Source organism: Macadamia integrifolia, chromosome 1 (genome assembly GCF_013358625.1).
Source record: "Macadamia integrifolia cultivar HAES 741 chromosome 1, SCU_Mint_v3, whole genome shotgun sequence".
In the NCBI taxonomy this organism is placed as follows: domain Eukaryota; kingdom Viridiplantae; phylum Streptophyta; class Magnoliopsida; order Proteales; family Proteaceae; genus Macadamia; species Macadamia integrifolia.
This window is the reverse complement of record NC_056557.1, coordinates 13,962,301-14,029,946: the sequence shown is the minus strand read 5'-3', so window position 1 is coordinate 14,029,946 and position 67,646 is coordinate 13,962,301. Positions and strand designations below refer to the sequence as shown.

The following is a 67,646-nucleotide window of genomic DNA, read 5'->3' as shown; positions in this document are numbered from 1 at the left end:
CCCTAGACCCTAGACCCTAAACCCTTAGACCCTAGACCCTAGACCCTAATTCTAAACCCTAAACCCTAAACCCTAAACCCTAAACCCTAAACCCTAAACCCTAAACCCTAAACCCTAAACCCTAAACCCTAAACCCTAAACCCTAAACCCTAAACCCTAAACCCTAAACCCTAAACCCCGAACCCCGAACCCCGAACCCCGAACCCTAAAACCCCGAACCCCGAACCCTAAACCCTAAACCCTAAACCCTAAACCCTAAACCCTAAACCCTAAAAACCCTAAAAACCCTAAACCCTAGTAACCCTAAAAACCCTAAACCCTCAACCCTAAAACCCTAAAAACCCTAAACCCTAAACCCTAAAGTCTCAAACCCTAAAACCAAAAACCCTAAAGCCCTTAAACCCTGAATCCTAAAACCCTAAAACCCTAAAACCCTCGACCTTAAAACCCTAAACCCTAAAACCCTAAACCATAAACCCTAAACCCTAAAACCCTAATACCCTAGACCATAAAACCCTAAACCCTAATACCCTAAAACCCTATAACCCTAAAACCTAAAACCTAAAACCCTAGACCCTAGACCATAAAATCCTATACCCTGGACCATAAAACCCTATACCACAAACCCTAGACCCTAAATCCCTAGACCCTAGACCCTAGATCCTTGACCCTATACCCTAGACCCTGAACCCTAAAAACCCCAAAATCTTAAAACCCTAAAACCCTAAATCCTAAACCCTCATGATAGGTGGCGAGCAAGTTAGATCAGAGTTTACTCCATGGATTCTCCAGTAGCGGATCTTCCAGTGACAGATCCCAGATCCCGTGTTAGTTGATGACCTTGAATCCGTTTCCATTCCAGTCATCCAAAACATGCTGCAATGAAACAATGAAATATATTGAAAAAGATTGAAATATATATTTCATTGCTCATGAATGCAGATTTCAGCCCACTCCATTTACTTTCTCTTTTTCATCCATCGATGGGGAGGTAGCACGCACACTACTATACTAACAAAATCACTTCTCTCTCAGTGAATCCTTCCATTTTAAGAGCGAGCATCACAGTCAAAAGCGAGGGGGCCGGAGGGCCCACCCATTTTTTATGCGATTGACCTAGTTCGGTGGGTAGTCCTACTTTTTTGCCTAAAGTTGCAGCAGATAGTAGTAGTAGTCACAGGGGGCAGAGGCAGATACAAACATGAATAAAAATAAATAACCGTGTAGAGAGTCACAGGAGCACAACCCGTGACAAGAACAAGGGCGGGAGAAAGAGCAAGGGTGTACGGAGCCACTAGAGCATAGATGGGGCAGGCGACAGAGCTAGCTAGTAGCAAAGGTGAAGGACTCCGAGTAAGCAGTTTCTTCTATCGAATCATGACCAGCATCAGAGCACTAACTAGAAGTAGCAACAATTCTAGAGCTAGGTGTAGTTCCAGTTGTTTCGGTTGGAGCAAATACATTGAATTTCGAAAGCCATTACCCTAAAACCCTATAACCCTAAAACCCTAAAACCCTATAACCCTAAAACCCTAAAACCCTAATACCTTATAACCCTAAAACCTTAAAACACTATAACCAAAAAACCCTAAAACCTAAACCCTAAAACCCTAAAACCTAAACCCTAAACCCTAAACCCTAAACCCTAAAACCCTATAACCCTAAAATCCCTAAAACCTAAACCCTAAAACCCTAAACCATAAAACCCTAAACCATAAACCCTAAAACCTAAAACCCTAAAACCCTAAACCCTAAAACCCTAAACCATAAACCCTAAAACCTAAAACCCTAATACCTAAAACCCTAAAACCCTAAACCCTAAACCCTAAGCCCAAAACCCTAAATCCTAAACCCTAAAACCCTCGACCCTAGACCCTAAACCCTAAACCCTAAAACCTTAAAACCCTAAAACCCTAAATCCTAAACCCTCTCGATTGGTGGCTCAAGCCAAGAATGAGCAAACTTAACCAAGGGGACCACCTTCGATTTGGGGCTCAAGCCAAAGCCAGGCGCCCTAAGCCGAAGGACCCTGAATAAAGCCAAACGAAGAAGACCGAAGGACCCAAAAAAATTAAAAAATATATATATGAAAGTGTATGCTCATTTACTCCCTGATGAGCACATTTATGTGTGAAATCTTAGGTAGAGAAGCATGCATTTTTACATATTTAGAATTGAACTATCTTGGGTTTTACTCTCTTATTGTAGGATTTGTATTTTTAAGGCCTTAAGAACTATCGGGCACCATATCTCTATTTTACACATAAAGAGGTCATGTTTCTTTTCATGACTATGAAGGAGACGAAATTCTGAGCAAGATGGGCGTATTACATTAAAAGTACACATTTGTTGTGATACATGTATGCACGATTATTCTTTTCGGGCCAAAAAAAGAGTAATGGACCAGAAGAAAACCGAGATGAAGGTCCAGCCCGTCTGCAGTTGTCCCAGGGGTACAAGAGAATATTTCAGATGCCAACAAAGTAGGAGGGACCCACCTTGGGCGCCACTTTCTGTTACCTTGGTCGATTTTCTCTTGTTGGAGATTTTGTGAAGATTTTCTCTCTCCTAATTTCCACTTAAAGGCAAGGGGCATAGACGGAAATTCCAAATAAATTGAAAGATTGTCCAAGTCTTGGAAAATCGTAAAGAGAGGAGGCTACCCACATTTGAAGAAAAGAGAAAAAAGAGAAAAAAAAAAAGGAATAAAAATTTCCTATTTTATCTCCCTATTTCTCCCAATCTACACTAAATAGGAAACCCAATAATCAAATCGTTTTCTTTCCTTTTCTCACCCATTTTCTCTCTCTTTTTTCTCCTAATTCCTACCGTCCACCTCATCACACAAATTCGGCTAAGAGGCTATGCAAAAAAGGGAAAAAATATAGGAACAAAAGGCAAAAAATAAAAAATCTCCCCCTTTTCCTATTTTATATCTCTCTCTCCCCCATCCCCATAAATACAAACCGTCCAAGGGGGGGGGACAATCATTCTCCTCTCCTAGGGCGTTCTTTTTGTCTAGTTTTCTTCTTCTAGGTTTTTAGTTGAGCCCTCTCTTTCTTCAGTTATTCTTCTTATTTTTTTTATGCAAGCACTTTTGTTTTTTTTTTTTTATTAATGCAAGTCTTTGTTTATGCTATTCAAGTTTTTATTGTTCATGCAATTCAAGTTATTCAAGTTGTAATAATTTTAATTTACTAGTTCAAGGCTTAGATCTAGGTGACAAGACCCAAGCTTTGAAGCATCTCTGTTCAAGTGTAAGTTTTTCTTTAAGATTTATTTTCTCCAAGCCTAGTAATTTCAGATTTGGTTCATTCTAGATCTGGTTTTTAGGGCTAATAGTATTTCAAATTGACCAAGTTTTCAAGTTAAAGTATTAAAGTTTAGGTAAGTAGGATTCTTCATAAGTCTTGTCACCCCCCTCTCATTCCCTCTTCTCGCTACCCATTCATTCTTAATTTAGAATTTAAATTTCAGTTTTACTTTGATGTTTTCCCTTTCTCCCAAGTTCCTTGGCTAGATTATGTGTTGGCTTTGTCCCTCTCTAGCCATAGAACCATCCTTTTACTATTGTTATTTATATTGTATCCCTTTCCCTAAAGACAAGTAGAAAAACCCTTGTAAGAGTACTCTCTCGTCAAGTAGGGAAGCTCATATTATTTATGGTGCATCCCTCGGACTTATTAGAGATACTTACTTATGTGCCTTTCTCTAACTTTATTCCTCTTTATTTTGTTTATTTTACTTCAGCCATTTTCTTTTCTTTTGCTTTATTGTTTTTTATTTTCTTTTAGTATTTCAATTCCTAGATGACGAATGGTTAGGGTTAGATGACGAATGGTCAGGTTTTTAATTTCAATTTCAATTCTAATTTTTCTAAATGTGTTGGTTAAGACGTTTTTAGATGCGTTTGTTTAGGGCGGTAGTTAGAAGTAGATCGCCATAATTAATCTGTACACTTTCACATTACTAGAAAAAGGCTAAAATAAAGTGGTTGCTCTCCTTGTGTTCGATCCATTAGCTACACTGATCCATATGCTTGTAGTTCGAAGGATTTCTTAGAGGCAATAAGGAGGCTTCTGATATGCTCAAATTAGCCACCCAGTAAGGCAGGGACATGTGGCACCTGACTAAAAGGGATAGCTAGAACACCACGTCTAACCGTGAACTTCGGATATCAAGATTACAAGGAGACTTGAATCTCCTTCAGGTAGTAGAGACATACTAAGACTCTATCTACCTGAAAGGGAGAAAATACCCGAAGAGGGAATATTCCCCACATAAGTAGGAAAGCGTGAAGGATGGAGTCCTCCAAAATCGCCCCAACTCATCAAAGAGGAGAAAAACGTCTCCTAGTGGGACTCTACATGCGATAACCTTATAAGAAGAAACCCAAAGAACAAAACCAGTTAAGTTGACTAACTCACCATTACTCTCTGAAACATTGTTGCATAGGTCTCTAACTTGGGTGTTGGAGGACTAACCCCAGAGCCACCTCTGAGCCTCTACCTTCTATGCTTGTGTAGGATCGATGCTCAACCTTTCACAGATTCTTGGCAGCAACAGGCTGTAATTGTAAGAGGAATTAGGAAAGATCACATCTTTTACTTGAAACAAAAGGAGCCAATCGGAAAAACAACTTTTACTTCTATTTTTTCTTTGCACTTCAAACCAAAGGGGGCCTAACCTTATTTTCCTTTTTTCAGTTGGAGCTGCTGCAATATTTCTTCATTCAAATAGTTTGAAGTATTTGAATCCAAGTTGCCATAACATTTCCTTAATTCATCCCATACTAAATTACATAATTCCACCACAAGCAAAAAAGAAGAAAGCATTTACTTAAAATAGAGACATTTGGAACCAAGGAAAACTAAAAGTAAAAACAAACAGACAAGTTGGGAACTCTAACCTGTAGGTTTGATCAAGTTGGAATCACCCCCTCCATCGAGGATGTGGCGGATATAGCAGCTAAGGGAATCAACATAAGCCAAAATCTTAGAGAAAGTGAAGCACTCATCTTCTTCATAAGCCAGAGGATAAGAAGATAGACGATGGTTATCATCAAAGAACCCATCTTCTTCTTTCCTCCTGTTGAACCCCAGCTTATCAGAGTTTTCATTTATTACACTTTTCTCCTTTATAAATTTTAGAATTACATAATGCACCCTTTGATGTTATAGATTCTATCAATTGTACCCAGGCCATGAGTTGCCCACCATCAAGTGAGGACATAGGATGTAATCTTTTATTTTAAACCCCAAAATACCCTAACTTTAACATTATATTACATGTTTGCCATCAGTCAAAAAACCAAGTTTCATCTTCTTTCGCTAGAACCAAAGTAATGGCGATTTTGGTTTTAAGGTTTTGAAGCTCAGTGCGCCTCCCTCTTCCTCCCTTTTGGTTATCAGTGTGCCTCCCTCTGACTCCGTGCAAATCGGCGCGCCTCCATCTGATGAAGTTGTGGAGTTGGAATGCATTTTGTGACCACGATCACAGGCCACAAAGGGGAGACCCTCGCTTTGGTGGTTAATCTTGTAAGCAACTCAAAGGTAACTCCTAACAACAACTTCGAGTCTTGAGTTCATCTTTATTCCTTTGTGTTTTGGTTCGAGCAATGATCAGAGCTATCTTGCTAATCTTACTTTTTGGAGAGAAAGAGAGAGGGGATGGCTCCTAGCATAGTAAAGGTATCAAAGTTGTAGGTGGAAGAAGTGACTTTTCCTGGAAACATGAAGCCTCAAGGCTCAACCAAAACCCTCTTTCTAGGTCGTGCAGGTGGGTTTTAGGGTATTATAATATTTTATGTTTTACAATGACCATAGAGCAATGATTCAGTAAGAGCAAATGAAATTCCCTCCCAATCCCTCTACTCTTCTTTCCCTAACTGAGATCTTCTATTTTAAAGAAATAAATGAGAAATGGCTAGTGTGATATGGGTTTTTCAATTGCAAGTGTGAGAGGATTGGAGCTACAAGGGCAGTTTATAAAGTTCACCACCATCGACGTCTATTTTGGGCTAGAGCCCTTCCCTCACTTGCCGCTGAGTGGAAGGGCAAGACCATCGTTGAACTCAACTCCTCCCTCGACTTCTTCTCTGACATTGTCTCGAGTCTGTAAACCCCTCTCCTCTCTACTCTGTTATTTGTTAGAATTAGATACCCTTAAAACATATACAAATTACATATCACAAGACACTCTCTAGCTCAAAAGAAATTAGTAGAATTGAATTTATGTGCGTAGGTGAATTCGAGAAATTATAAAGGTGGCGATGTTAAAGCCATTAATGAGCCAAATGTATGTAGGGAAGGTAGTTGGGAACTGCGTGGCTCACTTGAAAGCTGTGGGGATTTATAGCGATGCAAAAGGCAGGGCGGTGGAGGGGTTCACATACATCTTTTAAGGATGAGAACTTCCCCCCTAACTTCCATCCTCTTCACTCTCTCCCCCCCCCCATGGCTCCCTCTCGGTTCGTTCCTTCTTCTTTGTCTATTAATTAGTTTTCATTTATAATGAATTGGCTTTATTCTATCTTTTCTCTATACTATGATGTGATATGAAGATTGCATTCTCCAAAGTAAATTAAAGATGGGCGATACCAGAAGTAGGGAGTGCAGTGATAGAGCACAAACATCTGGGACAGAGGCAGTGTTGGAGTCCATCATCGACAAGCATGGAGTCTCCCCTTTAATAGCTAGGACGGAGGCAGTGTTTGCATGGAGTCTCACCTTTAATAGCTGAGACGGAGGCAGTGTTGGAGTCTACCATCGACAAGCATGTAGTCTTCCCTTTGGCCAAGCAAAGCTTGGCAGAGTAGATTCATGGATTGTTGTAGAATGAATCTTGAGTTTAAAATGAGATGGGGGTAAGAATGTCATTTGACATGTAACTCTAACAGTGTTAACACTACAAGGGATGGAAGTAATTTTAAACTTTGTGAGGGAGAAGAGTATAGTAAATGGAAACTTCAAGGGAGGGGTGTGAAATTTGCTCAAAAACATAATACTTTTTGTGCATCAACCACTATTATAGAAAAAAAGGAAAAAAAAAAACAAAAAAACAAAAAATTACATGATTACTCACTTTGGGTTTTGTTTTACAAAACCACCTACCAAAAGTTTCAGTAACAAAAATACCTAATATCAGGTTTAGGTTTATAATGCCACTCACTCAATGTTTTGGTTCACAAAAATTCCTCAAATATGGAAGATGAAAAAGAATTATTTTGAGTAGTTTTGTAAATCTAAACTTGATTTTTGATATTTTATTAAAGGAGAACAGTTTTGAGAAGAAAAACTCAAAAGTGAGTAATTTTGTGATTTAAAAAAAAAAAAAAAAAAACCAATCCATGCCTCTGGATTCTGGATAGGCTCTCAGGCAGCCAATCCATGCCCTTCAGATTTTAATTTTTAATTTTAATTTTAATTTTAATTTTAATTTTAATTTTAATTTAATGAGCTCGCAGTATCACCTATCTTCCGACAATGTATAACTGACAGAGGGACCCCCACCACCTGGCCAAGCCACCTAGGGTTTTCGGGGGGCGATCTGCTCTTTTGGTTGGGGTTGCAGCTCCGGTGATCTTTCCTCTGTATCATTGTATTGGGATTTCTTGTTGGATTTCGATTTTTGGTAGAGCTTGGTTTCGGCGCGTTTTCGGCCTTCCACTTCATTTCAGGTTCGTTTTTTTTTGGTCGTCCTTTTTGCAGTGCCAGTGACTGATTCTACTGATGCTAGCTTTCCTTTATCGGGAAATTTTACGTTTTATCTTCTTATTGGGTGCGATTACGGATCCTCTATCAACTCCTTATTTATTAGCTCGTCTGATCTTCGATCTCTCTCCCCTTTTTCGTTGATGGCGATGCTGCTATGAGCTCTATTTGCCAGAGATCTGGCTCGTATCCTGCCGAGACGAGCCTTACCAATTATGAGGGAACTGTTTCTCAGTTTGAATTGAAACCAACTCAATGCTTTCATCTGCTTATCCAATTAAAAAAGAACCAATGCTTTGATTAGGTCCCTTGTTGATTGCTGAAATTCGCTTGCTTTAGGATTTCCTTTCTACTACTTACTGATTATTTTGGTTTTGTTTTTTTACTTTTCCCTCAAAGTCTTTGCTTTTCTTTTTATATTTTTTATACTCTGCTTATTCTTACCATTAACATTACTAATATGAGAGAGGGTTCTCTTAGCAAGCAGCATAGGACTGTCTAACTTGCAGGCAACTTTGTCAATCTCACTTTTGTTATGCCAACAAAACTTTGCACCAGACCATGGCAGATCATTCATCCCAATGCCATCTAAGCAATTGTTGAAGGCAACAATTGCATGGGTATCAACTGGGATACTGCTAACCTTTTCATTGAACTTGCGATTCATACCTCAAGGAAGATACCCAACTTGGGGGACAATGGATCGGAGATCATTCCAAAGGGGGGGGGCCAATTAGAAGCACAATTGTGAGCATAAACCACTAAGAAATAAAAGGGGGTAGCACTTGTAGGATTGGAAATGCTGAGGTGAATGGATTGGGAGGAGGAGATGACTAAAATCTTGAGTTTGGAAGGATTCCATAACACCCAGATATGACCAAAGGGATTGTTGGAGTAATTGAAGAGGAAGGACTAGGAAGGGGCAATGGATGTGGCTGTGTAGGGAGCATTTGGCTCAAGGACTCTGGTTTTCAAGAGGCAGTAGAGGTCAACATGAGGAGGGAGTAGATTATTGCATATTTAGCTGAGGAATTGAGACCCCGAACATTCCAGGTCCATGGATTCATTGGGAGGAGGGGGTGGTTCAACAATTTCCTCAGAGGAGCTGGGAACAAGCCGGTCAAAGTGGGTGGAGGGGTCTCCTGTGGTGATGGTGATATTCTTTAAGAGGATTGGAGGGGCAGACGAGAAATAAAGGAGTGTCTAGGAGCATGGATGATGGCCTGCATAGAGGGGAAAGGGTGCTGGTACGAGAAGTTGTTCGTAGGCAAGGAAAAGAATCCTGATGGGGCTTTCGTGACAGTCCACTAGCGTTGGAGATGGACAGGTGGTCATGTTGGGTGGATCTCAATCTCAACGGGATGGTTGGAAGTGGAGTAGTATGGGGTTGGGTTGAGTTAAGCTAGGACGGGGGGAGAGGGCTGTGCCAAGAGGTTTTGCTAGGAACCGGTTCTCGAAGTCTTGTGAAAGGCTTGGCTAGAAGTGTTGGGCTTCGCTACTGAATGAAGAGGCGAGGGGTAGGGTATTTCCAAAGGTGCGGGTTTGTGAGACAAATGGTACCTCGAACAGTGTGGTGAGTCGAGGGATGGGATGAGATTGTGTGAAGCGGCGGATCATCAAGAGTTGCAGGAGAGACAATTGAAGGTGTAGACGGGGGGAAGGGGATTAGAGCTGGTAGAGGAGCAGTAGATGAGGTAGGGATTTGGCAAGGGTTCCTTGACCTACTAGGAGAGGGGTGTGGTGAACTGTCTCCATTGACATAGATCTCAAGTGCTTGCAGAATTTCAAAACAATTGGAGCCAGTGGTAGGAGCATTGCGACCATTGCTAGGGGCTTGGCGGACCGTTGGTCTATGTGGATGAGTGGAGGTGTGCTTTAAGTGGCCAGTGGGGAGCCATGAGCTGACATTTTGCTTCTACGATTTCTGCGATTATGGTTTCTTCTCCGACCACAATTAGGGTCTCGAGAGGATTAGCTAGGGAGTTCTAAGGGGGGAAAATAGATGGTGTTGCTAGTGGAAGGGATTGTATTGATTCCCACAGATAGAGAAGTGTCTTTGATGGTCGGGGTTGGAGTAAAGGGCTTGGGGGAGCAGGCTTTTATGTGGTTACCAAAGACGTTGCAGACTAGGCATTGGGGATGGAGCCACTCGTAGTGGACCTCTTGTCAGAAGGAGAAGCCTTTGTTGTTCATCGTTGTGACAGAGGAAGTTAGGAGAGCTTCTGTAGAGATATCAATTCAAATCCTCATAAGGTCAAGTTGATCAATCTTTTTAGTTCTTTCATCGGAGAGAGCATAGGTAGTGCCAATTATCAACCTGATGATGCTCAACCCTGTTTCGCACTAGAAATGTAGGGGGAGATTTGGGTGTGCGACCTATAAGGGAATGGAGTGGAGATTAACCTTGTTGAGTTAGATGGATTAATCCCATTGGCGGAGGAAAATCGACTTCTTTGCCACTTTCCAAGGACCACCTTCGAGAGCTCCTAGCTTGTCATCTTCTTTTATGAAATTGTATACAAAAATCCCATTGTTTGAGAGGTAAGTGTATAGCATTCCTTGGATGCTCCATTGTTTGTTGAGTGAGTGTTTGACGATATTGAATAGAGTTTTACTCTGAATTTAGTGGCCTACAGACAATTCTTCCATTTAGAGATTTTAGACTCCAAGAGCCTGGTAGGTAGATACTGACCTTTTTGTTGCCAAGAAGGGTGGGGAGACAAAAGTGCAGGGAATGTGATGAAATAAGGGCCTTAGAGAAGAAGGGGAAACGAAGGGATCACACAATTAGATATTGCACATATCCAACCAGGGAGGGAGAAATCGCATAAAGAAAAGGGGAAAGGGGAATCACGTACAACCCTAAGACTCTCAAACATTAACTCAATTCATCATTCTTCAAATCTGACCAATTAGAGTGCATTAGCTCCTCTATATAAAGAGGGCAAACTAGCAATCATAACCTAAATAGGAGTTAGACTCCAAGTAGGACTAGACATTACATAACAGGAGTTGCACTCTAAGTAGGACTAGACTAGAACTCCAACATGGAGTAGGTAACTAACTAGCCATTCACTAATAGGGAAACTGACTAAAAATTAAAATAACAAAGGAGATAAACTCAAAACAGGACTCTAACTAAGCTAATGAATTAAATCCCATTTTTCTACTTTCTACCTATATTTTAGGCGTATTAAAGTGGCCTATTACAGAGAAAACCCATGGGAACAAAGGCCCAACACATACATATCTCAACCTAAGGCTTATTTGTAATAAAATAAGCCCATTAAGTGACTTATTTACATCAATTCCCCCGATGTTGAGAAAAACTTGTTCACGAGTTTTGTAGAATAGGAGAATCAACACCAATCGATCAATATCCATCTTTGCCTGTATGAAGTCACTATCAAAACCATGATCGAATGCTATGAAATTCACGATGCGAAGTTCATAGGTGAAGTAGTGACTCCAAAAAATAAAATCGATCGGTTCATTGAAGAGATCAACCGATTTAAATTTTTCCAAAAGTTGATCTTCAACTTCCAATGGTGTCATCTCATCATCTATCACTAGTGATTCATCTTCTGGTTTGTCTACCTGTTGTTCAACGGCTGAGATCATAGAGTTGAAGGTAGAGTGTGCTTGGGTTTTAATGTTTGTGCAATGTTATTGAATCTCATTGAGCTTCACTTACATAAGTTACATTTGTTGACGGATATCCAATAAAAGATCTAGATCCATCGATCAGCTTTGCTTCTCTTTTTTTGGTGGAAAAGGGAAAGAGGAGGTGGTGGGGGTCTTCTTGTTGGGAATCGAAGAGAGGAGAAAAAGGGAGGGTTTAGGGCTGCTGTGGGAGGTGGAAGGGAGTTGTGTTTCAGTAAAGCAAGGGATCCTTCGGTTTTGATACCAAGTTGTTGAAAAAAGGGCCTTAGGGAAGAAGGAGAAAGGAAGGGATCACACAATTAGATATTACATATATCCAACCAGGGAGGGAGAAATTGCATAAAGGGGGAAAGGGGAATCACGCACAACCCTAAGGCTTTAAACCTTAACTCAATTCATCATTCTTTAAATTTGTCCAATTAGAGTGCATTAGCTCCTCTGTATAAAGAGGGTATAGACTAGCAGTCATAACCTAACTAGGAGTTAGACTCCAAGTAGGACTAAACATTACATAATAGGAGTTGGACTCCAAATTGTACTAGATTAGAACTCCAACATGGAGTAGGTAACTAACTAGTCGTTCATTAACAAGGAAACCTAAATTGACTAAAAACTGAAATAACAAAGGAGATAGACTCAAAATAGGACTCTAACTAAGCTAATGAATTAAATCCCGTCTTCCTACTTTCTACCCATATTTTAGGCCCATTAAAGTGGACCATTACAAAAAAAACCCATAAGAACGAAAGCCCAACACATACATATCCCAACCCAAGGCTTATTTGCAATACAATAAGCCCATTAAGTGACTCATCTACATCAGAAAGCCCCTCATTGGAAGGGAAGGGGGTGAAAAGGGAGTTCCAAGGTTTGGGGAAGGGGGCAGTCGGGGATTGGGAGTGAATGCTCATCTTGACAATTGAAAATGGGCTTCCAAAGACTACAAAATATTTCACAATTTGAAACCCCTCATGGATTTCAAAGATTCTTTGGATAGACCCTTTTATGTGAAGGGAGTAGTAAGCCATTTGGATGGGAGAGTTTTATGGAGGAACCTTGGTTTTAAGAATCTAGAAGCCACACGGTTATATAGCCAAAGGGGAATATGACATGCCTAAAATCATTCTAGGCACTGGTAATGGGGCTACAAAGCTATTTCTTTGGGAAGCTCCTATTGAGACGAGAAATTCATCGATATGTGGTGAGATAGGGGTGGAAAAAGAAAAGAGAGGGATGAAGTTTCTCTTGCTTTTGGCATAATAGGCCCTGAGTAGGAGGCCCACACGACAGGGTATTAGGTTGGTAGAAACAACCTAATCTATTCCAGCAATACTCAGACAAGAATTGGAAAACAACCAACATCAGTATTAATGTTTATTAGTCAAATAAAATTGAAATGGGGAAAAAGTTATCTATAAGAAAGCTTGAACGAGAGAAAGGAAGAGTAGAGATTTCAACCATGCAATATGTATTAAAAGTGAAAATGTATAGAGTATTTATTGGTGAAGATTGGTCATAGGTTCAAACCTTGGAAATAGCTTCTTCTATGATGTAGGGGGTAATGCTGTGTGTATTTGCTTCTCCTAGACCTTGCGGTTGTGGGAGATTTGTGTACTGGGTTGCTCTTTATTGAGTGTATGTTTTTTTTTTTGGATGAATAAATGAATTCATTACATAGAGGAAAAAGTAAAATACGAATGAGGGAGGGGGCTGGGAAGGGGCAAACCCTTAAGGGGATGGGGCAGCAAAAGGCAGAAAAGCCCTACAACAAGGGGCAGCTTACTAAATAAAAAATAAAGGGGGGCATAGGGGGGAGGGAATGATGGAGGGGGAAGGCCCCATGAGACAATAATGAGCTTGTTCTTTGGGGAATCACGGATTGGATGATGACTTAGGCAGCCAAGTTTGGAGCTAACATCAAAGTAGATGAGTTTCCAAATCTTGTCAAAAGACCGGGAATTGGAAGTCCATCTTTGAAGATATCGCTCCGTCCAAGTATGGGTGATGGTTGCACCAAGGCAAGTTTCCGTACAATATCACAAATGCTAGATCCACCAAAGTTCATATCAACCTAGATCCATTCTCTGGACAAGGGGAGGATGGTCTTGTTGGATGGCCAACCAGAGGAAAGGACTCTCTTCTAGACTGAGGCGGAGAAGGGGCAATAGAAGAAGAGGTGGGCAGCACTTTCCGTCCCATTCCAACATAGACAACATGAAGGGGTGACCTAAATGTGACGGTAGATGAGGAAAGACTGCAGGGGAAGGAAGGTAGAGATGGCTTGCCAGGTGGTGAAATTGTGGCGAGGGAGTGTGGCTATTGAACCAGATGATGTTGCACCAAGGCATAAGAGGGCTTTTGGAACGGATGAAATCCAAGTAGAGGCGGAGGTGAACAAACCTGAGGAGGAGGAAAGCCAAATGATCTTGTCCTCCGTTCCCCTATGGCTAGGCAGGAGGGGAGGGAGGGAGGACCAGAGGTCAGCCAGAAGAGGAGGGGAACTAGTGGGACCAGCCAATAGGGGAGATAATGGAATCCACCGAAGCAGATCTGTTCAAGCTCAAGGAATAGATGGTTCCAAGGGTAACATGGGAGGGGAGGATACCAAATGTGTGCCAAGGGTCTAATCAAAGGGAGAAGAAGGCTTTATTGCGAATGACATAGGAGAAAGCATTAAGGGCTAAAGGCCTAAAGCTGAGAATTTTACGCCACATCCAGGGGGCATCCGAGGAAGAGGAGGCAGACCAAAGGGAGTCATTTTTAAGGGGCGAGGAGTAAACTCAAGAGACCCAAATACTTGGATGCTTAGAGACAATTTTCTATATGAGTTAAGGATGCCAACACCTTTGATATCTGAGGTTTGTCATAAGCCCTGGCCCCCTTTTGATTTGGGATGACACACATTGGACCAACTCATTGGATGGAGGAATTTGTAGGGTTCGGGTACTTTCCAAAGGAATGAATAGAGGAGAGAGTCAATGGCTTTGGAGGTGGCAGAGGGGAGGATGAATATGCCAGACCAATAGAGGTACATGGATTAGAGGATCGATTGAAGGAGGACAAGGTGGCCAGCATAGGAGAGGAGCTTACCTTTCTAAAGCTGGAGCCTTTTCCTCAAAAGTTCAAGCAAGGGGGTGCAATGACGAGCGGGGTGGTAGGAGGGATGAGGAGAAGGCCCAGGTATTTGACTGGGAGAGAGCCAAGGGAGAAGCCACCAAGGGCAAGGAGATGGGCTTGGCGCTCCATAGAGACTCCAGATAGAAAAAGGTTAGATTTGAGGAGGTTGATGCGGTGACATAATGCTGGAAATGGATAGGGGATCAGCTTTTGAGAAGATCATGAGGTCATCAACAAAAGCAAGGTGGGTAAGCATGAGAGATTGGCACGGGGATGGGAGAGATGAGATGCTGATCTGTGGAGGATTGGATGGAGCGCGAGAGGACCTCAAAAGCTAAAGAGAAGAGGAATGGGGAGAGAGGACGTCTTGTCTAATGCCAACAGAGGAAAAGTAGCCAACGGGACTGCCGTTGACAAGAACAGAGAAACGAGGGGTAGAACTGCGAGGGAAACCTAACCACCACTATATGCCATATGGACCATTCAAATCATCAGTCAATTCAATGAAAAAAATTTGCCTGGACCAGAACATAAGGCTAATTCCAAGCATTGTGGCCAGAAGCCAACTTCAGGAAAACAAACTCATGCGCGACCCTAATAAACTAAGATTACCTCACTTCGCACTTTCCAATGGAAGACGAGTAGGACCTCCAATGTGGCGTAAAATAATGTGACATGGAGGTAACATCTCTTAGACCTCCACGGGCCTTCCGCCTACCATGAAAATTGCTGAAAGGCCAAATTATGTCCTAGTACCTTTTTGACGGAGGACCAATTGCTTAGTTATGTTTTCCAAGGCATTTGGATTTTGGGTCATATGCAGCAAGGCAAGTTGTGGTGAATCTCCTAACTTACGCCTGAAAATTTTCCTGTGCTCTTGGCGTATGCAGCCTTAGTACTTGTTATTGTTATTGTTATTCATTAAATACAGACATCGTTATTAGCTTGGATGCTCTTCCATGACTTTACCTTCTTAAGACGTATTGAACACTAGAATTTTTACAAATTTCTTTGCTGTAATCTAATTCTTCCACTTCAATTCGGTTTCAGTCTGAGTGAGCCCAAAGACGTATGAATTGAGTCTCAGAAACTTTGAATCCATTATAGTTGTGACAGTCTAACAGCAGTCTGGAGAGATTTTCATAGAAAAACAAAGACATCGTTATTAGCTTGGATGCTCTTCTATGACTTTACCTTCTTAAGACGTATTGAACACTAGAATTTTTACAATTTTTTTTGTTGTAATCTAATTCTTCCACTTCAATTCGGTTTCAGTCTGAGGGAACCCAAAGACATACGAAGTGAGTCTCAGAAACTTTGAGTCCATTATAGTTGTGACAGTCTAACAGCAGTCTGGAGAGATTTTCATAGAAAAACAAACCATAGTTTACAGTTTTGAAAAAATCTCTTCATGTGAAGGTCTAGATGACCTTGACTTCCAGAATGTGCTTTATGGTCACAATGGTGTGGGAGTGCTGAGATGGCTGGACCATTTGTAAGCTAAGCTGCACAATTGCAGGAGAGGACAAAGGAAACTTCTATTTCTTTATTTTTCAGAATCCCGGTTTCATTGTGAAGAATACTCAAAATTTAGATGTAACAAATGAAGCAAGTGTGACGAGAAAGTTGTTTTCTATAGAGATTAGAGAGTTTATTAAAGTTGAGTTTAGAATTTTTTACTACTAGTGGATTTCCCCCCACCCCCTAGGGTGGTCGCTGGTTATTCTTTTATATACTTTTTAATTCATTTAAGGGATCTCGTAGGTGATTAAGTTTTTGTCTCAAGCAAATATGATTTTATTTTTCATTACAATCAGGACCAGTGTTATTAATAGGACTACTGTTCTGCAGTTTAGTCAGGCATATGTGATTTTTCACAGTAGTACTGCATGTGAACTTGTGGAAGAATAAACATATTGTCATTTTTTCTTACTAATGTTGCTAAGTATTATGTGATCATTGTAATCAAGCAACTGCTGTTATATTCCTATTGGATATCTTGACTCATGAGTTTGACAGCTGTAAAACAATACTGGTTATTCTTTCTATTATGGGCTTCATGCTTTCGAGGGCTTAACTCTTCAGATTCTCTGAATATCATTTTTCTTAATTATTATTATTATTGTTGTTGTTGTTGTAGCAAATGAATCACTAGGTATGTTCCCTGGTACAGTGTACTTTAAAGGGAAGTGTTGGGGCACAGGTCCCCAGAATTTGGGATAAGGCTGAGTGTTGTTGGGGCACAGGTCCAACTGCTATTTCAAGGAATCCAGGTATCATACATTTAAACTACCATGAGCTGAGAAAAATCATCAAGAATGTGAAGTAATATTCTCATCTGTATGTGTCAGCTATTTTGCATGATTCTCTAGTTTATTTGGGTGGTAATTATATTCAAGGCAATGAAATATCTGTGTGGTAATTGTGCTTGTAATGAAACTATTTTTTCCAAATTTATTTTAGACATTCTTAATTCTTATATCATTATGTGATCTGGTCTCCAGAACAATAGTGATGGAGATTTGAGATTTCTTTGAAAGAAAACTTTCTTATCTCTATTTCTTCAATATGTGTGAAATCTTCACTCTGCCCTGAATGATGACTTCACTATGCAGGCTGCATTTTTTTGCTGGGTTTTGTTCTGTGGTGATATCCTCTCTGCAGCTTGCATGAGGTCCATTTTTCCATCCTTTATGGTTCATCATCCCTGTTGAGGTTTCTGTTTGGAGACAGAGATGCCAACGAGTGGGAATCTTAATCAGAACATTGGTACTTTGAGTGTGACTCCACAGCAGTCTCTTCGACGCCTGGGAAGTAAATGTTCTCAAGTAGCAACAGGGCAGCAGTTCTCCCCAGCTGTCTTTCCAGAAAAACGTAGTAAGCTTAAAGCTTTGAGGCGAAGTGAGGCCATTATTGTCAATGGTGATCCAGAAAACGTGAAGACACAAGAGCACAGGATTGACATCGGAGATGAGAAGTCTGATTTATTGGGAAATGTTGTGTTTTCTGGGAAGATAGTTTTGGATAAAAGGATTACCAACTCAAGTTCTGATGTGCAAGCATCCACTGAAATTACAGAAAAGGATGTTGTTGACGCGAAACTTACAAGCAAGGCATTAGTTTGGGGATCTAATATGCTATTTGTGGAGGATGTAATTTCTGTAAGTCTTTACGGAGGCCTTTGCATTTACTCCCTGAAGATGTAATGTTCTTGTAATAATTTGGCAAAGCCTTGATATATTGACTGTGACCTTGGCAGGTAACATATAATACAGGTGTCAGACATTTTACTGTACATTCATACCCAATAAGAAAGAGATCGTATGGACTTTCTTGTTTTATGAAGCCTCAGAGAAGTCGAAAGGACTTCCGCTTCCTAGCTTCTAGTTCAGAGGAAGCTCTTCAATGGGTTAGTGGGTTTGCGGACCAGCAGTGCTTTGTGAATTGTTTGCCGCATCCCTTAGTTTCTTCCAAGAAGCGGGCTTCTAACATGGTTGCAAGTGATTTTCCTCCTGAAGCAAATATCAAATGTAAAAGACCTCCAAAAGTGCTTGTGATTCTAAATCCACGTTCTGGACGTGGTCGTTCTAGTAAAGTTTTCCATGACAAAGTGGAACCTGTATTTAAGGTTTGTAGTATTTACAGTGCTTGTTTTATTTATTTACCATCTTTCATGCTATGATTTATTCTTGTATGACTACTCTTCCCAGAAACACAAACAAATGCTCGGCATATATCTGATTTATAATCTTATCTTTCTACTGCACTGAAGTTGATGCTGTTGGTTTGTACTGGTTTTTTCTTTATCCCTAAATTTCTCTGTGAGGTTGTGCCTTTTAATCTGCCCTATATATATGTATTGTGCCTTAAGACAGTTCCAAAATATTCAGCAAAGTGTGGAATATTTTGTTTTTGCCTTGAAATTAGAGAATCTTGTCAAATCTGGGCAATAAATTCACCCAAACTTCAAATCTTATCTGCCGGTTGGTCATCATTTTGGAATATTTAATTATTTGACGTTATATTTAACGGGCTGTTCTATTGAGTCTAACATTGTTTTGGGGAATGCCTTAAACATTTATCTAACACAAAAATATGTGGAAGAAATTTACAAAGCTAATTTATATGGCGACTGCTATAAACAGGGGTTGTATGAGATTTATAAGTTCTTAAAAAGTAGACCTCTGCTCTCCACTAAAAGAGCAACCCAGTGCACGAGGTTCCCGCTACTACAGGGTCTGGGAGGGGCAAGTGTACGCAGCCTTACCCCCAGCTTCGCAGAAGAGGTTGTTTCCAAACCTCTGTTTCCATTACTGATGAAATGATAACAATGAAAGATTCAATGTGTTTCACATTCAAGTTGCTTCAAGATTCTCATAGGTGATTTTCTCCACGAAGTTTGTATTTGATCCAGAATTCAGATTTAGAGAAGTGAAAGGTGAGGAGTTGAAAGTTCCTTCAAAGATGGGATCTTTAGGCTTTCAATTGAGTGGCTTGATTAGGAAGTGAAGAAAACAAAAGAATGTTGATTCACTGAAACTTCAATGAAGTTGATGTAGATCGATCACAGAGGATCTGCTGGGGGTGAGTTTTCTTCTAGAAGGAAAGAGACTGCAATGGAACTGCCTAAATAGGGAAGAAAGGGAATTGCAAGGATGAGGGGAAGGGAAAACTTGCGGGGAAGAGAGGAGAGAGAAGGGATATATTGTTTAACCCTCTTTAAACAATTAGATATAAGCCCTTTTTACTTTAATTTGTTTCTGGTTCTTTTCCTTTATTTTCAAATGCAATTACGCTGTTGATCCGTGTTATGTTGCATCCATTTAATACAAAATTTCCATAATATTCTTATTCCTTATATGCCTTACTACTTTAGTTTGTTTCTGATTCTTTTTCTTCCTTATTTTCAAAAGCAATTAAGCTGTTGATCCCTATTATGTTTACCATTCCTAATAGGGTCCTTATCGGATGAGGGGAAGGGAAAACTTGCGGGGAAGAGAGGAGAGAGAAGGGATATATTGTTTAACCCTCTTTAAACAATTAGATATAAGCCCTTTTTACTTTAATTTGTTTCTGGTTCTTTTCCTTTATTTTCAAATGCAATTACGCTGTTGATCCGTGTTATGTTGCATCCATTTAATACAAAATTTCCATAATATTCTTATTCCTTATAAGCCTTACTACTTTAGTTTGTTTCTGATTCTTTTTCTTCCTTATTTTCAAAAGCAATTAAGCTGTTGATCCCTATTATGTTTACCATCTTTGATTCATTTCATCTTAGTGGGCCTATAGCGATCCTGAAGTAGGGTGTTGGAACCTGGGGTTACATTAATAGGAATCAGATCCATGAGTCCTACTTCCTACATTAATCATGGTGGCCATTAGTGAGGTTATTCAGCAGTTCAACTCCCATAAGGAGGAAAATAGAGGAGACATTGCTCATCTCATAGACAGGGTGACTGCCTTAGAGATTTTTAGTAACTTGCTGTGTGGTAGTGTGGGTACCCTCAACATATGACTGTACTTCCATTGAGACCTGATGGCTTCCCTGCAAACTTCCATTGATAGACTGTCCCTTTCAGGGAAAAGGAAGTCCATATCAATGTAGGATTCTTTCAATTCCAGTCCATATAACCCATCTCATGTTGTACCACCACCAGATTTTACACCACCACCATATGGAGCTGGTGTACCTTTTGATGATGCTCCCTGTGGAGCTGAAAAAGGAGCCAAGTTGGATGTCCTTGATTTTTAAGGGGATAACAATACGGAACGATATCTCGACTGGATTTGTAGCCTGAAGATATTCTTCCAATGGCACGGGTTTATTGAGGCTTGAGAGCTTTATTTTTGATGGAAAACCATCATTGTCATGACCCAAACCCAGATACAGGTAAGGGTACATCCCTCGCAGGCATTGATCAATTGATCTAAAACATTCACCAAAATCAAGCATATGAGAACTCGTAAAAATTCAATTGCCAACAAAATAAAACAATTAATCGTAAATAAGATATCCCAAACAATACCTATTGGTGGCAATCTAAGGTGCGTACCTGAAACTTAAATTCAAAAACACTATAGAGTGAGAGTTTACATGAAGCATCATCCTGCTACAATCATCTACTGAAGTAAAATAAACTAATAGAAAGCTTCTAGTGCCCTCGAACTTGCTGTATCTCGAACCACCAATGTACTCCTTTGAAACATCATATTTAATGGAGTGAGATCACAACCCAGTAAGATTGAATGTAATAAGGGAACAACATAGGATCAACAACCAAACAATGTACAATGATTAAACGATTACTTTTAATTTTCAAAATTATCTTTATATGAATTTGGAACGAAAAAAAAATCCCATTTTCACACGTAGCCGGCATTGGGGGAAATGAGTTGCTACCATTCCGGGATGTGAGAGGGAAACTCAGCCCCCACAAATCACACAATCACACTGATGTCATCCTATTGTGATTAAATATACATCACTTTGCACAGTGGGTATAAATTTCGCCTCTATTTCGCCAAATCTCGGCAAGATCTCGCCTCTCTTTGTCTATTTTTTTGAAGAAAAAACACTAAGGCGCAAGGATTTTTATGCTTTTGCTTGAGGATCTCCATTCTTTACACTCGTTGAAGCTTAAAGAACAAAGAATATTACTTCCTCATCTACATTTTGAGTTACTTTAATTTCAATGTATGTGAATGTGATTCATCAATCATCAATATCAATGTTAAGTAGTTATCTATGATGTCTTTTAAATTCTTATGATTATGTTGCGTCATGTGTTGATTGTGGAATGTGGATTGTGGAATCGAGCATATTGGCCTAAGGTCTGAAGAGTCAGAGACTACATACATAGGGTTCGAAGTCAAAGTACCATTTTAGGTTTGATTAAAAAAAAAAAAACTGATGTCTCCATTGTATTTAGAAGGCCTAAAATAGGGTAAATACCAAGTTTCAAGGGCTACAAAGACCATATGGCCACCAAGACCAACCACCTAGTCGACTAGGGAAAAAATACATGATCTCAGCGAGATCTTGCCAGATCTCTCTTTTCTGGATCAGCGAGATGGGGGGCGAGAGCGAGATCTTAAACCTTGGATGAGAGAGATCGACACTTAATATGGAGGGACTGTTGGTACTGTGAAAACAGGGTACCGTATGGTGAGGTTAACATATAAAGGGAAAGAAATAGAGTGAGAAGAAGGAGGAACAGAACGAGAAGGAATCGAAGAGGTGAATAGAAGAGAGGGCGAAAGGTCTCAGCGAAGGAGAGAAGAAAACCCAAGCCATAGGGTAGAGAGAGGAGAGACAAGAGGTCACACAACCTGATTTCGAACCATTCTGGTAGCTCATTCCAAATCTGTAACATTCTGGTTACAACCTTGAATTTAAAGAGGAAATAAAGACTCCAAAATTAAACTCTTAAGCTGAAACAGAATATAAATCAAACTCTAAAACTAAAACATGGAATCCAAAACTAACTAACCTTCTGTGGTGTTGCGTGGCTTGTTAGCCGGTGGTGTGTTTTCCCCCTCCATTCTGTCCCAAGTTATGCACTTCCATTAATCCCTCTGGTTTCCCTCCTCTTCCCTTTCTTTCTGTTGTATTACTTTTCCATCACCCCTGTTCTGCAATTGGCGGTAAAACCAGTCCTAAAGAGTTGTTTTGAACTCTCAGTGGGGAGTCGGTTTGACCTGAAATTTCTAGGGTTGGATTATCTCTCTAGGGAGACCCAAATCCACGAGTATTGGCCCCCAAATTCTCCTCTCAGTTGTTTATCCAATCTGAGACAATACTTTCAGGAAGTTGTACTTACCTTCAGGAGTGATATTTATCTAGCTGTCAGTTGGGTTCAACTGGTTTCTGAGTGACGATTCGAGTTCCAGAATTTCAGACCCTTTGAGTTCCTATCGGTTGATACGCGAAGGAATGGACATATTAGAGTGGATTTGGAGTTGCCTCAATTAATGATGAGCTCTGGGAAAGTCGTTTGAGATAGTATGGTCATGTTCAACGGAGGTCGTCGGATGCACCAGTAATGAGGAGTGATCTGATTCAGATAGAAGGATTTAAAAGAGGTTGAGGAAGGCTAAAAATGACTATAGGAGAAATAGCGAGGAAAGACATGCTCAGATTAGGCCTTGTCCTGAATATGGCCTTGAATAGAGCAGACTGGAGGTTTAGGATCTAGGTAGCGGACTCATCTAGCTGTGTTCTACTGCGTCACTGTTTTTTATCATACTTTATTATTATTTATTTTAATTTTCATTTTGTCCTTGATTAGATCCATGTAGTCAAGTTTGAAAAAGGCTTTGTGGTGGTGGTGTTGAGTTCCTTTCAGCAGAGTTCTCTTCACTACAAGGGTTCTCCTCTACTGCTCATATCGCAAGTTATAGATTGACGACGATTCCTTTCCTCATTTATTAATAAAAGCCTTTTAATTCCTTATTCTTGTGTTGCCTTTCCCTTTATCCCTAAGTCCATTCTATCCTCATTTTGTTTCCTATTCCAGGATTACCCCTCTCCCGCTTGTACATTACATTTAATTTACTCTTTTCTCTTCTCCTCTTGTAGTTTTGAAGTTCCCATAATTTACAGCATTGCCGCTAATAGTTAATTTACTTATTAAGGTGGTGGATTAATTTAGAAATTACATATTTTCCATTATCTTCGTATTTTTAACCTTTACTAGGTTGGGTGGACCCATAGCGACCCAACCTTAGGATTTTGACCCCGGCGTCGCATCACATTCTTTAGTTTAAATTAATTTAGAATGACCTTTGGATGTACCTTGACCTAGTGTAAAGACCTAAAAGCGGTTAGGAACATGATAGGAATTACATGGCTTAGGAAATTGCTGAGAAAACAGCAATGACATATTCAGGCATTTTGGTCAACCTTAAAATAGGTATCAAGAGATGGTCCCTTCATGAAAGTTGTAGAGATTTGAGTTATGAATCCAACACAATTGGAATCAGGTCAATCCGATGTCAGACCGGAATGTTACGACCAAAATACTGATGACTGGTCAGAATTTTAGAACCCTGTCAAAATTGGTTCTAGCCGAGCCTGTGGGCGGTCAACCAGGTGAATTCGTAACTCGAATCTGTCGCTGGTCCTGTTTATTTCCTAATAAGGTCCTGAACTGGTTGCCTGCCTCTTCTGGTATTTTCAGCACTTAGGCAGCTTGGGATCACATAAGGACCAGAGGCTCCATTGGCGCAAGCTTGTATGGTTCAAATTCCACATTTCCCGTCATAATTCCACTGCTTGGCATGCTTTCTTCAACTGCCTTCCAGTGCAGTTCTTCCTCATCCATCGTCAGATTGCTGTCTTGCTGTTGTGCTGCCTATGCTAGAACGCCGATGAAGATATAGATCACTTTTTTTTTTGCTTGTTCCCTCCCCTTTTCCATTTGGAAACGGGTTCTTGGAAGATATTGGCCAAGGAATCGTAGAATCCTCCCTTTCCAAAGGAAATGGATTTTGGTTGACATGTCTTTTACCGGTTCTACTATTTGTGACGTTGTGGGTAAGCTTTCCATCAATGCCACCATCAACCATATTTGGATGGAACGTAATCTCATGAAATGGATTTCCAACTCTCGGTCTCTTTGGAATAGTTGGGATTCCATCTCCTTTGATATTAAGGCCAAGCTCTCTTCTTTGTCTTCTACTTGTATTAACTCCCTAAGGAACATGTCTATTGTTGTCTCCTAGTGCCTCCCCCTTCCTCTTGAGGGTGGACTCCCTCCTGTAAATTTTGCTTCTCTTTTTTCCCCCTTTGTGGGGCTGCAGTATTCTTCTTCTCTTGGCATATTTTATTCACCAAATAAAAAAATAAAAAAATCCTTAACTGTTCAAATTATTGGCAGAATTTCCACTGATCACTTTAATTTGAATTTCCGTCATTTGGGTGGGGCCCATAGCTGTTGGAACCTGGGGATCACATCATTAGGTTTCCAAAATTGTTGTTATAGGTTTTAATTCATGTGGATCATGAAAGATAAAACATTTCCTTAGAACTTGAGAGTGTGATTAATGTAGAATACCATACTGGACAGAATTTTAGAAGCTTTAATGGACATGGCAATTGCCCATGGTAGTTGAACATTCCCGGCTGGGATAATTATAGGAAAACTCGTCAAAACAGAGATTGAAGAACAGAATCAGAGAAACAAATCACCGTTTTATGCCGGGAATGCCGGGAATGCCGGAAATATAAACGAGAATGATGGTTTGGAAGCTAAATCTTAACTGAATCAATGACTTATTGTATGCTGGGAAATAAGCAATGGACTGAGGTAAAGCTAAATCTTAACTGAATCAATGACTTATTGTATGCTGGGAAATAAGCAATGGACTGAGGTACAAAATAAATAGTTAGTTATGGTCATAGAGTTTTGGATATCCATCCTATCAATCAAAATTTGTAGTCTATGCTGTTACAACCAAAATTTGTAGTCTATGCTGTTACTGTCCAAAACATGGGTTGAAATTCTTATTTAAAAGGACTCTATAGAAGAAACCTAACCGGACTAGATAATTTGATTATCTTTATGAACTCCATTTTCTGAGATAAGTACACCTTAAATAACTTTATATCAGAGAACATAACCTGACTTAATTATATCTAGCTAAATAGGATAAGGACTGACACTACTGACTTTGTCAGACTCTTAAGTAACCGATGAATTATCAACTTGAGAAGCCCACAGGCTCCACACAGGACAGATGCTACTTTAGTCCAGAAATTGTATACCACAAGCTATCTTCTCTTCTTTTACTTTGACCAGGAAATATCCCAATGTATGCAATGCTCACCTTGCACAACTAACTGCTATGAACTGGTTTTCCAGATCTGGATCTGAATATGGAGCTAGATCTGGATCTTCTGCATTGCCTGGGTTGCAGTTGGAGAGCTCAACTGCACCAAAAGGTGGAGTGGGCAAAGACTTATGGCTTTCTAGTTATTGCATATGGTTCATTTCTCCATCTTTTCTTCTTTTGCCCTTTTTTGTCTCCTAGATAGTAATGGATGTAATTTGTGGGTAAAGATAGATATTGCACTGGTTCCGCTGAATTATGATGCAAAATATTTTATCAGCTTGGATGATTTGTATCGACAATATGAACCTCAGATTCCTGTTGCTGTTCGCATCAGATGAACTGTACTCATATTACAATTTTTGGTTAGTAATGTAACAAAAAAATTATTTTTTCATTAAAGAAACAATTTAATTGGAATAAGAAAGTAATGGTACAAAAAAATTTTCTTCTTCTTGTGGGGCTTATAATTAAGAACAAATGGCTACGAGATATATAATATAGAAACAATAAGGGTCCACAGTGCCACAACACCCAAGACAAGATGAACAGATACAGTCCTCATACCCAAAAGAAATGTCACAATGGAAAGTATTTCCAAAAGAGGCAGTTGAGGAAAAAAAAAAAAAAAAACACCCCCTGTTTTGGAATTTGATCAGCCATCTCATTAGCACTTTTTGGACATCATTGAACACAGTCAAATGGGGAAGCTGTATGCCTTGCGAGTCTGATACCATGGGAAAAGCACCAAGGCTCCTCTGCTGGATCTCTTGTCCAGCCTATCACATGAGCTGAATCTCCCTCTATTATGGTATGAGAACGTCCCTTATTAACATCTTCTTCTGGTTTTCAAGTCTTCAATTCTGCTCTTTCTGAGCCCCCCTTCTCCTACTAGCCAATTACTGAACCATCCCCCGATGGTCCCTGGTCTGCTAGTTGAAAGCATAGTTCTAAATCTAGGCAGGTTTCAGCCGAAATTTTGGCAAATCGCTGGACCTTGAGATGTTGGCAGTTTCAGCCAAAATTTCACCTGGAATTGAGTGGTTAGTGTTTTTTCCCCTCAATTCTAAGCCCAGAGAAAGTACCTGGTTTGGCCAGGTTTCAGAAGTTTCGGCCTGGTTGAAACCTGAGATTTTGAACCTTGGTTGAAAGAACACATCCATTACGTAATGACTCCTTCTAGAGGAGGCTTCCAGACTGATCTTACCCAACTCCTTGTCTCCCCTGGAAAAAATGAAAGGTTCTCACTCCCTACCTAAATAGCTGGTCGGTTGGTATATCTTTGGCAGATTATTTTCTGCTTCTCAGTTTTCCACCTCAACCTTGATTCTGTCAAATCATTCTTATCAAATCTTATCTATATAAGTGGCTAGGCTAGAAAGTTTTGGTTGTACCTCCCCAATATGAACTTTAACCATGTGTTACCAGTGAGATGTATGACGGTGTTTTGTACCAATGTTCGTAGTATTCTTTCTATCTTTATACCATGAGGTTTAACCCGCCTTGCAAATCAATGACGCTATGATCATTATTGAACTAAATTATGTACCCTTTGTAACTTGGAACTATGCTGGTAGTATGAAGACTTTAGAATCATGGGATTGGCGTTTATATTTCTGTTGGAACAAAATTGAGTTGCACACTGAATCCCCTGAGTGACTCAAAATGTAATTTATTTTAGAGGTTCAAAATGGTGACAGCTTGCAGGATTCAAAATGGAGACAGTCAAAACAACATATGCTGGTCATGCTAGAGATCTTGCCTCGACTATTGACTTCGGAGCATGCCCTGATGGTAATATTTATTCATGCTTCTAGCTAAATTTATGTTGTACTTTCTTTTGTTTCAGCTTTCACAGATTTTGTTTTGTGAGTTTTCTTAGGAATCATATGTGTTGGAGGTGATGGCATTGTTAATGAGGTCAGTGATATGGTTTTTGGTGCTTATTCTTTTCTTTTTTGTATTATAAATTATACTGTTGAATAATTTTTTTTTTCATTTGTCGGTGAGGGTTTCTTCCTCCTATCTTTTCAGTTCTTATAGCCATCATTTAAGTTAAGCTTTCTTATCCTTAATTTTTGTATTTGGGGAATGAAGTGCTGATGAAGATAGGTGGATAAGAACCTCCCCTTTTCTCCTTTGGCTCCATATGATTCAGATTTCCTTGCTAAGTAAACACATGCATCAAAGTGGAGATCGAAGACCAAACTCCATGCCTAACGGTGGTAAAATGGATTCCAGAGTTATTGTACAATTTGACCAGCAACTTTGAAATATTTGAAATTTACATTTAGGAGTTTAATGAGGAACTTTGTTTAAAAACTGTATTTTTCCATTTTCTTTTGGATTCTTGAGACTCTCAGATTTAAATCTCTTAACTGTGCCATTTTTGTTGTGCATGCACATGAAAAACAGATAGAAGCCATACTACAGAAGCCAACTATGGCTATTACAGAATAACTATCTCCCTTGTGGTGTCAGCAAGATTGCCAAGACAAAGTAATCAGTTGAGATTGGATACATTGTGTAGACCAAAAAATTAGCCAACCAAACTGCACATAAATTTGTTTTTATTTTATTTCTTAGGTTTAACTTTTTAAATTGACCCTGATAGATCTTAATGGACTGCTTTAGGAGGTGTCTGCTTGTATGGGCTATGTTCACAATCTTCAGTTGGAAGCTGTGCCCTTTAGAGTGATTGTCATAAGCTTTGGTGAGATTCCAGAATTAGACAGTGATAATCTTCTGGCTCGGGGCCCTGATGGCTTCAGCATGGGTTTCTTCTTCTCTTGTTGGAGCATCATTTGGGATGACCTCATCCGGGGGGTGCGAAGCTTCTTCCTCAACCCTAACCAAATTGATGGGATCAATAATACCTTCCTTTGCCTTATCCCCTAGAAAGAAGGAGCGGTCTCCATGAATGACTTCAGACCCATTTCCCTCTGTAATCTCCTATACAAATTCATAGCCAAAATCCTAGCCAATAGGATACAAAAGGTCATTGACTCTCTTGTCAGTCCTAATCAATCTGCGGGCAGGAGTATTGCTAACAATATTATGCTTTGTCATGAGATTGTTCGCGGCTTTGACCGTAAGAATCATTCCCCGGTTGCCTCCTCAAGATTGATATCCATAAAGCTTTTGACACATTAAGTTGGGATTTCATCTCTAATGTCTTGTTCCACATGTCATTCCTTGCCTCCTTTGTCCATTGGATCCGTACCTGCATTTCCTCCCCCTGCTTCTCTGTCCTTCTAAATGGCAGCTCGACTGGTTTATTTCCCTTTGGCCGTGGTATTCGGCAGGGATGACCCCTTTCCCCTCTCCTCTTCTCCCTCCCTTGAAGTCCTCTCCCGCTCTATCCAATCCGCCACTGACATTCACCTCATCTCCCCTATCCCTAAGTGCAAATCCATCCGTCTCTTCCATTTGGCTTTTGCCGACGATATTATGATTTTCTCTAGGGCTGACCTCATTTCCATCACCGCCATCATAGCTTCCCTCATCGAAGCTCTTTCGGGCCTCAAAATCAACCTCCTTAAGTCCAACATCTTTCTCTCTGGTATTTCCCCCGAAGCCTATCAAATACCCGGGTCTCCCCCTCATTTCTACTAGGTTTTCTGCCTACCATTGCACCCCCTTGCTTGACCTTCTCCGGAAGAAGCTGCAACTCTGGAAAGGCAAGCGTCTCACCTTGATTAGATTGGTCCTTCGGTCTCTATACCTTTATTGGTCTGGGACCTTCATCCTTCCAGCTTCAGTGATCAAATCTTTTGAAGGTCTTCTCTGCTCCTTCCTTTGGAAAGGTACGGATTCTTCTAGATTCCTCAGGCCTCTTAGCTGGAAAAAGGTCTGCCTTCCCAAATCTGAAGGAGGTCTGGGGATAAGAAGGATTAAGGATGCCAATACAGTTTGTTTCTTTTAGCTCATCTGGAAAATTGTGTCTAAACACAATAACATTTGGGTGGACTGGAGTCAATCTGGCCTGCTCAAGCATAATTCTCTTTGGACTGCCTCCTTCTTCCTATGCGTCCTGGATTTGGAGGAAGATCCTTGACTATAGACCCATTGGCTGTCACTGCCATTTCTCACTTAATTGGTAATGGCAACTTTACCTCCCTCTGGCATGAACCTTGGCACCCTCTGGGTATCCTTTCCCATTTAGTACTACTAGAGTCATCTACTCCTCTGACCTCCCTGCTAATGCCCTGGTCTCCTCTATCCTCTCTCCTAGCGGGTGGTCCCCTCCTTCCTTCCCCCATCTTGAGGATATCTGGTCCGCTCTCCCCCCTTCCCCCTGGCCATCGGGGGAGAAATGACAGATTCATCTGGCTCCCCTTTTCCAATGGTTCCTTCTCTTCTTCCTCTGCTTGGGCCCATATAAGGACTCCTGCCCCTATTGTGCCGTGGCATAAATTGGTTTGATTCAAAGGCCACATTCCCCGCCTTAGTTTCACCCTTTGGCATTGCCTTTCTAAATGTCATCCCACTAAGTCCTTCCTCGTTCACCGTCTCATTCCCGTGAACCCTTCCTGCTGTCTATGCCCTTCTGAAGTGGAAGATATTCCCCACCTTTTCTTCTCTTGCCCCTTCTCCTCAATCATTTGGAAAGCTGTCCTCTCCAAATGCTGGCGCAACCATAGATTCATCCTCCCCTTTGATAGAGAATGCACTTGGATTGACATGACATTCCCTGGCCCTTCCCTTTGTGACACCGTGGGTAAATTAGCTTTTTGTGCTACTATCAACCACCTTTGGATGGAGCGTAACATCCGTAGATGGACCCCCAAATCTAGATCTCCGGATATGATTTGGAAAGCTATCTACTTTGATGTCACCTCTAAATCCCAGAGCTACCATTCCCTTCACCCTCATCCCATCCCCTTCACCCCAAAAAAACTCCCACATCAAAACATCTTGGAGCCTGCAGGTTGATCTCATTCATCCCCCTTGATCCTTGATCTTGCTACTGGATGCTATTGGATGCTTGTCCCCCTCCCCCTTTTTTTTTGTTTGTTTGCTGCAGCTTGACTGCTTTGTTTATTTTTGTTTGCTGTATGTTGCTGTTCCTCTTTTGCTAGGGTGGGCTTTTCTTTGTCGGCTTAAGCTGCCCCCCTCCTGTATATTCTTCTTCTCCTAGTAATGAATTATTTTATTCATCCAAAAAAAAAATCTTCTGGCTTGTTTTTGTGAGCCAAATGTGCTCCTGTTGCCTAAACAAGATTGATAATTTATGGGTCTGGGTGGTTGTTGGTGCTATCTCTGGAATGCTTGAAAGTCTGCCAACCAGGATTTGTGCGCATGATTTCTTTAGTTAATTAGAAAATTGATGTAGAGACATTTATAATGAAGCTGTAAATAATGTTAGTACTAGGATGATAGATGAGCAGATACATAGACAAGCAAGTTTCCAATACACAGATAAGTTGACTTGGCATTAGTGGAGGTCCAATGGTTGATGAATTTTGCTGATGTCACAATTTTGATTTACAAGATAGGAGGTAGTGATAAATGCTCAGTTAGAAGTTAGAAGTAAGAACTGTGGACAGAGATTTCATAATTTAAAAAAAAAATAAAAAAAATTCTAAACTCATCTATGCTTAAGAAGAATACATGGAGTGCAGCTCTCGTAAAGGAGTGTATACAAAAGGTTAAATCAAAGGAAAAAAAATTCAAATTATTATAAAATCATACATCTAACAAAGCAGGGAAGAAACTTCGCATTAAATAAAGAAATAAGAGAATTCAAATAAAAAATAAAAAACTAGCAACTTTGGTATGCTTCACACAACTGACTAGATTCATGTTAGTCCATAGATCTCATGAAAAGATAAAATAAAATTGGGGAAAAAAGGATTATACGAGGGAAATCATACTTTGAGTCCCTTTAGTAAATAACCCAATATATCACATCCTTCATTCTTCTCTTAGCTTGTGAACCAATCAATCACAACTTGCTCACAGTTGCTCTCCTACAAGAATCAAGTGTATTGGTCTTCCTAGTACATGAGACTTATTGCTGTTATTGCAACCACCTTTCATTGTTTGCCTATCTGGAAAGGTTTAACCCTCATCATTGTTATTGAAATGTTTTAGAGACCTTTTTCTCTCCATAGTCTCATGCATGGTGTAAAAACTTTCTGATTATGTAGGTTCTTAATGGTCTACTTAGTAGAAGCAACCAGAAAGAAGCAATTTCAATTCCGATTGGAATCATTCCTGCTGGTTCTGATAATTCACTAGTTTGGACTGTTTTGGGTGTTCGAGATCCTGTTTCTGCTGCGATAGCAATTGTGAAGGTAAAAAGCTTAATCTATTATGTTGTATACTTTCTATTCAATTTGATGAAACAATTTCCCCTCTTTCTATATTTTGAGAAGAATTGAATCTATTGAACCTTTAACATAACCTGGCCTTTCTAACCTAACCGTGAAGATTTTCAGTCTTAATTTGTTATGCAATGATTCTTTACTGCTCTATCATAAAGTCATAATTTACATCCATTTTTTTATAGGTAGTATATGAATTTCGTCAATGATAAAAAATTTACAATATTTGATAAATACAATGATTGGCATAATGGTGGACTAGACTACCAAATCGAGTAAGTCAGGGACTAATAAACCATTCGTCCTCTGTAGAAGAAAGGGAAGCAATATAGTTTGCTGGCTGTTTCACCTTCCTCCAAACATGTTGAAACTCCACAGATTCAAACAGGTCACCAAAATGTGATAGCACTCCTCAAGTACAAGAACCCTCCAAGGGCATTGGGCCTTGCCCTCTAGGACGTCCACCACCACTTTAGAGTCAGAATGGGCTAAGAACCTCCGGAACCCTTTTTCCATGGTCAACATCAACCTTTTGTAAATCACTAAAATCTTCATAGTGAAAATAGATCTGTCTGTCCTTCCCACTCCTGACATACCATTCAGATGGAGACCATCGCAATATCTAGCCATACCCACATAAGATAACCCTATCCTAATGAAGTAAACTGTCAAAGTGCAGAGCAACGATACCATCCATGGGACTTACGCAATAACCTGTTTGGATTTTAGTAATCCACTTAAGTCCGCACTCCCCATTTTCTTGCAAAGCATTATTCCTTGAATTCTCCACTCCTGAAAAATTCAGTGACCAACATTGGTCCACGACATCTGCTCTAATATCATTTACAATCATGGGTCTTGTTCCAAAACAACCTAAAATTTCTTTCCTGCCAAGTATGAGAAAGCGTTGCACAAAAAGCAAGCTTTCCAAGTATAGCAATAGGACCAGGATGCCCAAACTCCTTCACTACCCACATAACATCATCAACCAGGTTATTTCTTGAGTTGATCAGATCAGTGCTCCAGGGTTCCTTTATTTACTGGTCCGGCATCTTTGGTGCCCCAGTTTATCATCTCTCAGTTGGAGTCCCTTTTTTGCTTCTTCCTTTGGAAGGTGAATGATTGTTCGAGATTCTTGCACCCTGTTAGCTGGGCCTCTATTTGTCTCCCCAAAGCGGAAGAGGGTTTGGGTTTGTGCAGGACTAAAGAAGTTAATCAGGCGGGTATTCTTAAGCTGATCTGGAAGTTTACTGCTAAGCAGAAGAGTTTTTGGGTGGACTGGGTCTACTCTCATTTCTTGCACAAGGATTCTATTTGGACAGCTCCTGAGTTGTCTAATGCTTCTTTGGTGTGGAGGAAGATCTTCAAGCTAAGACCTTCATATGGGATTGTCAAATTCCTCATTGATGATGGTACCTCTATTAGATTCTGGCTTGCTTGCTGGCATACTAAAGGGGTTCTATCCTTAGTGATAGGGTCATCTACTCCTCTGGTTTCAGAAGATTGGATATGGTCTCGGATTTTTAGCAGGATGACTGGATTTCCCGCACTTCTTCCTTCATTATCTAGTATTTGGATTGTTTTGGGTGGTCTTCCCAAGAGGCCTTCTGGTAGTGGTGACGTTGTCTCTTGGACAGCTTCTTCTACAGGTTCTTTTTCTTCCAAGTCTGCTTTGGAATCTTATCAAGGTCAAAGGTTCTATCAAACCTTGGCGCCATCTGGTTTGGTTCAAGAACTCTATCCCTTGCCACAACTTCACAGTCTGGAGGGCCTTCTCCTGCTGCCTTCCTACTCAGGCTTTCCTCATCAGCCAGAAGATCCAGTCTCTCCTTAGTGTTGCCTTTGTTGGAATGCTCCCGAAAATGTGAATCACCTGTTCTTCTCGTCCTTTATCTTAACTGTTTTGTATGGTATCCTTGCTAAGTGTGGCCTAGTGGTTTGCGTATCCTTCTGTTCGACAGAGTGAATTTGGGTTATGTCTTTTTAAGGAAGTCTTGTTGTGACACGATTGGTAAATTAGCTTTTGGTGCATCCATCTCCCACATTTGGTTTGAGCGCAACCTTCATCGATGAACTTATAAATCTTGGACTCTCTCAGATTTGGAGCTCTATCCTTTCGAAGATAAAGCCAAAATCGCTCTCAGGTTTGTTGTATGAATTGTCTCAGAAATAGGATTATTATAATTTCTTGGGATCTTCTCTCTTCTCTTTTGCATGTGCAAGCCCCATGGTTCAAGATCTTGTTGAGATCTCCTTTTTTGGAAAAGGCGAGACGGACATACAGAACTAGATAAGAATTGTGCAAGATCTCCACTTAGCTTGGTTTCGGTCCAGTTTCGGGGTTCAACCTTGGTCCAACCAAGGCATGTAAAGCAATGTTTCGACCCAAATGAAGAGAGATTTCGCTGGTTTCGCTGGTTTCGCCTGGATCTCTCTGGTTTCGACTCTTGGAGCTATATTTTGGGAGAAAAACACCATAAAGCTGTGAATTTGGTGTTTCTTCTTAGAGATCTTCCTTGTTACAGTCATTTAGTAGATAAGAGAAGTATTTTTCCCATATGTCATAATGTCCTCATCCCTTACTTGGACTCTACTCTTATGTTGCGGAGCACAGGAATATCAAGAGTCACGAGCTTGGATTGTTTGCCATCTTTGATGGAGACCTTGGAGATCGTCAGGAACACACAAACCCTATGTATTGGAGTTATTAACTACTCGAGTCATCAGCAAGCAGAGTTATTGACATCAAACAGCAACATACGGCAGTAGTAAAGCAAAGAATCGATAGGTGTTTCAGTATAAAACCAGTGGAACAAGAGTAGTTATTACAGCAGCCAGTAACGATGGAATTCAGCAAATCAGTGGAACAACTGACGATAGAAGCAAGTAGACATCAAAGTAGCATTCAGCAGCAGCAGTAGCAGCTGAGAGATGAATCGATTTAGGTATGATTTATCATACAAATACTTGAATCTTCATCAAAAACCTAGTTCTTCTCATATCAACTAGGGTTCAAAAATACAAATGGACAACTTATGTGGCTGTACACCTCCAACCAGAATACCCTGTACGACACTCAAAACAGATAAGGAAATAGTAGATACTGGTTACAGCTCTGATACCATGTTAAGAAACAGGATCTGGAACCAGTACCTGAGGAGAGAGAGAGAACCATAATAGACTCAGACTACCACTTTTATTTCTAACTGGACTCCTAGTAGGAGTATACATTGGACAAGACTAAGACTACCATCAAACAGGGAAGCTCAAAGGGACAAAGTCTATCACGATTGGTCACCAGCTAATCCTAATAATAATAGAGTACCACAGGGGATTTGACAACCACACCCCTGCGGTATTTGTATGCAAATTTTTGGTTTTTTTTCTTGGATGAATAAAAAGAATTAATTACCAAGGGAAAGAATGTACAAAGGATGAGGGGGAGGAGGCCAAAAGGATCCAACCCTCAAAAAGAGGGAAAATTACAGCAAGGGGCAAAAGGCCCAACTAAGAGAAAGGGATCATCGGGTTGGGGGGGGGGAGATGATAGAGAGGGAGACCCCAGGGAAAACAATGATCATGTTCCTTGGGGAATTGCGAATTGGTCGATGTTGAAGACGCCTTCAAAGTAGATGGCATTTATCAACAGAACGAGAATTGGAAGTCCTCAATAAACATTTCGGTCCATCCGAATATGGTTGATGACAGCGGTAAAAGCAAGCTTCTCAACAACGTCACAAATAGAAGATCCACCAAAAGTCATGGCAATTCAAATCCATTCTCTAGTCAAGGGGAGGATAGTCCTACGGGAAGGCCAACAGGAACTGAGAACCCTCTTCTAGATTACAGCAGAGAAGGGGCAAGAGAAAAAAAGATGATCGGCATCTTCAATGCCATTCCAGCTCAGACTGCAAGAGGGAACTTAAATGTGCCTGTAGATGAAAAATGACTGAGTAGGGAGGCAGTTGGAGAGGGCATGCCAAGCAGTGAAGCTGTGACGAGGGATATGGCCTTTAAATCAGATGGTGTTGCGCCAAGGAATGAGGGGGCCTTTTGAATGGATGAAATCCTAAGCAAAGGCAGAGGTAAACAAACCCGTGGGTGATGGATGCCAAAGAAGCTTGTCCTTCCTTCCTCAGTGCTCTGGAGGGATGGGAGAAGGGAAGACTATGAGTCAGCAAGGGGAGGGAGGTGGAGAGGATGGAGGCAATTGAGACAGATCTAGTCAGCCTAGAGGAGTAGATGATTCTGGGGGTAACCAAAGAGAGGACGATACCCGAGGGGTGCCAAGTGTCCAACTAGTAGGAGGTGGAGGAGCCATTACCAATGGTATGATAGAAGGCTCCAAGAGCAGAAGGCTTAGAGTCCAAAATTTTGCGGTAGATCCAGAAGGCACCAGAGGAGGGGGAGGCAGTCTAGAGGGAATCATTTTTTGAGGGGAGGAGTAAACCCAAGAGACCCAAATGTTGCGCTGCTTCGAGGAGCTTTCCCAATTGAGCTTCAGGATACCCACAAAGCTGTTATCTTTGATATGCCTCAAGCTTAACCCACCTTCAGCCTTATGACGACAAACTTTAGACCAGCACAAAGGGTGGAGGAATTTCGAGGTTTCTGCTCCTTTCCCAAGGAAGGAGCAGAAAAGGGAGTCAATGGAAGGGAGAAGATGTCAAACCAATAAAGGTATATAAATTGAAGAACCAATTTGATGAGAACTAGACGACCAACATAGGAGAGAAACTTGTGTTTCCAAAGCTGGAGCCTTTTCCTGATAGAATTGAGAATGGGAGAGCAGTGGTGGGAGGAAAACCTAAAGGAGATGAGGGGCAGACCCAAGTATTTAATTGGGAGGGAGCCAAGGGAGAAGCTAGAGAGGGCAAGGAGTTATGCCTGACTAGTTTGAGAGAGACCCAATAGAAAGAGATTAGATTTGAGGTGGTTGATGCGGAGGCTAGCGATGGACTCCAAAAGGCGAAGGGAGGACATAATGGTAGAAATGGAGCAAGGATTAGCTTTAGAGAAGATCATGAGATCATTAGCAAAAGCAAGGTAGGTGAGAATGAGAGCTTTGCATCTGGGGAAGGGAGAGATAAGATGCTGATCCATGGAGGATTGAATAGAGCGAGAAAGAACCTCAAGGGCACGGGAGAAGAGGAAGGGGGAGAGAGGGCAGCCCTGTCTGATGCCAACAGAGGAGAAATAGCCCGTACTGTTGCCATTGATGAAAACAGGGAAGCTTGGAGAAGAAATGCAAGAAAGGATCCAATGAATAAAAGACGGTGGGGGAAGACATCTGAAGCAAGACATTGGAGATGAAATCCCAACATATGAAGTCAAAAGCTTTGTGGATGCCAATTTTGAGGAAGGCAGAAGAAGAGTGGGATTTGTGGTCAAACCCTCTAACGATCTTGTGGTAGAGAATCATCAACAATGCTTCTGCCGACGATAAAAGTAGATTGATTGGGGCCGATGAGAGAGTCAATGACCACTTGAATTTGGTTAGCCAAGATTTTAGTAATGAATTTATAGAGTAGGTTACAAAGGGAAATGGGTCTGAGTGGCCTCTTTCTTTGGGATGAGGCAAAGGAAGGTGTGATTAATTCCTTCAATTTGGATGGTGTTTAGGAAGAAGCTTCTGATGGCGAAGATGAGATCATCAAGAACGATGTGCCAACAAGAGGAGAAGAATCTCATGCTGAACCCATCCGTACCAAGGGTTTTGTTTGATTTGTGGGAGAGGACAACCTGGATCTAATCATCAGGTGGGACAGCCTATAGGGAAGGGAGAAGGTGATCAAAAATAAATTATTGAGGAGATCTGGAGGTAACAATGGAAGGGGGGGGGGAGGAGGGATGGAAAAGGCCATCAAAGTAAGAGAACTTCAATTTGGCATTGGTATGAGCTTTGTGAGATTTGTGAAAATAGCCTTTGTTGGAGTTGCCAAGCTCAAGCCATTGATTCTAAGATTTTTTGACGAAGGGAACTTTCTTCATGGGCTAAAAGGAGAGATTTGAGCTAACCATCTTTTCCTCTTCAGCAAGAGAGGTTATGGAGGTCAAGAGCCTAGATTGGATGATGTCAAGCTTCTATTGACATGATAATACTCCGGCAAAGATATTGCTGAAGGAATTGGAATTCTAGATTTTGAGAGCGGCTTTGACATACTTGAGCTTCTTGCAAAGGCAGTGAGGGGGGAGGACGCGATTCGAGTTGGAGTGGCCCGAGAATCTCTAACTAGAGGGAGAAAATCTTGGTGGAGGGACCACATATCAAATAGTTTGAAAGGCTTGGGATCAAAAGAGATGTGGGGCTGCACTCAGAGGGAGATAGGAGAGTGATCCGAAATACCTAGAGGCCAAACATGCGTGAGAGGAGGGGAAGGAGTTAAGCCAGGCTTTATTGAAAAGAGCTCTATCAAGCTTGCAAGTCCCTTCTTCAGTTGTGCCAGGAGAATTTGGATCTAGGCCATTTGAGATCTTCCATACTAATGTCATCAATATAATCACTAAAGGAGTCAACATAAGAAGGATCAATAGGGACTACTCCAAGTTTCTCATGGCTAGCCCAAACCACATTGAAATTACCCCAATGCCCCAAGGGGAAGAGGCAACAGTAGGGGCAAAGGAGCGAAGGTCATACCATATAGAGAGCTTATCCAGGGAGTGATTAAAGGCATAGAGTCATAGACCATAGAGGAAAAGGAAGGAGGGAGTCGGAGGGAGAGGAAGAGAAGTGGATGACTTAAGGAGAGGTGGCAATGAAGGAAACATGGAGTCGGAGGGGGTTCCAAAGAATCCAGATGTGCCCGTTTGGGGAATGAACGTAATTAGAGATGAAGTGCCAAGAGGGGCCTATAAAGGCAACAATACGGCCTCTAGAACCCTGGTTTCAAAGAAGGCAACACAAGGCAACCTTAGAGGATTTGAGATGGGAGCGGATCGTAGAATGCTTGGCAAAGGAATTGAGACCTCTGACATTCCAAATGGTCCAAAGGATCATCTAGAATGGGAGTGGGTGCGCAACAAGAGCTCTACAGAACTGGAAGGGGACTTGGTAAAGATGGAGGAGGGCTTAGGTTTAGACCTTCAATGGTATTCTTTGAAGGGGGAGGGTTGAGGGGTTTTGGAAAGCTATCGGCCCCTTTGAGCACGGAGCTGGAGCTGGATCTGGTAGGCACAATCTTCTTCAATGGGACAACAAGAGCTTTTGGAGCAGAAGGATTGGAGGAAGAGTGTTTGCAACGGGCAAGAGGGGCCAACTTGAACCAGAGAGATGACAAATAATTTTTTGAGGATTTGTCGACGCCCAAGAGTTGCCGATAGAAGGGGCTCTAGGGGGCAATCAGACCATCTTCATAATAAGGCAGCTGATTAGCCCCAAAAGGGGAGGCATGGAGATGAGAGACGACCTGCTAAATTGGAGCAGGGCTACTAGTGGCGGAGCCATTGGAGGTGACGCCTTCAAAGGCTGAGGCAAAGGCAGACGCAACAATCAAGCCTGGTGGAGGGCCAGGAGCAGAGGCAGTCGAGGCTGGAAGAGGGCCAGGAGGGAAGGGAATTTTAAATGGTAAGTCAAAGATGATGCCTTCAGAGGCGGTGGCAGTCATGGCATGCAAGCTTGGCAGAGGGCTAGGAGAAAATGAAGCAGAGGCAGAAGTAGCAATTAAGCTTGGTAGAGGAGTAGGAGCAGAGGCAGGTTGAATTGGCGAGGCGGTGGCAGTCATGACAGACATGCTTGGTAAAAGGCCAAGAGGACTAGGAACAAAGGGTGTGAGCGAGAGAGGAGGAAGAGGCGGGTATGGGTCACCCGAAGGGGAAGGGTGGGTAAAAGTATGGGAAGAGATGATGTGGTTCAGGTATGGTCTAAGGTGCGGGTTGGTTGGATGGGACATAGAAAGATCCAATGGTTGTCGGCTTAGGAAGCTATCGGGTAGAGTTTGGATTAGAAGATGATGGGTGCTCCAAAGGAGAGGGGAGGTGGTTCAAATGGTTGGTCAATTGAGAGTGTCCAAGTTAGAGAGGAGTCTAGGTTCATAAAAGGTAGGGGTAGGAAGGGGAAGCAGAGGAGGAAGAGTGGCGTTAGGGTTAAAACCCTTGGATGAGTCGAAAGGAGTTTTACAAGTCAAAGAGGCGGAGAGCGATGCGATAGGGCTAAGAGATCGAGGTATCTTCAAGAATCCATCAACATCGACGGCTAAGAAGACTGAGTAAGGAGCATGCGATCAAGGGGGCAAGACGACTTTCATTAAAGGTGACAGAGAGAGCAGCAGCGTCGGCTGAAGCCAAGGATCAAGGCAATGGGGTATCATCATCAAAGCCAGATGAATGAGACAACAACAAAAATCGGTTAAACCCATTGGTATTAACTATTAAGAGATTAGTCCATTGTACCAAGAGAGGAAGGTCTAGTACTTGGGAAGAGGGATCTTCATTCAGCTTGGGAGAAGCCATTTGAGTTAGATTCCCGCGACCGCTATTCCGGCGATTCTTTCTTCCTTTGGGGGATCTTGAGAGGGAGGCCCTGGAGAAGGGGAGTGCTGAACTTCAACTTGCTCATGTCTAGGGGAGCAGAGGGAGGTCTTGTGACCTAAGTTCTTGCAGATTGTACTGAGGGGTGGCAACCATTCATGATGCACCACTTGAGAGAAAGAGAATCCTTAATCATCATAAATGGAGACCGTGGAAGGAGGGGAGGCGTCCACTGATATCTCTATGCAGATTCTTGCAAAAGCTAGGCTGTCTTTGACTCTTGTTCGGTAATCGGAATGCAAGGACTTTCCAATGACAGAACCAACAATGCTTAAACCTTGAGAGCACCAATAACGGAGGGGAAGATTTGGCCGTGAGAACCAAACAGGGATGGATTTGATTTCCACTTGGGTGAGGGATAAGTGCTGGTTCCATTGCCTGAGAAACATAGGCTTCTTACCTACAAGCCTAGGTCGCCCCTCTAGAGCGATGGTTCTTGTCATCTTCACAGGAGAAGTTGAATATAAAGATTCCATTGTCCAGAGGGAACATAGTCAGCATGCCTGAGATTTTCCATTGCTGGGAGAGAGAGGCCTTCACAATAGGGAATGGAGGCCTACTCCCAATAAAGTGACCAATGATGCAGTTGCTCCACTTAGCGTTCTCTGAGTCTAGTAAACCCTCAGGGTAGAAGTCCACAAGCGAGTCATTGATGAGGGTGGGAGGGAGGAAGGAAATGGGAAGGCCATCACGGCAAGGGGGGGTGAGTAGGGAGAGGCTACAGATTTTCGTGTTTTGGGATGGGAGGATTCAATGGTTTGAGTAGGATGGGAGGGAGAGGAGTCGGGGAGGATGGTGACAGATGATGGGAGGAGGTGCGGAGGAGAGATTCCGGCGGTAGATCCGCTGGAGGGGAGAGGGTCATGAGGAGGTTAGGTTAGGGCCATGGAAGAGGAGCGGTTTAATGCGGTGGCATTATATGTATGCAACTTAACAGATAGAATGTAACATAACAGATTAAAGACTTACTTGACTGATGAGCAAAGATTCATTAAAAATTTGGGAACATGAATAGCAGAGACAAGGATATTGAAGATAATGGATTGACATTACCATGACCATGAACATTAGAGGACAAATCATCAACTAAAGTAACAAGAGAATGAGAACTAGTCCGATTTTAGAAAGTAACTATAGAAGACTTGCTAGTCATGTGAGCAGATGCCCTTGAATTAAAGACTCATGAAGAGCATGAAGAGTCTGATGTAGAAGCAAGTAGGGCAGGAGTACTTGAATGAGCTAAGGTGGCAGAAGAGTTGGCAGAAGAGGCTCTGGATTGAATAAGCTAAGGTGGCGGAGTCTGTTCGGTTGTCACTAAGGTATCCACTACTGAGTGTAGACTGATATCTGTCACTGTCAAAGGTAACTTGGTTGACCCACATAGGTTTACCAAACTTGTCTCAACATTTTTTAGAAATGTGATTGGTTCTACCACAATGAATACATTGACAGTTGCTAGGACTTTAGCTCGTTTGACCTGTACTACGACCTCCCCCTGAATCTCGACCTCAAGAGGCAGCTCGGCAGCTCCTCTCCTATGATCAGCTGTGATGACGCGCAGAATTCTCCTTAGAACTTGCTGGTGTGGGAATAGAGGATGAAGGAACATCTTAGAATGATGGTGCGTCCAGGTGCCTTGGATGCCTTAGTCGCATTGCATCTAGCTCCCCTTCAATGCCTTGGGTTTTCTAGATGCCACGACAACCATGCATAGAAGGCCAGTTGTCACTTGCTAACATCTATTCTTTTACTCCTTTGAACTCAAAATTCGGTCCAGAGAAATTTACAAATTGAAAATTTGCCTTTCGCATTTTGAGAACATCGATATCAGCAGTAAGAGGCTGATATGCCTTTTAAATATCACTCTTCCAATTTAAAAATGTCTTCATAAATATGGTACATGTTAAAAATATTGTGTGTTTGGCTAAAGCTCTGATGGACAGCATCCCAAACCTCTTTGGAAGTTGGATAGAATATAAAATTTGCAGTTACTCACTATTGTTAGCCATCCTACTAATATAACGATCGGAGCAAATCACAAAAATCAGCCAATGTACTCACCATGAAGTAAGTGCACTTTCCACAGATACCAATCAAGGTTCAGGACCCATACTGCTGACAGAAACCAGTGGCAATCGACTTCCCTTTACTCAGTTACAGCCGCAAGTACTCTTAGAGATTGATGACAGCATCCTCAACAGTTGATTCTCCAGTGACAAACACCACCACACTTATCCCTTCTACAACTGATTTGATTTAGAAGGGAAGGTTACAGTGCACATAACAGAGACACAATCCACAAACACAGCCGACAACTATTAGGTTGTGGCTCGCACAAGTAAGAAACAAAAAGAAGAAATCAATTTCTGGGTTTTCTGGTTTAGCAGAGAGGAAACCAGAAATCAATTCAGAAGAATTTGAAAGAAGAAATAAGGAACAGTACAACAGTAGCATCCCTAGATCAGCACCCTGATACCATGTGGTAGATCTGGACACGGAGTAGGACAGAGCAGAGAGAAAGAAAGAGAAGAGAGAAGAGAGAAGAGAATTGATCTATTAGCAGGGAAGAAGTTACCCTACCGATCTGGTCACTAAGTATTTATTCAGTTATTAAACTCTTTAAGTATACCCCTACGTACATAGGGTACTGATCCAGTACTTCTCAATTTGTAATCCAATACATCTCACACAATGTGATCAGTACATCTTACTTAATAGGGCAGTTATTCAGTGCGTACGTAGGGCATGAGGCTCCTGCCACTGCAGGGTCTGGGAAGGGTCATAATGTGTATGTACTTGTTGAATAGTGCGTTATTATAACTAGGACTATGACTTGGTTTACACTCATGTATGAACTTGGACTTCTATTCATGTAAGAACTAGGACTTCTATTTTGCTATAAATAAAGAAGGGACTTTGCCCACTAAGGTACAAGTCCATATTTCCCTAATTCTGCGGTACTTAATGTATGTTTTTAGTACTAAATAGTATGTTTACATATTGCTTGCTTGGTTTGGACCTTAAGGGTTACTTCAAGCCAATATCCTAACACGCGCATAGATTTTCTTTTCCAAATCTTCTTACTGAATTGTTTCTTATTACTTACTTGTGCATTTGATATTGCACGTACTAATGTAGATTCGAATCACATAAATGTTTTTAATATAGAGATAACTTAACATTGGCTGGATATCACTAGTTATTGCTTATTTATGGTTCACCAGACCATACAAATGCGCGGGGAGCCCATGCAAACTAAGGGTTTGGTTAAGATATGCCTCCACTAAGTGCACAATTGGAACCTAACCATACATGTCCTCCAATGATCTCTTGTTACAAGTATATCTTATAAATCGTCTACAATAGCAACCTATCCTCCTCTCCCAAGGGAAAGGGGGATTAAAGTGAATAACCAAATATAGCACTTGGGCTAAGGGTCAAGTGGGTCATTTTTCTGACATCTCCCCCCCCCCCCTCCCCCCAAAAAAAATGGGAGCCCAGTTATCATATAAGCCCCAGAAATTAAGAACCTTGAGCACTAGGAGAAAAGCACATATACATAACAAGATTAAGTGAATACTTGTCATTTTCTTTCTATCTTTGTATGCATAACTGAAGAATGAAAAGGATTTTTCTTCAGTCTACTGCTGAAAGCACTTGTTTACATGTATCATAAGCATATCCATGCGTATCAAAGCTTATCTTAAGCGTCTCTAGCATCTCTCCAATCCTTCTCTGAGACACTCTTAAAATTAGCTGTTGTGAAGTGGATGACACTAGAACTTGCTCATTTTTTTCACGAAAGCAAGTGGTCAAACTGGTTCTTATTTTTCACCAAAATTAGCGTGCACGACCTAATTGAGTGCTTCTACAAGTAACAAGGTTATGTGCTCAAGATTTCAAGGTGTTGGTGCTTAATACTTCACTTTCAGAATGTGTGGATGACGAAAGTTTTTTTTTTCGTTTGTCCATAATTATTTACCCTCATAAGCATTGAGCTTTGTTGAGCATTTTCTTACTATTGTTTTGGTGGTTGCAGGGTGGGCTGACAGCCACCGACGTATTTGCTGTTGAGTGGATACAGACTGGTACCATTCACTTTGGGATGACCGTCTCATACTATGGTTTTGTGAGTGATGGTAAATTACCATTTTTATAATTAATACGTTAACCGGCTACTTTAAGTTATTGTTTTGCATATGGATTAGATGTGCTTTAAAAAAAATCAGGAACTATTTGGGTACCCCTGGCTGGACCCTAAAATTTTGTTTATGTAAGATAAATGATGAAAAGGAAATTAGGAAATAAAAGTCGATACCCAACCTAGATACAAACCCAAAAGAACTATGGAATTTATAAACCAGTTGCATAACCAAACTATTTTGATCTAATAAAAGGAATTTGAGCAACCACCAACAACAGAATTAGCACATGCATTGGCTACCCTATTAGCTTCCCTCATTGAGTGCCAAATGGAAACTGACACCAATTGCAAGAGAGAGAGAGTTCCACCAATATCATGAATTCCAATGAACATTTTTACTCTCAGAATTAGATCGCACAATAACTTTTGATTTGTAATAACAACAAACCCTGTGATACCCAAAGAAATACAGTAACATACACCATTCAATAGCTTCCTTATCTCTACCGCATAGTTGGAGCATACTCCAGAAAAGTGAGCAAAGACAAAGAGGACATTACCCTTTCGGTCCCTAAGGCAGCTCCCGCGAGTCAGCGACCACCTCGCCAAGATTGCCTTTCACAGTGGTTTCCTTTTTCTATCCAACAAATATTATAGGAAGTAAACTCTTCAGAAAGGGTTTGAAAATTTCACATTGGATGCCAAATAATTGGACGAAGAAATGCCAAACCTTTGTAGCAAGAACACCTTTCATAAAGTGATGATGAATGTCCTCAATGTGATGGTTAGCACGACAGTTGCACTTGGACGCAATTTTCACCCTCAAGTTTTGAATGAATCTATTGACCTGAGTTTTACCTTTTAACAGCTTCCTATTAACGAGAAATATCTTGATTGGAACCGAAGAGGCATGGACCCATTTATTCCAACCAATCTCCGATATCAATCTAATAACTTCCCAAGTAGACTTTGTAGAGAACTCACCATAAAAAGAAGGCATCCAAACAAGTAATTTTGCAAATCATTTGGAACATTTTTCTACTGTAATAGAGAAGTGTTCCAAGAACCATCAGTATCGACAACATCCTTTACCTGCATGGATACATCAACACCATCGACGCTGTTTATCCAACCAATCAAAGGACCACAATCCGTCCACTTGTCCAGCCAGAAACCTAAATTCTCTTCACCCACCAACCACTTGGAATTTCTAAAGATAGTATCTCTAAGGACAAAAAGGTTGTCCCAAGTTTTTGCACCATTAAGTGGACAAAAAGCTATAGATAAATGATCACATCTCAAAAACTTTGATTTGAAAAAAGTAGCCCAAAGAGATTTATTAGTGCAAATCCACCAAAAGGACTTTAACCAAGAGCAAGTGTCCATCTCTCTGAAATATTCAATCCTGGTCCACCTTCACTCACAGGGAGACAGAGAATTGAAACAGACCCAGTGATGTTTTCTTCCAAAGTCTGATTCACCCAATAAGAAATTAGATATTAAGCTTTTTAAACTCTTCCAAATACCAATAGGAAGTGAATAGGCAGAAAGTTAATAGATGGGAATACTGCAAAGATAATGCTTAGTAAGTATATCCAAAAAAAAAAAAACCTTCATTAGTATAATCTTACCCCCTTTTGAAAGCAACTTTCCATCCCACCATACAAGCTTATTTGAAACCTTTTCGAGGACCCCATTAAGATGACAAATGCTGGCTCTCCCTTTGATTGTAGGAAGCCCCAAATAGGTGAAAGGGAAAGAGCCTCTTTTATGGCCTGTAGCCTCTTCCACCACCTTGATTCTCTGTTTTCCAGTTTTTGAGGACGTAAAAAAGCAACTCTTTAAATTGTTAACTGACTGGCCTGAAGAAGCTTCATATACAACAACAACAACAACAACAACAACACAACTTAGCCTTATCCCAACCCTGAAGAAGCTTCATATCTAGGTATGAAACCCATTATCTGCATAATAGAAGACTTTAGAGGTTTAGCAAAAATAATGTTATCATCAGTATACTAAGTATGGGAAATATTCAGACAACCCCTTGGAATATCGAAGTGGTTAGCCAGTCCTTGAAGAAAAATAACTCTTAGACCTCTACTAAAAACTTCTTCTACTAGATTAAATATCTTGGGGATAAAGGGTCTCCTTGTCTGACACCCCTAGTTCACTTGAAATAACCCACAGGGCAGCCATTCAATAGAATGGAAATGTCATGACCCAGACCCAGACCCAGACCCAGATACAAGTAAGGGTACAGCCCTTGCGGGCAATGATCAAACAATCCAAAACATTCATCAAACAAATAGGCATATATGAACTCATAATATTCAAATGTTAACAAAATAAAACAGCTACTAATAGATAAAATATCCAAAACCTTACCTACTGGTGGCAATCTAAGGTACATTCTCAAATTTAAATAAAAACGCTCTGTCAGAGTTTACTTAAATCCACGTCCTACTACAAACATCTAATAAAATAAAATGAACTGATAATAGCTTCAGGTCACCCTTGAATGCCTGCTCCAGGCGTACCTTCCTCTCAATCATCTGTGATGTTCAAATAATAGGTTAAGCTCAATAGCCTAGTAAGGGAAAATAGTAAAGCACATCACAGGGCAAACCATAAGACAAAAACAACGGCTAAAACAAATAGTTTTAATTTCTCAAAACCACACTTTTAATTAAAATGCGATCATATAAAAAGAATATATTCATTTTTATCACACTTTAGCCAGCACTGAGGGAAATAAGCTACCACTGCCCATAATACGAGAGGGAAACACGGCCCCTGCAATCACATTGTTGTCATCATTCTGTGACTAAATATAGACCACTGTGCACAGTGGGTATACGTCTCACGGCTCAACGGGACACCCCTCTCTAGTCTGGTACGGAGTAGTCTATTTACCTTCACACACTCTTTTCACAGACTCACAAAATCACTTTCTTTAAAGACACATAGGTAAAATCTTCACATAAAAATCACATCAATATACATTACAGTAATAATCACCTTCATCACTTATCAATCACTCCCATGAATTCATATCACACAAACACAATTCAGAATAAGTATAACATACAAGCATACAAAACATCTCATCATACAATCAGACCACACATCTGTGGTGTAACCCCACTATAATCCACTTACTTCAGCCTGCAAGTCTCATACTTTTACCCTCCAAGCTCTGAATGCTCACGTCAAGCACTACCTGCAATTAATTACATCTCCCATTAATCTCCCAGTTCAAAACTAATTCAAATACTTCACTTTTTCCTCAAAAGTCAACCCTCCCTGACCTAGGTCAAACTCTAGGAAATAATTCCCCTCAACACGTATTATTACCATTCCGAAGATGAGAATGACCATCTGAGTGGTCAATGAGTAATTAGAAAAACTACAATCTCAGAGTGACTTTCAAATTTAACTAATTCTAAAATTTCTCTCAATCCGTTGAACATATGGTCTCCAATTTTGGATTAAACCCTCCCTTAGGAAGGCTCTACTAACCCCCAAAGTATGCCCAAAAGTTAACAGTCGGATTGTAAACAATTAGGGAAATACAAGTTTAGGTCTCCCAATTACCCCTCTTAGGCAGCCCAGAGAATCCTAAAAAATCTTTGCCATATCTAACAAGCATAAGGTCCTAATAATTGTTAATTTAATTTGGGTCCCCCCAAAAAAAAATACATATGGTCCCTATGAATTAAATCTCAGACTTTGTAAAGAATATCAAATTTGGGTCACGGTTTGGGTCCTATATTGGATCATGGTTTGGTCTCATATTGGGTCCCAAATATATATATATATATATATGTTCCCAATGAATTAAATCTCAGACCTTTATAAATAATTTCAGATTTGGGTCGCGGTTTGGGTCTCTTATTGGATCCCATATCGAGTCCCAAAAAAAAAACCCTAATGGGTCCCAAGAACCCTAACCGTACAACAAATCGTAAACCCTAAGAATAATTAGGGTCCAAAAGAAAAAAGCATAACCAAAACTTAACTAAGATAAATAAGACCTCAATTGGGTCCCAAAAGAAAAACCTGTAGAAAAGAGAACATCATTACCTAAAGAAAGCTGAAAAATAGAAGAGTAGACTCCAAAATCCCTCTTCCTCTCCCTTTCTTTCTCTCCCACAATTCTGTTCTCTCTTTCTTTCTTTCTTTCTTTCCCACGATTCTGTTATCCCCTTCTTCCTTTCTTCTTTTCTTTCTTTCTTTCTTTCTTTCTTTTCTTTTTCACAATTCTGTTTTCTTTCCTTTCTCCCTTCTCTCTCTCACTCTTCTAACTTAATGTTTTGTGTAAATGAGGTGGGGTCCACAAAGGATGTTTTAAATAAATAAATAAGAGAGAATCTTAAAAATAAAGTAAAAGAATCTTAGAAGTAAAAGAAAAGAATTTCAATGAAATAAAACTCCCTTATTTACTATACTAGCAAGATTTGAACCTAAGACCTCTAATTAGTCAACGTACTAACCGCTAGGCTAACTCATTAAGTCATTAAATATACCCTAACTTTAAATATTTAAGCAAACATAAAAAGTATATATATATATATATATATATATTCTAAGGTTCTAAAATTTGGGGCATTACAGGAAAACCAACAATTGCAAACCGTTTCCTTCACCAGGTTACATCGACCACTAAAGCCAATTTTTTTCAATCTCAAGAGAATAAAAATGACCACTACAACCTGCCATAAGCCTTTGCCATGTTTAACTTGAAATAATATTTCCTCCTCTTACATTTTATCGATGTCTTGAGCAAGTTCATTCACCAGTGCTGCATTATCCAGAATGCTTCTCCCCTTAACAAAAGCCCCCTGTTCCTCAGAAATTAGTTTAGACAATAATTTATCAAGCTTTCAAGTTAAAATTTAGGCAATAATTTACCAAGCTTTCAAGTTAAAAGTTTTGAGAGGCTTTTGTAAAGAAATTTACATAAACTAATAGGGTCTAAATTCACCAAATGAAGTGGGGGAGTCGGTTTTGGGAATCAAGGTTATAAAAGTAGTTGTATAACCTTGAGGAAGCTTATCCCCCATTAGCAAAGTTATGTACCCCTTCATAAAGATCTTCCTTAGTAATTTCCCATGCATGATAGAAAAAAGAACACCGGAAAAGCCATTCGGAGCTGGCGCATTGTCCTTAGACATTGAGAAAGTAACCTGATGAAGTTCTTCCATCGATGGAATCCCATTAGGAATAGACTTATCCCCCTCCGTTATCAGAAGGGATTTGATCAATAGTATCCATATTCGCCATCCTCTCTTCAGAAGAGAGAATAGAGGAGAATGAGCAACAATCTCCGATTTAATTTGATTCGGCTCAAATAACCAAACCCCCTTAGTGGACATAATTCTATTAATATGAGAATAATATCAGCATATTGTCTTTTATCACCCTCCTACAACCATATAATTCTTGATGCCAAAAACTATTTTTCACCTGGATCAAAACCTGATGTAACCGATCCTGAGCCTTTTGCGAAGAAACCTTATTAGTACTGGAACCATTGATGTAGATCAGGCTTATAAAAGAAAGGGATCGTTGGTCCGATCGAACCAGGCCAGCCAGTTCCAATTCTGGCCACTCGAACCATCAGCAAGCCAGCCCCAACATGGGCCAACAAGTCAGCCAGATTGCTGTTACTGTTCATCTGAGTACCTTGGGGTCCTATATTGACAGCTGGCCTGGTAGAGATGCTGCCACTAGTAGTTAGGATATTAGATTTTAGTTTCTATATATTTGTTTTCTTAGGTACCAAGTAGTTTTGTTTAGGTAGGATTAGTTTCCTAAAGTGTTGGTTTCTATTTTATTTCTTTCTTTCTTAGTGAGCAAGAAAGATTATGATTTGTCAGTAATCTCTATTTCAGCCCTATTTTCCAGATCTGAGTTTTCTGTTGGATCTGAACTTGACTTCTGTGTTGGAGTTTATGATGGGTCCTACTGGGACTGATTATCCCTTGATAATTTAGTTTGACATCAACCATCCATATCAAAATTAGATTCTAATACCTTAACATTATCCTCCGTCACCTTCACACTTTGATGCACATCCCCATAAATCTCCTAATTCCAAATTTTAAGATGGCCCTTAAGATTATTCCAAATTTAAAGCCACCTATTCATCTTATATAAACCTGAAGCTGCAACCTGCCGATCCCACTCAGCCCTCACAACATCCAAGAAATTGCTGTCTCTGACCCACATTTCATGAAAGTTAAAAGGGTTTGGGACTCCCTATATGGTCAACAGAAAATGATAATCAAAGAGGAGGATGATCGGAGCAAATCCTATTCAAATGAGTAATTGTAGATTTAGTGGGAAAAATTCACCCGTTGCTGATTCCCCAACAATCTATATAATCTTCCCCAACAAGTATATGGAGGCTCATTATTACACCATATAAACCTGCTACCTACGTATCCAAGATCAATTAAGCCTGTAACATGAACATCTTGGAAATCATTCATAGATTGCTGATTTTCGATATGACCATAGTTGTCATGGCGTCACCTAGGCGGCGATTTGGTGTCCTAGCGGAAAAAGAAGTTCATGGCAGTGCTACGATTTACGTGACTCACAAATGGCGCTCGCTATTGGCTAATAGGCGTCGCCATGGCGCTACCATGGACGCCTGATTCACTAGGCGGTCGATTTTTTGTAAAATGCAGGGTGATTTTGATAGGGCTATGTTGATTTTTGATGATTTGATGTTGCTTAATGTTGGTTTTATATGTTATAGGGTATATATTGTAGGCTTGTAGCATGTTAAATAACTTTAGAAAATAAGGGAAATAAAAAAATAGCATACTAAATAACTTTAGAAAATGGGAAAAATAAAAAATGACACATGGGCGATTTGACCGCCATGGCAACGCCATAACGGGCGATTCATCGCCAAATTGATTAGCCACCCCTCCACCGCCTTGGATCGGTTTGACGCTGTGACAACTATGGGTATGACACCTAGCCGTTTCATCATTAGACAAAAAAACATTAAAATCTCCACCCACTAACCAACGCATTGAAGCTAACTGTGAGAAATTCACAATCATACTTTAACTCCCTCATCTAAAATGTTTTTTTATTCTCTTGGTCTCACTAGTGTGTGAACCATTTGACTAGTTGTATGGATGATTGAGCCCTCAACTATAGTCGACCAAAAAATCTAATTTTTATTTTTTTTAATTTTAAGTAGAGCAAAGAAATTCAGGCATGTTAATTTTTTGAGCAATATTGGCAACTTCCTCCTAGTTAAACGTAGGTTCCAACAGAATAACCATGGATAACTTATACTTTTTTATCCTGTTCATGAGTCTTCGAACGGACTTAGAATTTCCTACTCCACAAATGTTCCAAATTATATAATTCATAGATAAACAAATTAATGAATGAACCTGCAGCCATAGACCTAGTGACCATTCTCATTGAAGTGCTAGCAACACCATACAAATCGGCAAGCAACTGAAGTTGTAGAGTCGATTCCGTCAACTGGATTTCATTCTCAACATGGTCATTAAAAGTTTCTTTAGATTTTGTGGCCGTTATATCCATAATATCATCATCCGACTTCCCAAGGGGAATGAATTTTCCTTTGTAGCCCTTTTCATAATTATTAAAAATTTCTGCTGAAGCTTGAGTTCATAGTCCTCAAGCAGAGCAGTCACTAATGGATTAGATGCGCCTGATAGTTCAACTAGGTGATTAGGTTCTACATATAGTTGTCACGGTACAAAGGCGAATCAAGGCGGTGGAGGGTTGTCTAAGCGCTTAGGCGAGAAGGCGCACGCCTTGAGGCGAACAAGGCGACCAATTGTTATTTTTTATTTTTCCTATTTTCTAACATTATTGAGTAAGCTATATATACCTTGTATATTATCATAAAAAATCAAAATTTAGAGAAATGCTCTGGTTCTATAATAAGTTTGACTGGTCAAATGATATTATTTTTACATGAGACTTGTTGTATCAGTTATAATATAAAACCAGTTTTCCAACAAGTCTAAGATTACTTAAATCTGAGTTGTAATGACAAAGTTATGTTCTGGTCAAACTTATTTTTAAGTGCGCGAATGCTGCTAAAATCGCCTGAATGAAAATAATTTTATGGATATCAAAACAAAAAATTATTTTATCGGACTTTTGGTTTTTAGCAATGTTTTAACATGATAGAATTTATAAAATTTTCATAATTGAGAAAAACTCCAGTATTTAAAAGTTGAAAATCGCCCCTATAGCCAAAATCCAGTTTTTCTTCTTGGACTGGATGGTTGAGTTTTTATCCTTTTGGAATTTGATTTTTAAACTATTTTTATTGGATTCAAATAGGGGGCATTTGCTTATTTATGAATAATATCTTAAGTAAATGAAATAACAAATATAAAAAGCATTTACTTAAATGATATTTGGCATAAATAAGTGCCAAAACACAAGGCGGCATGCAGTGCAATAAGGCGATTGTCGCCTAGGCCCCAGGCAAACTGCCTGGACGCCAAGGCGACGCCTTGACAACTATGGTTCGACATAATTCTACTGTTAAGCATTTGAGTGTGTATGAGATAAACACACACACACACACCTAGGGATGAAGAACAATGATTTTTTATTTATTTTTATCATGGAGTTCAATTTGATGGATCTCTAAATCCTCCAACCCCCCCCCCCTTTTTATTTTGGTGGAATAAATCCCCCAACCCTTATGGATGATACTTAATCTGATGTGATTAAGCTGAAGCAATTAATTTAGTATGTTTAGTACATTAGTACATTTTTTTTTTTTTTAATGAGTAAGTGGACAAGTGGGAAGTCAGATGTATCTTTTTTTGATACTCCTTATTCTTAATGCACATTATGTAGTTTTTTTGATAGCTGAACATGGCTGAGCCAGCAACTTCATGGACTCTAGAACCATACCAGTTTGAACAGGAACGGAACACAAACATGTACAATGTACTTTTGACATGTCAAGCTGGTGTTTTTAATGTGGGGCAGCCAGAAAATTTGCATGAGTTAAACACAAGGCGGCTGGATTTTGAATTACTGAAATATCTTGAGTCCAGGTCCTACATATGCTAATTATTATTTGAGTTCTACCACAAGTAAGCATCCAAGTAGAAGTGTGAAACTAACAAGTAACAACATTTAGACAAGCACATTAGACAATCATGGAGAGCTGGATGTTGAATTATATACAAAGGAAAAATTCCATAGCAGCATACCCATGGCAGAATTAAAAGTTAAAATCTAATTAATGGTATTAAGTACTAGAGCATGATCGTTAGTCCATATTTTGGAATTTAAGAGTATGAGTGATGCAGATAAAAAAAGTGTTTTTGATTGCCAAAATAAGAAACCTAGTACAAGATAATGAGGGCCAGAGAGGGCCACTTAACTAAGGGTCAAAGATGACTACTGAACTCTGGGGTGACTTAGGCACTCACTCAACCACAAGAGGACTTCAAGCTCAAATGGAGACTCACTCAACCCAAGAGACGGACTCATTGACCACAAGAGGTTACATTGTACTCAAATTCATCCTCTCTTTTCTCTTCTACAAGTCAATAGAAACACACAATAGAATATGGCATTTGGAAATTTAATGACTAGTGAAATTATAGCTTCATCATTCTCCCCTACTTTGAATGAACTTGTCCTTGAGTTTGATGTGGCCATCTTCATTCTCCAAGTATCATGATCAAACTTCTTCAATTCATGCTACACCTCTGACTTGGTGCTCAAGATTAGTATTTAAATGTTTTTATTACTTCATTTACTTAAGATATTATACATATATAAGCAAATACCTCATATTTGAATCTATTAAAAATAGTTTAAAAAATTAAATTCCAAAAGAATAAAAGATCAACCCTCCAGTTCAAGAACAAAAACTGGATTTATGGTTGTAAGGGAGATTCAACTTTCAAATGCTGGGGTTTTTTTCAATTCTGAAAATTTCGTAAATCTTATCATGGTAATAGATTTTGTTTTGATGTCCATAAAATTATTTTCATTCAGGTGATCTTAACATCATTGGGGTACTTTAAAGTAAGTTCGACCGGAACATAACTTTGTTATTACAACTCAAATTTAAGTAATCTTAGACTTGTTGGAAAGCTAGGTCTGTGATTTACCTAATACAAAAGTCTCATATAAAAATAAAATCATTTCTCTTAAAACTTCTTAAAGAACAAAAACATCTTTAAATGTTGATTTTTGATGACTTAATGTTGATTCTTTTTGACTTGATGTGGCTTCATTTTTGGTATCAGAGTTAGGTTACAAAGTCGTATTGAAGTACTTTGTTGTACCTTATATCATCTTTGTCATATAAACTATCACCTATGTCTACATAAGCTGTTTTCCGTGAAAAAGGCTTGAAGGCGTTCGTATTGATAGATAGCTATATTGTCATGATACCCTTATTGACTCGTAAAATGGCTTCAATATTTTAAATCTAGTTTAAGAGATTTTCCACTTCTTCTGCAGCAATTAGAACACTAGAGTTTATCTTCCACTTCTTTTGAAGCAAGTAGAACCCCATAGTATGTTCATAACTCTGAAGTTTCGCAATACTTTTCTTAGAGTTATGAACAAATTCTGAGGTTTTACTTGCTTCAGAAGAAGCGGGAGATATCCTAATACTGGATCTAAATATTGAAGCCATCTTACGAGTCAATAAGGGTATCGTGTCAATATAGCTATCTGTCAATATGAACGCTTTCACAACTTTCTCACGACAAACGGCTTATGTACGACCTGGGTGATAGTCTATATGACAAAGATGATACAAGGTACAACCAAGTACTTCAATACGATTTTATAACTTGGCTGAATGTTGACTTTGATGACTTGGTGTCCATCATCTGGTCCTCCCTCCCTCCCCTCCCTCCTCCATACGGGGGTGTGGATAAGGTCATATCTAGTCTCCTGAGACTTCCGACATCTTCAATTCTTCCTCCGCTTGGAACTTTCTTTGACCCCACAACCTGCTTATACCTTGGCGGAAGATAGTCTAGTTCAAAGGCCATATCCCTCGGCATAGCTTTACTCTCTTGAGATCGCTTTCCAACTTCCTCTCCCCACTCAATCTTTCCTCCTCTTCCACCATATCAGTGTTCCCCCATCTTGTTGCCTTCGTTGGAACGGGATCAAAGACACCAAGCATTTTTTCTTTGGCTGCCCCTTCTCCTCCTCTTTTTGGAAGAATGTTCACACATTGTTGGCCTAGTAGGAGAAGAATCTTACCCCTCTTTAGGGACTGATCTGGGTTGACATGACCTTTGCTAGATCATCTGTGGCACTGGTGGTAAGCTTTATTTGTGCCGCCATCAACCACATCTGGTTGGAATGGAATCTTTGAAGATGGACTTCCATCTACTTTGATGTTAGTTCCAAGCTCTGCTCACTCCCTCGTTGTTCAGTTCATGATTCCCCTAGGAAGAGGCTAGTTATGGTCTCCTGAGGGCTTCCGCCTCCCCTCATTTGCCTCCTACTCTTTGATGGGCCTGTAGCCTACTTTTGTTCTATTTTCCTATTTTTTTTCCCCTCGGGGCATTATATTCCATCTCTTTTCTTCTTTTGGTATTGGATGTATTATTCACCCAAAAACAAATATAGGGTATATAAATAGAGAAGATGAAAGGGCCGTTACAATAGAGCTGTAAACTATAGTTGTCGGAATAAAGCCATTGAAAGATAATTGTTGAAAATATAATGGTTAGAATATGCACGTTGGAAACTAATGACTAGTGACATAATTTCATCAACGAGATAGGTTAAAGAAACCTAGCAAACCGTGCCCATACATTTTTCTTAACAGTGCAGCACATCAGATATCAAGCAAATGAACCAAAAGGATGAAAAAAATCGAGGATAACATCCCAAGGCAGCTCCAGTATTGCCAACATTTGCACCAAATTCAGGTGTGCACATTAGTGCACCATTCAAATTGCAACTTAGCTGAGACACAAAGGCATTGAGTAGCCCACCTGGGATGTTTGAGGCACAAACTATGTGCCTTGAAGTGCCTGATGCACGCACCTCACTGCGCCTTGATAACACTCTCCACTCTTGCCAACTAGGTTTGTCGTGAACCTAGGCTGAGTCCTTGGGTAATGAGCCCCAGCCAAGCTGGCAAAGCTCGTCTCAGTTTAGCTTGCTTTTGACCATAGCATTGGCCGTGAAACCAAGTGCACTTCGAAGTATCTATATCATTTGCTGAGAACACTGACCTTCTACAACATTAACCATTGCATCAACCGAATGGCTTTCCTTTCTTCAACGTGTAAAGCTTAGGTCCATTTCAAATGCTAATGTGTTGTGTTTGACTCAACTTGTATTGTTCCCATTCCTTTCTTATGTAGGGCTTTGCAACAGAAGTAAGTTTGTGTTTCGATTATTTGGTGGACAATTGTAGCTAAAATGCTTGTGCATGTGCCCATTCCATAGTTTTTATTTTTTTGATAAGTTGTCCATTCCACAGTTGAAGGTACAAAGTCGTGCAGTTCCAGGACTTTACTTTTTTTTTCTTTGTTATATTTTGATTCTTGTCATGACTTATTCTTTGATATTTTTTTCCATTAGCTGATTCTTGACTCAAGAGATCCTACGGTATTTTGGCCTGTCAAATTATGACTTGTAATTGAGTCTGAGAAGTTGCTGCAATCTGACAAAATTGCATGAACAAAAAAGTTATTAGGCGTGTGAGTGTCTTGGCATCATACTGGAGGATTTACATTTTTTCTTCTTCTTCCTCCGTTTGTTGCAGTGCTTGAACTCTCTGAGAAATATCAGAAGCGATTTGGTCCACTTCGCTATTTTGTGGCCGGTTTCCTTAAGTTCTTATGCTTACCAAAGTACAGCTTTGAAGTGGAATATCTTCCTGCAGCAAAAGAGGGATCCGACCCAGATGGAAAAGTTTCGGCTGATCATGATACAGTTGATGTTTCTGATCTGTACCCAGATATTATGAGGAGATCAAATGCTGAAGGGATTCCCAGAGCATCCAGTCTATCAAGTATTGATTCACTAATGACCCCTAGTCGAATGTCTGGAGACTTGGACACAACTAGCAGCACACATGCCAGCACTGAACCATCTGAGTATGTCCGTGGCCTTGATCCAAAATCAAAGCGACTATCCTCTGGGAGAAGTAATGCAACTGCAGAACCGGAAGTTCTGCACCCTCAACTTCCTCTGTCAGCAACTCCTAACTGGCCGAGAACAAGGTCAAAGTCTAGGGTAGATAAAGGATGGATAGGATTGACTGGAACACATGATCCCACTCGATGTTCCTGGGGGAATCCATCAGCCAATGACAAGGAGGATATTTCATCAACAATGTCTGATCCTGGACCCATTTGGGATACTGAACCAAAGTGGGATACTGAACCCAACTGGGATGTAGAGAACTCCATTGAGCTTCCAGGGCCATCAAGTGATGTTGAACGAGGAATCAAGGAGGACATCACCCCAAAATATGAAGAAAAATGGGTTCTTAAAAAGGGCCAATTCCTTGGTGTTTTGGTATGCAACCATGCATGCAAGACTGTTCAGACTGTTCAAGTGGTCGCACCAAAAGCAGAGCATGATGATAAAACCTTGGACTTACTGTTGGTTCATGGGAGTGGACGTCTGAGGCTAATGAGATTTTTCTTGCGGTTGCAGTTAGGTCGACATCTTTCATTGCCCTATGTTGAGTATGTCAAGGTATGAAATACAACCATTTTTGTCTTTTCCACTTCCAGTGATGGGAGCAGTGCCTCAGTAGTAGTCTGTAACTCAAGTAATCTGATTATGAGTTGCAGACTAGATATACCCTAGTTCATTCAGTAAATCCCATGATTCACATAAGATACTTTAAATTCATGGGACTGTTTCTATTCTCTTCGGGTTTTCTGGGAGTATAGTAACCTCAACTTGCACGCATCAAATAGTGTCTTCTCTATACCAATAGGCATGTTATTTTCAGTCATAGGATTCTTGGATTTGGGTTGATGTTGATAGCACTTCATCTAGCATGATCGAATTAATATTTCAAGCCATCTGATTCAAATCTCTGTTTGGATGCAGGTAAAGGCAGTGAAGATTAATCCTGGTAAGAACACACACAATGGTTGTGGCATTGATGGTGAACTTCGGTCAGTCAATGGACAGGTTGTCTCTTCTTTGCTTCCTGAACAGTGCAGACTTATTGGTCATCCCCCAAGCATTCGCATATAAAGGCCCACGCCTGATTTTTGGAAGATTTCTCAAGTGTCTATGTTTGCCAATATATGCTCTGCTTCACTTCTAGCAACAGTACAGTGTGGTAGAATATTCAGAGCATTCACAAGCTGAAGTTAATCTTTTTTCCAGCCAATTTGTTCTGTTTCCTATTGAGCCTTTACCTAGGGGTGTATAAGGTCCCTATAAATTTACAAGCGATCATACAGTACTGTTACAAGTGAGTTTTCTCCCTCCCCTTCTCCTATTTTGTTCTTACTCCTTTTCATCTTTTGAGATAACCATCAGTTTAGCAGTTCACCTTGCTTGTATCGGGTATTTTCATTTCCTTTTTTACTATGCATTCTCTTGAGCAATTTATCTTTTGATCTGACAGAAATCTGGAATATGTAAGAGACCGAAGGGAAAATATAAGTATGGGGTGAAGTGAGCAGCAAGACATTTTACTGCTCTGAGCGGACGTGACATTTATCGATTTGATCTTTAATAAAGGCCGTCTTTTGTTTGGTGCTGTGAGCTTCAGGTTTGAGCCATGATCTCACTGATGTCAAGACTGTTTTGAATAATTCTAAAACTTGAAAGATAAAGCCATCATGATCTCGCCCATCGCAGCACATGTATGAGATCAGAGGAAGTCAACTCTGCAACTCAATCTAAATAACAACATAGAAATATAAGAAATTAGAAAAGGTTTTCTCTGCATGCTTCTTGTAGGAACCTTTCCCATGCACCTTCTATTTTTTGGCCAATTGGACAAGATGATTTGGCATTTTTATGGTTGGACAGGCAGGAATCTTCTAGGGAGGCCAGGTGAAAGTTTGATCGTGCATTTCTACTGTATGGCCTACTATAGTTAGTGTGTGTGTGTGTGTGTGTGTGTGTGTGTGTTGGTGGGGGGTGTTTAAGGTCTCAGTTGCTGAACATTTTTCTCAGTGTGGGTGTTGTAGTTTAAATGCCCAGTTGCTGAACATTTTTCTAAGCATTATAAAGAAATGTGAGCTATATTGGCATGGAGAAGATATGCAAATGTAAGGGCTCAACCCAAGTATAACCGTGGATAGAGCTGTTCGGAGGACAAATACTCGTGTAGTCGACCCCTTTTAGGGCGATTTTTCCGCAATGCTGCTCTGACTTGTGTGTTTATTTTTTCACATTTTTTTTTTTTTACCAGCTTTTCTTCTCTTATATAAATATATATGTGTGTTTTTTGTCAGATTCATATAACCAACCCTATTTAGTTGGGATATGGTTATGGTGGTTGTTGATTGGCATGGAATTGTACAGATGACTAAGGTGATGGTGTGCACATGTCTTATTGAATTTGGTTGCTTACCTAAGGCTTTCTTTGGTTTGATTTTTATTTGACTTATTTCTATTTTTACAAGTGTTTGGTATGATTTATAGCATTAATTTTTATTTATAATAAATTAGAATACATCACAAATTACTCGAGCTATTTGTGATTTATGTCAACAAATCATTTATGTTGATTTTTGTTACCTTAAATGAGCATGTGTGCTAAACTACTCAAAATCAATGGTTAATAAGTAACTTCAGTTTTATACTTTTTCAATCTAAATACACCAAATCCCATCATCTTTCTCGCTCGAAGCTCAAAGCTCAAAGCTGAAGGTGAAAATTGAAACCTATTTTTGCATTAAGTAATCTATTTTATAAATAAACCAAACTAATATTATTTGTGGTTTTACAAATAGTTTCTAAGAAATAGTTAATAAATCCAAATAGAAATCATATCAAAAGAGTCTAAATGCCATATGTCAATTGTAGAGGGTTTAAAGGAAAAGGTTATGGGGACATGTCTGCTGAATTTGGTTCCTGGCCTAAATCGCGTTTCGATTGTAGAGAGCTTGGATGAAAAGGCTATGTGGACATATCTACAAAATTTGGGTTCTTACCTAAATGTCTTAGTGTCAATTGTGGAGGGCTTGGAGGAAAAGGTTATTACAGCTGGGGTTAGGTCCCTTGTCTCTCTTCCTTTCCCTTCTCCACTGGTGAAGAAATATTTAACAAACTGGAAGGTAAATCTGTTTATTGTACCCCGGCACTGTCATGCCATGTTTGTTTTTTCTTTTTTTCATCGTTCCTGTTTCAGATTGGCCTAGAGCAGAAAGAAATGCCCCTGGTTATTAGAAAAACCCTTTTTTATTTTCATTTACTCTTACTGCCCTTCGTTCGTGCTGATACTGATCCAGTGATATGTTATTGGTCAAGATTTAGGATCGGATACAGAGAATATCGATCCAAATTAATTCCTCAAACCATGAGCCCAATTGAAGTTGAAAGGGGCAAAGGAAGTACTGAAATTTTTTAAACTGGATGGTGGTGCTAGGTAATGATGAAAAAGACGAAGTGGGTCAAGGGACAAAGAAAGTACTGTAAACTTTAGGACTGGATTGTGGTGTGGGTAATATGTTAAAAACAGGAGAGCGTTGTGAGTGGCACATAAGGTAATGGTTTGCTAACATGCGAGAAGATTCGAGTTATTCGACCAGTAATACTCAAAAACACCAATGAAAGTTAGGAAAGCCGAGCATAGTTAAGCTTAGCTCAGGGAATAGTGCTCTGGAGTGAAAGAAAAGCCCTGTTTAGGCCACTATCCTCTTGCTTAGTAAGAGATATTTCTAGGCCTTCCCCTCCTTTTCTTTTGAGTCATTTTGGATGAGAAGACAGAGACAGTGCTATTGAGTTACACCGATTTGCGTGTTCAACCACAGGACTCGAGTTCCTAGCTTGGCTTGTTTTACTTGAACTTAAAAGCCAAGCTTTACTTTGTAACCTAACAAGCTACGTGCCTACCAAATGCCAAAACATGGATGATCAACAAATATGGGGACGTATGGGCATACAGTTGAAGATACAGCTCCACGAAGTTGAGTTATTGATCAATAGTGGATGGTCATGTTTGAAGTTCCGGGTTTGCCACAATCAGAACAAGCTTTGTTGCCCATGGTATGAAATATCTTAAATTGTTCACATTTTTGGGAATTGAAAAAAATTAGTCGTAAACTTAAATTCCTTGGTTTTTTCAGTCTTGTATTTCTCTTGGTTCTCCTCAATCTTCACCCGGACAGTAATCTAGTCAAGAGATCAACATTTTCCTATTTCATTTTGAGCTTGACATCATTGACGCCCGTCAATTTCTCCAAGAGAAAACCAACTATAAAGCTGTTCGTCATGATCATGCTTTCTACAGCCAATTTGGCTACCATGACCTAAAACTTTTCAAATTGTGTATAAATCTTCCTTACATCTGTTTTTTATATCAAATTCAAGGAAGTTGCAAAAAACTTATTTCTAACTATCAATGTAAAACCATAGATTTTAGAAACCTTTAGTCATAACTCTAGTGTTAAAATGGAAATTGCACCCAGGGGTATAATGGTAATTGTATGAGATATCATTTTCAGGTTTATTATTTAATCATTGAATGTCATTTAAAATAAAATAATATTTTATAAAAATACATAAGTAGATAGTTACATATGAAGTTATAGTGAGTTGGTTGGAAGTTAGTTTGCACCTAGGTGGTACCATTGTTGGCAAAAACGTGTTTCCGTTTTTTACTGTTTAAAACACATTTTGCCGTATGTTTCCCAAAGATACTTAAGAAAACAGCAGGCTTCAAGCATTCCCGTTCTAAATACGTTTAAAACTCGTTCCCCTTTTAATGGCATTTCTTAAGACTTGATTTTTTAACATACTGTCTACTTAATTGACCATATATCTCACTTTCGAACTCTGATCGACCTAATTCTTTTACCAACTTGAAGCTAACACAATGGATTATATTTCTCATGATATTACCTTCAACTCAAATTCAATTCACGGACCACAAAATTGAGCTATAAACTAATGTCTTTGCAGAAAAATATTTCTAAAGTGATGACCCCTTCGAGAGTGTGTTGACTCTATTGATAACAATGAACGACACCATAACGTAGTCACATTGCTCAATAAGACTTGGGGCATGTGTGGTGTATGAACTTAGAATTGGTATTGGATGATATTCAATGATATGTCTTTAAAACTTATAATGAGACATGGGAAGTATAGACATTAATATTAGATATTGTGGTTGTTTTAAACACTAGATGCAGATATTCATATAATAATTTCTTAATTTATACGAGTATATTACCGTTTTTAGTCCCATTTGTTTGAAATCTACACGTTTAAAACCCGTACTGTCCGTTTTTTTATTTTCACCGTTCTCTATTTTTTTGACCATTTATGTCAACGTATCATTCGAGAAATTTTAATGTTTAAAATCCGTACTATCCGTTTCCCTTTTTTTTGTTGTTCCCGTTTTTTCTAACAATGGTGTGGTACTAGGTTTAACTCTCATATGCACCATAATTATTTAACTTATTTATTTTAGACTTTTATGACTTAATGAGTGTGTCCTTTTTAAATTTTAATTTTAATTTTAATTTAGGGAAAAGGGAAGAATCTGCCAACCTTATATGAGTGATGGAATGCTAATTTATTAAAAAAGCGAGGTGATTGATGCTTATCATAACTTACCATAACTAGCTAGTGAAGATTATTAACTATGCAACCTAGAAGAGAATGTATTGTGAGAAAATAAGGTTTTTAAAAACTAAATAAAGAGAAGGGAGATTTGATTTTTTAAAATAGAAGAAGCAAGGGGTGGGGGGAGGGGAGAATCTCTCACGTTTTGGGGTGCCTCCCAAACCCCAAAAAACGTGGAAGCAAGAGGAGAAAGAAAGAAATAGGAAAAAAAATAAGAAAAGAGAGAAAATAGGAAAGAAGGAGGAAATATAAGAAAAAGAAAAGTAAAGGGAGGGGATGGGTTTCCACTCACATTGGAGACCTCTCCTTAGCCAGAGAGAGAGAGAGAGAGAGAGAGAGAGAAGATATAGGAGTCCATACTTGTTGGGAGTTGATCAAGGTTGCAATCAAATAGTCCTTTTGGCTGTCATTGAGAATACAAGTTCATCGCAACAAAGGTTGGAAACCGATACCCCTTGTATTAAAATTTGTATTTTATTTCATAGGTTTTGAGGAGTAAGATCTTTTAGTCTATGTTAGGGGAATTTTTCTTGGTTCAAATTATATGATGATACATTTCACTTAGATCTTACAATAATTCTAAGAAGTATTTGTAGTTTTTTTATTTGAAGAATTGCATGCTCAAGATTGGATTTTTTAGACTTGTCAGACGGACTGTAGGAGACTAGCTTGATATGCACGTAGTGTATATCATATTTTTATAAAATTATGTGAAAATAATTAGAAGTTATATTTTTTTTATTTAAATGATTTTCAAACACATATAAAACTCTGTAAAATTTCAATTCATTTTGAATTTGTTTCATACAATTAAAAAAAAAAATTGGGTCTATTCTGCAGAAAAGGCAGATTTAAAACACAGTTTTGGGTGGACTCAATACCCTCCCTAAAAACTGTTTTTAGGCATGATATTTTTGTACATATTTGAAAAAGAACCATAGTCATTCAAAAGAAAGAATGGCTCATTTTGATTCTTGTAAGAGGTAGTTATGTATTTTTTTTTTATCATACCTTAGAAATCTAATTGATTCTTGATGCTGAAAATAGACCTTAGGGATACTCAACCTAGGAATGTTTTCTTTTGTCTTATTTTCTTACATGTGGTAGCTCCAAAAGTCTAGCTTTACCCATGAAAATTTCCAATCCATTTGATTTATGGAAGAGGGAGAAAATATATTTTATTGGATTATGATCAATTCAGCCCAGTGCATCTACCAGTCCTTATATCTATATTTTGGATGCCTTAAAGACTGATTTAGAGTGTGCACCCTTCTAATGATTTCTAGCTTTATTAGTCTAGTGCTACCCACAAAAAATCCTAAACCCATTTGGTTTCTTGAAAAAGGAAAAAAGGTAGTTTTAATGCATTATGGTTATTTCTGTCTGATAGAAAATTGTGACTCCCCAAGAATACGATAAGTATCAGACCTACCTGGGAGATCAGTAAGATGTCCCACCAAGAATACAGCTACTACCAGGATATTTGGGAGATCGATGAGGGTATTCAAACTTTAGTCGCACATCACCTAGGAGGAGATTATTGGGCTAGTTGATAAAAAAAAAAGAAAAAAATTCTAATGCATACTTTCTAGTTCAGTCCATATGGAGTTAGCATACTAATAAGGAGACTACACATTTGATAATGATTTCAATATCATATTTTGCATTGATAATTTGTTTGTATCCATATTTTCCTTTTAGCATTAAGATAGGGATCATTGCTCTCAATGGGAATGGTTTTAGTCAAAGCAAAGAGACAAAAAGTTGGTTTAAACAAAACTTGATCATTTGTTTCGATCACTTATATTAAAAACCCTTTTTATTTAGCTAAAGATCCCATGTTAAAAAAGAAAAAAGTGAACTTGCCAATGAAGAACTTATTTCTTTAATTCTGTGAATAATTCGTGAATTATTCTGCCGAACAAAACACTTCTATTCGAACCCAAATTTAAAATAAAATTTGAAAAAAAAAATACAGATTTTTTTTAATTTGATTAAAAAATGCTAATAAGTCAAACAAATTGAATTAAATCTGAATAATTCAGTTCAACTAAAGAAAAAAAGAATCGATTTGGATATGGGTCTCTCATCAAAAACCTTGTAGATGTCCATTAAATCTTTTACAAGATTTAGATGTTAGTTACGACTCCTTACATGAAACTGAATGCTTCCCCATGAGTCAAATGAAGTTTCTGATCTCTGGGTTTAGCTTGTAGAGGGGTCCAGGTAAGGAAGTTTCAGGAAAGCGGCAACCCAAGCAGGGGGAGAGGGATCAAAGGTAAGAGAGAGATTTGTGAAAGAATAGCCGTGAGAAGGGAGGAAATCAACAGAGAGGGGATTGGGGTATACTATATACCTACCTGTGGGTAGTCACCGCTACCTGAGGTGATGGGGGTGGAGGGTTGTTCGTCGCGCCGGTGATCAAATGGGAGTTGTTTCCATTTATAGAAACTAATATAGAATACAAAAATTTGGATTAACGTTCACACTACAAGTACGAAGTCTGATTGACAAAACACAGCTAAATAGGCCAATAACTCATTAGGATTTGGGAATCTCTTCAGGATTTAATGCATATCACGTCTTCGATCGATGGATTGTTAGAGTACCCACCTAAACAAAATAGAACTCCCCAACTTAACTATGGAGTACACATGCTCTCTTCAGGCTTTGAATCCTTTGATGCCTATCACACATTTGATCGATGGTCAAAGTACCCACTAAAACAAAATAGAGCCCATATGCCCCATGTAAGGAGAAACCCAAATTAACTATGGATTCTAACTTGCTGGATTGATGGGTCTAATGGGGAAGTAGCTTTCTTCAACATGTGGGTTGTCTATCATCGAATCAAATTCACATTTCTGAAGGCTCTTAAGGGCAAATGCTTTAATATGGTAACTGACTTGATTGTTGGGTGTACCATGAAGTCATGAACCTTTTTTTTTTTTTTTTTTGCTTGTAATGAAGTCATGAACTTAACAAAGTTTGCAGAGAAAAATTGCCCACTAACAGAAAATTAAAGATCAAAGTAATAGGCTTGATTATATTCATACTCTTATTGAGTTATGCAAATGGGTCAGTTTAAGACCTGGGAAGGATCTATATCCCAACTGCGTGCAATCCTCTTTGCATAGGTTGGTTTTCCTGTCATCTTAATTAATAAGCCCAACATGCATGGAAATTGAGAGATTTCATCCAAGATCGTTATTAATGAAAGTTTTTGCATATATCTCACATATTCAAATTATAAAAATAATATCCGAATTTTTTACTCAACTTTTATTTTGATAAAAGAATAATTCTCGAATCAGAATCCGATTTTGGATTTTATTGTGCCCACTTTTCTATTGCTTTTTTTTTACCAAACTCGTAAATTAACCAATTGAATTATTCTGAATAATTCTCCATCCAAATAATTTACGAATCCAAATTTTCTAACTAGGGCGAGGTAAGAGCTAGAAAAAGGAAAATCCCACAAAAAAGTAGTAGCAAAATCTCCCACCTTTGGCATGGCTATCAGCAAGAGAGGCTACCGAACTACTTGCACTAAAGAGAGCTTACACATGAGAATTGAGAGAGAGGGGCAACGCCTCCCCCACCTCTGGCATCACCATCAATAGGAACAACCACTAACTACCCTACATAGAAGATAAATATTAAGGATTTGAATTTGAAACCAAAATCATATATCAAAATCAAATTTTACATCGAAACTATTTAGTAAATGGTTCGGTTCTAGTTTCAAGTTTAAGACCAGTTAGTTAAACAGGTTGGTTCAGTTTCAACCGTTTAACTCGTCGTTTTCAAACCGAATTGACACCGTGAATATCAAACCGTTCACACCGTCAAAACCGATCCGTTTAACCTGTATAACGATTTAAGATTAAAGGGTTAACTGATGTGTTTTCAGTGCCTCATGCTCTTTAACTTTAGAACACTAACAATAAGTTATGTTCATTAGCAGCTTTGTTTGTATTTCACTTTCTTCATGTAATATTTTCTTTTGCTTGGTTGTTTGATTTGGTTGTTTTAACAAAATAGAATGGGTTTAATTTAGGAAAGATGTAAGGACCATAGAGGCAATCCAATAGTCTATTCAATAATTTACTCCTATTATGCAGGTATGTAGTTAAATCCTTGCTTGTTCAATGCCTCATTTAATTTAATATAAGATTGAATCGTTTATCAACAAAAGCAAGGCAACCGAGGCAATTGAAGCTCTTTCAAAGCGCTTTGACGATAGGGCAGGCATAAGGTGTCGCCTTATTGAATAAAGCGTTCTAGTGTTTTATTTTTTATGAAACCATTCTATTTGGCTCAAATGGCATATTAAAATTGTATAATACTACTCATATTCTAAATAAAGATTAAAGGTTCATACTTCATACCAATGCAAAGATATTCATAAAAAAAAATCAATTAAGTGAATAAACTAAGCTCATATTCATAATCATCAATCATCTTCATAGAATATAATATAAATATATAATTATGAAACAAAATTATAAATATAAA

At 39.5% G+C, this 67,646-nt stretch overlaps 1 protein-coding gene across 3 annotated transcripts; it reads left to right on the top strand.

The window, feature by feature from the left end:
- The first annotated feature begins 7,492 nt into the window (after positions 1-7,492).
- Positions 7,493-59,911, top strand: LOC122080361 (sphingoid long-chain bases kinase 1-like). 3 transcript variants are annotated; one of them, XM_042647327.1, is made up of 11 exons: positions 7,493-7,678; positions 16,666-16,765; positions 17,108-17,653; positions 17,752-18,120; positions 27,026-27,119; positions 27,208-27,245; positions 31,478-31,624; positions 44,220-44,319; positions 57,118-58,058; positions 58,422-58,794; positions 58,951-59,911. In XM_042647327.1, the coding sequence occupies exons 3-10, from the start codon at positions 17,228-17,230 to the stop codon at positions 58,569-58,571; spliced, it is 2,265 nt and encodes a 754-aa protein (XP_042503261.1). In that variant the 5' UTR covers positions 7,493-7,678; positions 16,666-16,765; positions 17,108-17,227; the 3' UTR covers positions 58,572-58,794; positions 58,951-59,911. The 3 variants fall into 3 exon arrangements, with proteins under 3 accessions (XP_042503261.1, XP_042503254.1, XP_042503269.1); XM_042647320.1 differs by having other exon boundaries at positions 16,633-16,765; XM_042647335.1 differs by lacking the exon at positions 16,666-16,765.
- Positions 59,912-67,646: the final 7,735 nt, after the last annotated feature.

What these genes read in the sequence shown, in the direction of transcription:
- LOC122080361 (XM_042647335.1), top strand. Translation starts at nt 17,228, where the DNA reads ATGCCAACGAGTGGGAATCTTAATCAGAACATTGGTACTTTGAGTGTG. An exon ending in TTGTGGAGGATGTAATTTCT is followed by an intron (nt 17,654 to 17,751) that starts GTAAGTCTTTAC and finishes TGACCTTGGCAG; the next exon opens with GTAACATATAATACAGGTGT. An exon ending in CTTCGGAGCATGCCCTGATG is followed by an intron (nt 27,120 to 27,207) that starts GTAATATTTATT and finishes GAGTTTTCTTAG; the next exon opens with GAATCATATGTGTTGGAGGT.